General features: G+C 50.8%; 2 protein-coding genes across 4 annotated transcripts in view; one reads left to right on the forward strand and one right to left on the reverse strand.

Moving 5' to 3' along the window:
* Positions 1-16,127: 16,127 nt before the first annotated feature.
* ANXA11 (annexin A11) lies at positions 16,128-56,961 on the forward strand. Of its 3 annotated transcripts, none has more exons than XM_034662777.1 (15): positions 16,128-16,324; positions 40,510-40,572; positions 42,412-42,524; positions 43,431-43,823; positions 45,119-45,206; positions 45,454-45,548; positions 46,347-46,460; positions 48,373-48,463; positions 48,867-48,946; positions 49,070-49,126; positions 51,334-51,427; positions 53,113-53,208; positions 54,114-54,172; positions 54,369-54,491; positions 56,140-56,961. In XM_034662777.1, exons 2-15 carry the CDS (start codon positions 40,518-40,520, stop codon positions 56,197-56,199), a joined length of 1,518 nt encoding a protein of 505 aa, XP_034518668.1. In that variant the 5' UTR covers positions 16,128-16,324; positions 40,510-40,517; the 3' UTR covers positions 56,200-56,961. The 3 variants fall into 3 exon arrangements, with proteins under 3 accessions (XP_034518668.1, XP_019658531.1, XP_002922457.1); XM_019802972.2 differs by lacking the exon at positions 16,128-16,324 and adding an exon at positions 16,660-16,790; XM_002922411.4 differs by lacking the exon at positions 16,128-16,324 and adding an exon at positions 30,790-30,960.
* A 9,213-nt stretch (positions 56,962-66,174) lies between these two features.
* Positions 66,175-69,830, reverse strand: part of PLAC9 (placenta associated 9) — a 13,593-nt gene continuing 9,937 nt past the window's right edge. The window contains exons 2-4 of the mRNA XM_034662778.1: positions 68,690-68,787; positions 67,398-67,521; positions 66,175-66,954 (exon numbers count right to left, since the gene is read on the reverse strand). Of these exons, the coding sequence (XP_034518669.1) occupies positions 66,908-66,954; positions 67,398-67,521; positions 68,690-68,787 (269 nt within the window). The 3' untranslated portion in view covers positions 66,175-66,907. The remainder of the gene's footprint in view (positions 66,955-67,397; positions 67,522-68,689; positions 68,788-69,830) is intronic.

Below are 69,830 nucleotides of genomic sequence, written 5' to 3' on the forward strand. Positions count from 1 at the left end.
AAACAGAACATGCATTTGTATTTTTTTAAAGTATCCTTAGATTCTAGATATAATATATCCCGAAGCACACCATAATTATTTTTTCTAATTTGTACATTTAAAAAATGTCCTTGGAGTAAACAGTTTTTTCTTTATTGATTTATTATATCTTATAGGTACTTAGAAGTTTTCATCCCCAGAAGCTCATAGAATGACACTTTTAAAGTGTTGAAAGTAAAAAAAATCTGCCAACATAAAATTATACCCATTGAAATATACCTCAAAACTCGAAGTATGGGATAGTGGGAAAATTATAATGACATCATTTTTATTCTTTTTTTAAAGATTTGTTTATTTATTTATTTTAGAGAGAAACAGAGACCGTGTGCACACCTGGCAGTGGGGGTTGGCAGAGAAGGAGAGAGAATCTCAAGTTGACTCCTGGCTGAGCGAGGAGCCTGAAGCAGGGCTCAATCCCAAGACCCTGAGATCATGACCTGAGCCAAAATCAAGAGCCGGCCGCTTACCAGACTGAGCCACCCAGGCACCCCATGACATCATTTTTAAATCTCCCCTCAGCATCACATGTAAACAGAGCAACTAGACAGCAAAACCAAAAACTCGTGAACAACACAACAGAAATGCATGATAAAATTATAGCAAAAACAAACAAACAAAATTCTGACAAGACTGATCAAGGGAAGAGATAAAAATGACCAATGTTGGGAATAAAAAGAAGACATCATTTAAACCCTACAGATATTAAAAACATAATAAAAGGGGGCCTCTGGGTGGCACAGTCGGTTAAGTGTTGGGCTCTTGGTTTCTGCTCAGGTCGTGATCTCTGGGTCGTGAGATGGAGCCCGCTTGGGCTCCGCGCTCAGCACCACGGGATTTGCTAAAGTTTCTCTCTCCCTCTGCCCCTCCCCACGCTCGTTTGCTTGCTCTCTCTCTCTCTCAAAAATAAATATAATAAATCAAAAAAATAAAAATAAAAAATTAAAAGATCATAAGGAATATTACTAACAACTTTATATCAATAAACTTGACAACATAGGTGAAATGAACTTCCTTGAAAGCTACACATTATCAAATCCAAGTTGTCCTATATCTATTGAAGAAATCAAACCAAAGAGAATCTACAACTGAGTTATTTGAATGAATAAGAATATTTAGCAGGGTCATGGGATGCAAAATCAAAATATAAAAACAGCTTGCATTTCTATTCATCAGCTGCAGACAGGAAAGATACATTTTTAGAAAATACCATTCAGAGTTGAAATAAAAGATACAAGGTGCCTAAAAACAAATTTTTCAAAAAGATCTATAAGTGAAAAAAGTGTGAATCTTTAGGAAAGCTATTAAAGAAGACAAGAAGACACAGACCATAGTCATAGATAGTAATATTCAGTATCTTAAAGATGCCAATCCCTCCCCCAGCTGACTTACAATATTATGATTCGTAAAAATATCCCAACAGGTTGTCCTATGAAATCTGAACTATCTTAAATCTTATTTGGAAGAACCAAAAGCCAAGACACTCTTAAAAAACAAGATGGAAACATTACTTTACCAGGCATCTAGAATTAATAGAAAGCTATAGCAATTAACACAGTGTGGGTTTGTTACAAAGACGAATTAACAATGACACGAAATAAAGAGGCCAGACACAGACCTTCCTTTGTTCAGAAACCACATTCATGACCAGATTGCACTTGCAGATCTATGAGGAAGTGATGGACTAGTCAATAAATCACATCAGGACACATTCTTATCCATATGGGGGGAAAATGGAGTCAGATCTCTCCTCCACACCGAGGAGGGGGGAATCAATGTTAAGAAGTTGTAATAAATGTGAAAAAGCAAAAATGGAATCATGTTAGAACAGGGTGCCTTCATGACCTCAGTGTATACAGAGAATGATTTTTTTTTAAACTCGGAAAGTGAAATAAGTACAGGAAAATGTTGATAAGTATAACTACTGTATTTGTTTTCTATTGTTGCGAAACAAATTCAACAGAGCTTAAAACAGCCCCCATTTGTGGGCTCACAGATGAGCACCCCAGAAGCCCACACATGGCATGGCAGGTGGGCTCAGGGTCCTACGGGCTAAAATCAAGGTGTTGGCCGGGCTGCGATCTCATCTAGAACTCTGGGTCCTCTTCCAAGCTCGTGGGGTTGTGACAGTTTTAGCTCCTTGAAGTTGTAGGCCTGAGGTGCCTGGGTCCTCGTTGGCTGCCAGTCAGGATCTGTTCTCAGTTCCTAGAGACCACCTGCATCGCCACCGAGCCCCTCCATCCTCAAAGCCAGCAATGGTGTGTCAAATCTTTCATGCTTTGAATCTCTGACTTTTTCTGTTTCTGATCCCTAGAGTCAGGTTTGAAGGGACCATGTGACTTGGTCAGGCCTGACTGGTTCATCTCCTGCTTGATTAACTCATACTCAATGATTAGTTATCACAGTCATATCTGCAAAATTCCTTTTGCCATAGAATAGGACACAGTCACCAAGGATACCTCGATATTCACAGGTTTTGCCCATACTCTGGTACGGGTCATTACATCATGGTGGTCATCTTAGAATTCTGCCTACTATGACTACATTATCATTAATAACTTCCAGTCTTCAAAGGTATTTATAAGAAGGTGGAAAAGCAAGCTACAGAATGGATAAAAATGTACCACTATACATAGATGATAAAAGAGTTGTATCTCAAATATATTTCAAAACTCCTACAGATTAGGGGCGCCTGGGTGGCTCAGTCATTAAGCGTCTGCCTTCAGCTCAGGGCATGATCCCGGCGTTCTGGGATCGAGCCCCATCAGGCTCCTCCACTGGGAAGCCTGCTTCTTCCTCTCCCACTCCCCCTGCTTGTGTTCCCTCTCTCACTGGCTGTCTCTCTCTCTCTGTCAAATAAATAAATAAATAAAATCTTTAAAAAAAAAACACTACAGATTAATGGGAAAAAAAAAGAGACAAAACGAGAGAAAACCAAAGAAATAAACAGGCATCTCACAGAAGGAACACAAAACAGCAAATGTATGAAAACATGCTCATTATTAATTGGGGAAAAGTAAATGAAAACCCAGTAAAACACCATTTCACTTTCACCAAATTAGCAAAGCTGTAAAAAAATCTGACAGCATCAAGCCCTTGCAGTGAATTTGGAGTCATGGGAACTTGCACACACGTCTAATGTGAGTTTCCATCGGTGCAACCTCTGGGGATGATGAATTGTAATTATCTCTAAAGTTGAAAATGCACCTGGTCTATAACCCAACAATTCACCCCCTGGGTATATACTCGACAGAAATATACACGCATGGATGTCCAAGGCAGCCAACACCTGGAAATAATAGGAAACAATTCAAATGCCATCCCCAGTAGAATATATAAATAAATTATGATATATTCATATAATAGACGACTTGAGAGGCAACAATATGGTTCCCTTTCTTAAAATTGGTGGAGACTACACAGGCCTTGGTTCCATTCTTCCTTCAGAAGTCTTTCCAACTCCTCTGTCCCTTTCCCTGAGCAGAAAGAAGTCAGAGGAGGACAGGTGCTTAGAGATCCGGAGCCTGACCCACAGCGTCATAAACAAGGAGACAAGGGAAGAGGACACGTGTCAGGTTTTCCAAGGGCTTCTCTTGACCCCTCCTCCTTTCTGTCTCAGTACCTTTCAAGGTCCTCCCTCCAGTTGCTTGGAAACCATCCTAGTCCACGCACCCAGTAAGAAACCCCAAGTTCAGAGAGGTTGAAGGATGTGCACACGGGCACGGGGAGGTGGCTCTAGCTCTCTGCAATCTGTGCCCTCTTTAGGGACAGCATCCAAGGCTAATTCATATCTCTATTCAATAGCATCCTCAAAGATAGTCCCTTATAAACAGTAAGCGCTCAGCAAATGCCACCTTCTCCCTCCTGGGTCCTTTGCTCAGTTTACACAGGAGCTTTGCAAAACTCTTATTTTGATGCTGCTACACAGGAAATGACCAGCAGATGACAGCATTTACCTTTCCTGGCTCCTAGCTCTTCCCAGTTGCAAGCATAAAGGGAGAAAGTTGGCTTTTCCCTTCTGTTCTCCATACTGGGCTGTCAGTACTCCTGAGCGCCTACTGCTCCCGTTTGGAGCACTCATCTGTCTGCTCCTTTGCTGAGAAACACGCTCCACCCCTGCAGAAGCTCTGGTTGTAGACACTGAAGGAGGAGAGCACAGGGATATGCAGCAAGAGCATGAACCTTCTTACTCCCTACAGTCTTATGAAATACTGATTCCCCCCGCAGCGCTGGGATTCAGTGGGCAGAGAAGGCGGCTTATTTAAGGTTCCCATTTTCATTCGGGGAAACAGGCTCAGAGAGGTAGGGCAATGTGCTCAACGTCACATAGCAAGGTCAGATTTTCTGACTCCTAGTCCAGTGCACCCTGTGAGTTTTACCAAGTTCGTTCTCAGAGGCAAAACCTACCCTGAAGGCATTTTTCAGCCTATATATGCAGACAGGAGATCTGAAAGTTAAAACCCAATCCAAAATGCTTTTTGGTGAATAATAAAGGAACAGCATAGAAAAGGTGTGGGGGCTGAGGAGCAGACCTTACCATTTTCAGGGTGGGGGTGTGTGAAGGACTGTAAGGTCAGGGAAATGCTCCTGGAAAAAGAGGAGCTCTTACCCTTGAAAGCAGTCAAGATGTACAAAAGAAAAGGAGCAGCGGTGGAAATTGTAGATCAGGACGGCAAATATGTGGCCTGGGTCTGTTACTTCCTTTGTTCTTTCGCTGCCTCCAGCACCCCTGCCCATGGAAGACATCATTAATCCATTGTTGGACTCTTTTCCCCTGAGCTCAAGGCCTGCCCATAATTCATTTAAGCACAGGGCTCCGGGCATCCCCAACGAACCCATTGCAGATGGTGCGGCAGATGAAGGCTACTTGCCCCTCCCAACCCTGCTCTGGACCTCCCTGCTTGCTTGCTAACCTTTACCACTCACTTACTGGGGGCCAGGAGCTGTGCTGAGTCTTTTATACACACCTTCCATTTAGTCCACTTGACAACAAAATCTCAGTTTTACAAATAAGCAAAACTGAGGCACAGAGGTGCTGAAAACCTCTACACAGCAGAGCCGAGATGCACACCCCAGCATGCGTGTCTCCAAAGTCCATGCTCTGAACCTGCTAGAGAGTTGTAGAAGCCAGTATGGGAGAAGCGCTGTGGTTTAGGCCTTTGATGGGAAGATAGTAACAGGACTAATGGGGCTGGAGTGGACACTGAGTCCCAGAGAACGGAGGGCGTCAAAGATGCTTTGTTTGCTCATGCATTCCGTTGTCGTAGACTACTATGTGCCAGATACCTCTAGATGCTGGGAGTATAGCTGTTAACAAGAGAGACAAGACATCCCGCCCTCCATCGGGGGAGTCTAACAAATTAAGTCAGTCAACTGTACCATATGTCAGGTGCTATGGGGAAAAGTAAAGAGTGGAGAGAGCCATAAGGAGCTATGTGGGCTTTCATGGAGCTTGAGCAAAAATTTTTGCAGTGACTGAGGCAAATGGAGATAAAGCCCTAATGAGTCAGATCGTAACGCTCTCACGGCACACAGTGGTGGTGAGGCGTACGTATGGGGAGGAGAGAGCAGGGCCTGAGAGCAGTATGAGGAGCTCCAGAGGCCTTCCTCACTCTGCTGAAGGTGATGTGGCTGGGGGAAAGGCAGTCTTATCCAGAACACACGGGCTCCTGAGCCCCCCTCTGACTCAGGTAGATATGGGGTGGAGGCAGAGTTCCATGTGTGCATCATACCATATTTGAGCACCTAATGGAATCGATTCCATTCTTCAGGGGTCTCCGACCACTACCAATGCAGCCCTGCGGATGGGGTTGGATCAGGGTGGGAGATGAAATTTCAGCCTCTGGGCCCTTCCTCCCAGCACGGCCGTGAGTAGGAACTTACCATGCCATGAACAGTAGAAGGTACGGAAACTGGTGTTTGTCGACAAGTAGCTAGGTGTTCGGTTGGTGGAGGAAAACGACTATCCATGAGTCTGTTCAATAGGAACCCAGGAAGCCTGCTGTTCAGAGCACAGGTCTCTCCATGTGCCCAAGCTGACAGACAAATTACCTAGGCTTTGGGGGAAATAAATATGCAAAGAGAAAATGGGCTTGGGGAGCCTGGGTGGCTCAGTTGGTTAAGCATCCAACTCTTGATTTCCACCTGGTCATGATCTCAGGGTCCTGGGATTGAGCCCTGTGTTGGGCTCTGTGCTCAGCATGGAGTCTCCTTGTTCCTCTCCCTCTGCTCGTCCCTTGGCTCGCAGTCTCTCTCTCTCGCTCAAATAAATAATTTAATTTAATTTAATTTAAAAAAAGAAAATGGGCTTGCCCTGCTAGGAGGGTTCGGGTCTCCCTTGGGTGCATGAGCGATATGGAGGGGAGTGGAAAAGGTGGAAGAAATGTCACCCTCCGTAACTAGGACAGGGTTTTAGACAGTCTCATGGTCAGTTCTTTCACACCATCTTGCCCCACCTCCCCCACAGAGTTGAGTGACTTATGGAGGCTTTCTTCTGGCCCCCAGGGAACCATGAATCATGTTCTTCAGTTGGGGTCTGTGAACACTCTAGTAGTTCTCCCCTCCCCCGGCAGGGTGGATTAGTATACATATGTACACATGCATGGATATATGTATCCATACATGTGTGTGTCCAGCTTTCTTCAAATGCCCCTAAGGTGTCTATGCTAGTTATCAATTTAGTACTTTCAGCTCCAAATTCACCCACAAACAGCTGCTGTGTGCTAATGGACAGAATCCCCATAAGCGTTTGCCTTAACAGTGAGCACACTGGTACGCCCTCTCAGCAGAGCATGCTGGGAGAACTCCGCAGGAGGAAGGGGTTTCTGCTGCTGGTTTTGACAGGTGTAGGACATCCTGTGGTCCTGTGGTCCTCTGCCCCAGCTGTGTGTCCAGGAGGACCTCCAGAGACCTTACAGTCCTCTCCAGCCTGGTGATCGCCTTCCCACGCCCCTCCCAACACAGGCACTGTGTGCTCCTTGCCACCTGCCTACACTGCCATCTGACCCCTTCTACCTGCCCACAGACCCCACCACCAGGTTGTGACTCACCTGTGCTCTAGCAGATTGCTTCATCCTTGTCTACCAACTGAAGACCAACTGTGGCCAAGGCACTGCAAATTTCTCCACCATCCACAGGGCTGCCATGATACGTTCTCCAACAAGGTCTGATCCACAGACTTGAGAGGCGGCCCCCTTCTGAGGTTGTACCCCTTCCTTGAGTTCCCTTTCTCAGCTGTAGGGAGAGTTGCCCTAGAGGGGCTCTCTTTACATCCTATAGTTGCTCTTTTATCATAGTGTAATATTCTTTATAATAAACTCCCCTTGCTTAAACCCCTATGTGGTTTCTGTCTCGTGATCGGACCTAGACTGATACAGTACTTGGGGCTCCCCAAAGATCCACCATACCTAGTCCCAGGTAAAGCAAAAACAGAAACTCTCAGCTCATTGCTGAAAACAATGAATCTACGTGTCTATGTTACTACGCTATGTTAGAGGTGGAGATCAGTTCCCCTGCTACCAAAAGGTTGGCGGCTCTGGAGAATCTCTCTAAGGCACTTCCTCTTGCATGTTTATTTTTTTTTTTATTTTTTTTTAAAGATTTTATTTTTATTTATTCAACAGAGATAGAGACAGCCAGTGAGAGAGGGAACACAAGCAGGGGGAGTGGGAGAGGAAGAAGCAGGCTCATAGTGGAGGAGCCTGATGTGGGGGCTCGATCCCGTAACACCGGGATCACGCCCTGAGCCGAAGGCAGACGCGTAACCGCTGTGCCACCCAGGCGCCCCCCTCTTGCATGTTTAGCTTGAGTTCTATTCTCCCCTGGGCTGGCAGTAAAATAACAGGAAAGTAGACGTACCATTTATAAAGCACACACTTCATAGGAAGTGGTGTGTCAAGAGTTTTATGTATATTGTTAGTCCCATTTGCAGACGAGAAAAGCTAAGGACTAAAGAAGTTAGAAAGTTGCCCAACATTTCACAGCTGGCCCAGGAAGAGCTGGAATTTGAACCCCAGTATAGCCTATTCCAGAGCCCAAACTCTTTAACCACCACGATGAATTTCTTCATAGCAAACATCTATTGCTGTGTCAAGCTCTGTGCTCGATGATTCCCAGTAGTTATATAATGTGTCTCCATAACGACTGTGTTTGGCAAGCAGTGTTTTGGTTCCTGTCATACAGATCAAGAGACTAAGTTTCTTACCCAGGTCCACTCAGCTAGTGAGCATAGAGGCAGGATTTGAAATTGGCCCTCTGACTCCAGAGCTATACTTTTAACATCTACAGTGTACTGTTTCCCTGGCTCCCATAATGGAAGTGAATGTTGGAGGCAGAATGTATGTCGATCTGGAGACTGTGATGGGTAAAGCAATGGGAAACACATGGTACTTGACTATGGTGCCCATTCATTTCCAGCCATGCCATGTGTGATAAAAGATAGAAAGCTAGTGAGGGAGAAGGATAGAAGACTCCACAGGCCTCTCTCCCTGTGTCATCACCCTACTATACCTGTCCTAACCCCAACTCTATGTGAGAGGGATAATCAGCAGGCATTTCTATAAGGCTGGTTTAGAGAGACCTATGTTGGTCTCCGACCCTCCTCTACGGAGGGGGTCCCCTGACACTCAACGTGGTAGCACAGCCCCTAGAGCACCTTGCCAACACCCCATGCTCTGATTCCACTTCACCAATGGCACCAACCTGAGTGATTAGTCCCCTTTGCATAGTCTCATTCTTCTTTGTCAGCTTAGCTCTAAGACCCTAGCAGCAGATAAGGAGGGGGGAATAGGACCTATTAGAACATCCGGAATATTTGCAGGTTGCTTTGAAAAAAAAAAACAAAAAAAGGGCAACTATTCCAGGCAGTGAGACCAAATAACACATTCGTTTCTACAAGTTGTCCTCTTGGAGAGGTCGCTGTGGACATAACAAGCATTGTGTTCAACGACATCACTGCAACAGACAAGGCGTCAATGTTCAAAGCCGTATTTTGCATAATGTCCCTCAGTATAGGTTGAAGGCCACCAACCAAAACGCAATCCACTAAAAGTCAATCTTTAAGAAGCCATGGGAGGCAGCCAAGCACACAGCTCTGCTGCCCTGGCTGAGTTGGTAATACATAGATTTCAGAACGTGTCTAGAGATTGAATAAAATATGTACTTCCGAGGTACTTGTCCACAAACGGCATTTCTTTTAGCCAAACTTTTTTTTTTAAAGATTTTATTTATTTATTTGACAGAGAGAGACACAGCCAGTGAGAGAGGAAACACAAGCAGGGTGAGTGGGAGAGGAAGAAGCAGGCTCCTAGTGGAGGAGCCTGATGTGGGGCTCCATCCCATTACGCCGGGATCACGCCCTGAGCCGAAGGCAGACGCTTGACCGCTGTGCCACCCAGGCGCCCCGAAACTTTTTTTTTTTTAAGATTTTATTTATTTATTTGACAAAGAGAGACACAGCCAGTGAGAGAGGAAACACAAGCAGGGTGAGTGGGAGAGGAAGAAGCAGGCTCCCAGCGGAGCAGGGAGCCCGATGCGGGGCTCAATCCCAGGCCCCTGGGATCAGGCCCTGGGCCAAAGGCAGACGCTTAATGACTGAGCCTCCCAGGCATCCCGTAGCCAAACTTTAAAAAAAAAAAAAAAGTACACTGTGGCTCTGAAGCTGAGCTTCGACTTGGAATGTTGGTACTTTCCGTTGCCATTTAAGAAATGAGCCACATGCCTTCGATTCAATCCTCTTTGGAAAACTCAGGCGCCACCAAGCACACGTTCCTAAAGCAAAGGCCAACACACATCCCTCCAAAGTGCGTCAAGGGAGTCCCTGCGGGCAGAGCCAAGCATTGCTTTAGGAGAAGCTCTGAGAGTTCTCTAAGAATGCCACAAGCGGGTAACTGGGGCCGCACAGTTCCATGTCCTACCCCGTGCGGCGGCAAAAAAAATCAGCCTGGAGAAACAGGAGAGCAGGTGCGTAACCACAGACCCCATTTGGCCACGCATCCGAATACCTGCAGCACATCTCAATTAGAGCACAGGCCCTGCTAGTTAAACTGGTTGTGAAAGGCACTCCAGAGCAACTAAACAAGGGAGCTTTCTGTTCATAACTGTTCTTCTATAAATCCCCGAAGGCTGGAGAACATCTCTTAAAATGATTGTTTTGGATCCAGAATTGGTAGTCCTCGTTTCTGGAGGTGATAAGATAGTAGTATCGATTGTCTATTAAGACCATGCTGACGGCCGCCAGGGTGGTGCCGTCAGTTAAGCTTCCGACTCTTGGTTTCAGCTCAGGTCCCCATCTCGGTGTCCTGGTATTGAGCCCCATGTCGGGCTCCGCCCACCTAAGCACAGAGTCTGCTTGAGATTCTCTCTCTCCCTCTCTTCTCTGCCCCTCCCACTCGTGCTCTCTCTAAAATAAATAAATAAATCTTAAAAAAAAAAAAGAGCATTCTGAGTCCATGATATCAAAATCAGGTGATATGCATCCCAGAGAACGCTTAGCTTTCTGTTTTCCAGTACAGGGCAGGGACGGCATGGTGATACCACATTCAATGACCCGCGTGGCACAGACACTCAGCCTTCAGAACCGACACTGGCTGGTGAGCTGCACTGAGTTCAGCAGGAAAACATACCTGGAGCCCATCCAAAAGTGGTCTCAAGTGATTAAAGATGGAGCTAAAAATTAAAGGAGCCATTTTGACATACTTTGTTTTATACACCTGGCAGTTACCAATAGCGCAGTCCACATCCTTCCCTACATATCATGTCAAAGGCTGGAAAAGGATCAGCAAAAGTCACAAACCATTTAATACAATTTTTGGCAGATTTTACCACCCGAGCCTATAAATTATAGCAGATGACCATGCTCCCAGCTTGTGAGCTGGGCAAGTAGGTCAGGCTTGCAATGTATGATGCAAAAGCCAAGCTTATGGAACTTGCTTACACGTGCTGGAGTGGGGTGACCGATTCATCCTGGTTGGCCAGAGACTCTCCAGTTTCAGTCATGAATGCCCTGTGTCCTGGGAAACCAGGATGGTAGGTCACTCTATCTGGAGGCCCTCCTCCCAGGGCGGTGATCTAACTTGGACATTCGCATTTTGGGATGAGGCACAAGACGGTGACTGGAAGCTCTGCGTGGCGGTGAGCTTGTGGACTGATGGTGTTCACTGCATGGTACTGACGGATGGCGTTCAAGCATCAGTCAGCTTTGCACTGAGAGAACCAGTAACCATCAGTCATTGGAGGACATTTGTCTGGTTGCTCATTTTCTCCACAGGTCAATCCTCCAGGTCCCTGCCTGTGAATTTTAAATCAAGTTGCTCACCTCCTGGGGACTAGGGTCCCATCATTCAATATGCAGGTTTTTGCTTAATCTTTGTGTAGCCCCATACCCTACCTCCTCCTCCCAAATTCATTGTGCCTCACGTATCCCATTCTACAGTCCCCACGGTTCAACTTATATGACAAACAAGTGTTCTTTCTCCACAGGTGGAAGGAACTTCAGCTGAAGGGGTGATTAGGGTTCCACCCGTGTCCCTGTTCCCACTTGCATCCTCATACTCTACCCGCCATCTGTAAGGCTAAGCCTTGCTGACTCGGGGGGTGGGTGGGAAGAACCAGCTGGCTTCTCCTTGACTTCTCTCTCTGGGGCACCCAAGTTAAAGCATCCTCTATTCTATCAAGTCAGTTACCACTCTTCCATCTGCCTTCTGTCTTCAAAACACATGGTGGGGGCGCCTGGTGCCTGGGTGGCTCAGTTGGTTGGGCATCCAACTCTTGATACCAGCTGAGGTCTTGATCTCAGAGTCGTGAGTCTGGGCTCCATGCTGTTTGTGGAATCTACTTAAATTAAAAAAAAAATGTTCACATTTTGCCCACCATTTCTTCTCTCTTGTTCCTTTTGCCTTTGCAAGTTTTCACCTACGCTGTTCCTCTATAGCCACGGTACTGGGATTTGGGGAGGGAAAGAAAATAAGCTTGTGCTTCCAATCAACAGTTTATTTTTTCAACACAGTCGGAAAAGGTGCTGGAGGGCCCCCTGTTCTAAGCACTGCCCCTTTTGTTGCTCGATCAGGGGAAGGTCAGGGGTGGGGGTACTGTGAGTTCTCAAGGCAACCGCTATGTACCAAGCAGGATGAAAGAATTTTGATTTTTTACAATTTACAGTACTTTACCAATGTATCTTAGGCGAATATCAGCCCTGAGTGTGTGTGTGTGTGTGTGTGTGTGTATTTCCAAAAAAGGGGCAAAAATAAGTCCAAATATTTCTGTAATCATTATTCATATAAACTAAACTCACCAATTAAAAGCAGATACTCGGATGGATTTTTTAAAATTTATTAAAAAAAATTGTGTCATTTCCAAGAGATGAACTAAAGAACAGTAATGCCTGAAAACAAGAGAGGAAAAACCTATAGCAGAAAAATACTATCTTAGATAGCAATACTAAGAGCAGGCACAATAATTTTTTAAGGAGAAAAGTGATAAAAGAAGTAAGTCACCAAAAGATAAACCAATTATGAACTTGTGTGACCCTAATAATTTGCTCTCAAAATTATAAGGCAAAATGAGATCAAATTACAGGGGGAAATTGGCAAAGTACAATAAAGGTAGAAAACGTTCAATCAACCCTCTCGGAAATCAACGGCTTGAACAGAAAAAAACCTGAGGTATAAACAATCTAAATAACTAGATTAGCACACTGGTTGGAGAAACACATAGAAAGAAGCTTGTGCATTCACAAAAACTGGGACATTCAAAAAGAAAGTCTATCGGGCCACAAAGAAGTCTCAACAAATTCCAAAAAGAGCACATTTTCTCATCTCTAAGCATTAAAATTAGAAATCTATGACAAGATGTTTTTTAAAAAGCCATGGAAACACACTTCTAAATAATCCCTGAATTAAGGATAAAATCCTAATGGAAAAAAACCCCAAAATATTTGTAACTGAGAGATAACAAAAGCATGGCATGTTAAAACTTGTGATATGTAGTTAAAGCAGGATGTAGAGGGAGATTTATAGCCTTGGATACATTTATCAGAGAACAACAACAGAGAGATTTGGAAAATAATTGATCCAAATGTTCACCCCTAGAAACCAGAAAAAGAACACCAGGGCAAATCCAAAGAAACAAGGAACAGAACTACAAAGATAAAAGCAGAAATGAAAGCAGTAAATAATTTTTTAAAAAGAATGAATGTGATTTCAAAAAGTTAGGGACGCCTGGGTGGCTCAGTCGGTTAAGCGTCTGCCTTCGGTTCAGGTCATGATCCCAGGGTCTTGGGATCGAGTCCTGCATAAGGCTCCTTGCTGAGCTGGGGAGCCCACTTCTCCCTCTGCCTGCCATTCCCCCTGCTTGTGCTCTCTCTTTCTCTCTCTGACAAATAAATAAAATCTTAAAAAAACAAAAATAAATTAAAAGCTGATTGCAAAGTCCGGCCAGTCTGATCAGAAGCAGCCTTTCTGGATCCCATCCTTTACACTTCCTTCTCATCATCGACCCCAAGGATCCTTTTTACAAACCTGTATTTTGTGGGGTATTTGTGATTTATTTGTTTCACCACTAGAGAAGAGCTGTGTTGAGAGCAAAAGTGTGTTCTTTCGTCCCTCCCTCTGTGGCACCCAGCACAGGGCCAGTCACATTGGCTGTACTCAAAACACTGTCTGGTCTGTGCTATGACTCAATATAAGAGAGATTATAAGGGTCCTGTGCTACTCAGAGCTGTGCAGCTGGCCGGTTTACAAGGCGCTCACCTTCACTTACCCGCGCTGATGTTTGCATCAGCCCCTAGCAGCGATGAAGCAGTGATTACTTTACAGGTTTCCACAGACCATGTCCAAGATTTTCTAAGCCAGAACACCGAGGATCAAAGAACGGATCACTTCCAAGGGACAGGAACCAAGTGTCTGCACACCAAACCTAGAGTCTTTTCCCAGACGCTAGTGTCCCCACCGAGTCGGAGCTCAATATAACGTTTGTTAAAAATAAATGGTTAAAAGTCACAGAAAGGTGAACACAAGAGTAGCTATTCACCGTCTTGGCCTTGCAGGGCCCAGGCCCCACCCAGGAAAAGGGTGTGCTACATGCAGAAGGAACTCCGCCCTTACTGATTTATTTCATTTTTTTTTCAAGATTTTTTGTTTTATTTATTTGACAGAGACAGCCAGCGAGAGAGGGAACACAAGCAGGGGGAGTGGGAGAGGAAGAAGCAGGCTCCCAGCAGAGGAGCCCGATGTGGGGCTCGATCCCAGAACTCCGGGATCACGCCCTGAGCTGAAGGCAGACGCTCAACGACTGCGCCACCCAGGAGCCCCTGATTTATTTTTTTAAAGGTGGTATTTAAGGAAGCAGTAGCTCATCTACAAAAAAGTGAGCCATTCAAAGCAGCTTGCCTTGGAGGCCGCCGGGAGCCGGGGCAAGCGCGGCGCAGGCGCAGGGTGTCCATGCAGAGGCTTGGGTGGGCGCCAGGTGGGGCCTTCCCCGACGAAGCCCCCAGCCCAAGGCGCGCCAGGAGACAGACGCTCCCTCGGAACGCCGCGGGCTCGGTGGGGGGTTCTCCCCGACGCCCCATCCTGTGTAGCCGCGGGCACGCCCACCGTGCTAATACCCAAGCCTGGAGGAGTCTCCTGTTGCCACCGACCCTCGGGAGTATTCTGCTGAGGGCGGGGGAGGGGCGTTTCCTCCGAGTCGCACTGGAGCCTTTGGCCGGAGTTTCACGCTCACCCGCCCACTCATCGCTAAAAAAATGCAGTTCAGCGCTTGCGGGGAGAGGGGTGTTGCACAGGCCGCGGAAAATGGGTTCCCGGAGTTCGTAGTCGGGCTGCGGCAGGCTGCCCGAGGACGCGGCTTCCGCACCGCAGCCGCAACCCTGCTCCGGCCGAGCCGAGGCCAGAGTCTTCCCTTTGGCCTACAGCGCCCGGTCCCTCCCGCTCTGTCCGCTCTGAAAATGGAAATAGGACCAGCAGCGCTGTTTTGTAATAGCCCCAAATCGACAGCAACCTAAATGTCCTTCCCTAAGGACCTAGGTGACAACGCACGTTTGCGCACCCCTTGGGTCCTTAGGAAGAACCAAGTAGACCAAGGGGCGCTTGCACGAGATGGACCGGACAAGATTCAGTGAGTAAAAAAGCATGTCGCAGAAAAATACTGCAACGCCGTTTTAAACAGTACACCTAGGAGAAGATATACACACATAGAGTGTTGCAGAAAGATCGGGAAGGGCACACCGAAAAGTGGGCTGCAAGAGTAAAGAGTGAATTTCAGTCTCTAAAAATGGCTTTTAAACTACCATATATTCATTTATTACCCGTGCGACCTTTTTTTCAAAAATAAACTTTAAGAATAGTTTTATATTTACAGAAAAAATGAGAAGTTAACACTTGGTTTCTTCTATTATTAGTATTTCCTGTTAACATGGTGCCTTAGCTGCAATGGACGAGCCAGTACTGATGTTTTATTATTAACTGACGTCCATACTTTACTTAGATTTCCTTAGTTTCTCCCTAATGTCCTTTTACCAGGATCCCATCCAGGATGCCACACTACATTATTTTCATATCTCCTTAGGCTTTTCTTGCCTGTATTCTTGGGAGGAAGACCGCGCGGGCACATCCTATCACTGCTGATTTATCTCTTGAAGTTGACCTTGATTACCGCGCTAAAGTAGTTTGTCGGGTTTCTCCACTATAAAGCTCCTCTCCCCACCCCCACCTCCATTTCCATACTGTTGCGTGACCTTTTTAATGTGGAAGGTGCTCTTTACCTGAAGGAGAGTCGCTAACAATGGTACACAGGGCTGGAGGGGGCTTGGGGAATGCCCTCCCCGAGAACGCGGCTCAGGGCGCGACCGACGGAGGAGGCGGGCGGAGCGAGGGCTCCTTGCCGACCTCCTGGCGCCGGCGGAATCCCCTCCTTTGCTCAAGAGAGCCAGAAGGCCAGCGATTTTGTCTCTCGCCCCAAGAGGCAGCCCTCGGCCCGTTAGCCCTCCCGGCAATCACCTGGGGGCGGGGCCGCCCTCCGGCCCCACCCCTCGTCCCGCCCCGCCCCCAGCGCGAGCGGCTCCTCCCCGGGGCGCGCTGGGCCCCGGCGAGTTTTCCGCCCCGCGGGCTCCTCCTCCGGCCCCGCCCTGACGGTTGCGGCGCCCGAGTGCCCGGAGTGCCCGGAGTGCCCCGAGTGCCCCGAGTGACGGAGTGGGACCGAGCTCCAAGCCGACCGAGGCGCCGCAGCCGGGACGCCCGCGGAGACAGCCGCCGCTGCCCGCGGCCCCGCTCGCCCCCCACCTGTGGCCAGTGGCCCGGTAAGTGAGGGCTGCCCGGCCCGCCAGAGGCACGAGGCGGGGCGGCGGCAAGGGACGGGGTGGCGGCCGAGCGCCGCGGCCAGGCCGGTGAGCTCCGGACCGCCCCGCGCCGGCTCCCGCCCCGGCCCTGCGGCTTCCTGGTTGCACGGCAAGGCGGTTGGGGGGATGGTGGTGTCGGGCTGTCCGGTTGGTCCTCGACGGGCGGCGTCGCCTGGCTGCCGGATTCGATCGGGCCGCGGGGGGCTGCCCTCCCTGTGGGATGGGCGGTGCACGGGCCGGCCCCTCTGTGGTCAGGGCCACGTGACTGTGCTGCGCGGCCGGGGTTTGGGGCTCAGCCGCTCCTGGGTGGGCGTGGGACGACTGGGTGAACTTGCGACCAGGTGAACCTGCGACCAGGAAGCGACTGGCTGGCACGGGGATGGCCAGTGGCCCGGGGCCCCTCTGACCCAAGGGAGTTCTCGAGAGTGTAAGTGCCCTTCCGGCTTGTGCTAAGGAGAGCTCATCGAGGAGGCTGGCTTCAGGAGGATGAAAATCCTGGGAGCTGCTGCTGTTGGAGATTATTTGTAAGGCCCTTGGAGAGAATGCGGAACCATCCCGGGCGATGTGTTCACCTGCGTGTTTAGCATGTTTACCCTCTCTGCCTTTCGCCTTGAGCGACAGTTTCAGGGAGGGATTGAACTTTTTCATCTCTCCCTAGGCTCTACCTAGCCGGTCGAAGGCTTAAAAAGGCAGAAACCCAGTTTATTGGTTTAAAGGACAGTTGCGAAGTTCCCCTTCCGAGAAGAGAAGTTAAGCTAGCCAGTTCCAGCCCAAGCAGGTTACAGTTGGCCCCTGGGGACAGTTCTCTCTGCTCCCCCCATCAGTGACCTTGGTTTGCTTTGGGTTTCCAAAGTAGCCAGCCACTCTGCTCTCTCTCCCGACCCCCGCTTTACTCCTGACTGCCCTCACCTGGCCTGGAGTGGTGCTGTGAGGGGTGAGCCTCTCCCCTGCTCCTACAACAGGAACAAAAGCTTGAGCGGAGGGCAGGGCTGAGTCCAGGAGCTGGACAGGCAGGGTGTGTCCTCTTGCTCACTCCTAAATGGCTGTCATTATGTGCCTTCATTCCTGCCTTGCTTCAGTCCATTGTTGGGGATTCCAGGAGGATTAACCGCGCTCCCTCCCTCAAGGCACTCTCCTGTGCTTCTAGGTGGTCCCTGACAGGGCAGACCAGGTGAGGTGCCAGGGAGATCTCTTGCCCTGGCATTGGGTGCTCAGTACCTCAGGGTCCTGCCTCCCTCCCTAGCTTTGGCTCTTAGTACTCTCTGTGCCTTGGTTTCCTCATCTTTAATGTGGGGGTAATAATACCTACTTCACAGGGGTATTGTGAGGGTTAAATGAGTTCATACTTTACAACCATACAGCCCAGGCACTGCCCTGAACTGGTGACTGTTAGACCATACCTGTGTTTTTTAGGTGGATGTCACCCACATGGGGTAAAGCTTATGGCAGAGCCTGGGACAGAAGTGCCATCAGTAATAATACAGTAATAATGTCTTTCTTTCATGCAGCTGGAGTCCAGTCACATTGAACTGCTCTCCTGCCAGTTCCTCAGTTTTAGTTCATGTTGTTCTGCCCTCCTGGAATGCCCTCCTTCCCCCATCTCTGCCCATGATTCCCCACCCTCCTGGGAGCCATCCAGGGGTCTGCTCCTAGCAGGAAGGGACAAGACATACTCTCAGCCCACGCAGCAGCCCTCCTCCTCCGCTCCTTTGGCATCTTCTCCATACTCGCCTTGCTTTATATTTGTATGTCCACGTGTCTTATCTCTGCCCTGTCCTTTGTCTTTGGAGGGCGGGGGAAGTTTTTTACTCATCTCCTGGTCTCACAGCACCCAGGATGGCCTTGCCTAATATATGTGCTCAGCAGAATTTCGTTCCATGAAAGAGGCGGGCCAGGGAAGTAGGGTTTGATCTTAGACCTTGAAGGCTGGGTTTGGGTAGGCAACAAAAGAGAGCCTGAGATGGAAATAGTCCAACTGAGTCGTGGTAGTAGGGGCTGGCTGAGAGGCCCTTTTGATTCCCTTATGGAGCCGGGGCAAGGGTGACAGATGGGGTCTGTCCTGGATTGCTGTACCTAGAAGGCCAAGATTGATAAGTGATGCCTTGCTCATGTGATTCTGGGGAGGATGGGTAGTTTGGAGTGACAGGAGTAAGAATCCAGCCAGAATAGGTTAGTGTGGGTTCTTGGGAATTCACTGCAGAACAGAGAGACAAAAAAGCCGGTGTAGGCAGGAGGTGACTGTAGAAAGGAAATCTGCACCGAGCGCTGGGGATCTGTGCAGAGGACCCAGCAACTTTCTGGAGCTCACCCTCCTTGCTCTTGGATTCACCTCCTCCTTTCCTCTCACCTTAAGCCGGAGGCAGCTCCTGGTGCTTGATCCCATGGGGGGCCCTCGGGGGCACTCGGGGAACAGTGTGTGCTGGTGTGCTTCACAGTCACAGCCAAGCAGGCAGACTCAGGTCTTTCTGGACTTTTCCCTATGGCACCTTCTGATGCCATTGTCCCGTGTTCCCCCGTCCCCCCCCCATGTATCAGGAATTTGAGTGATCCTGGATAGGAAAGCTATTAGGGGAAATGAAGAAACTGAAGTTTCTTTGTTGGGAATTTGCATTTTCAAAAGGAGTTGTTGAAATTCAGTGGAGCTTTCTAATAATGGCTGAAGCCACACCACACACCACAGTAGGCCCACCGACCCTGGCCCCAACACCCCCATGAAATCAAGGTCTGATGTCACCCGGTGGGTTGTATTTGGGAGGACCCTGACAGTTCGTAGGGCCTGAACAGTGACTCAAATACGCTGATGGGAGAAAGCAATGGGTGAGGACAACAACAGAGGAGTCAGGAGACAGAGTTCTCGTCCGTTTTGGGTCCCTGGGACAAGTGGTGGAGCTCCACAGGGTCCCAGTGTTCTGGATGGTAAAATGCCTTACCTCATAGGGTTGTTTGCAGAATCTGGTGAGAAGATGTCTGCAGAGGGGGTTTAAGATCAGTCAGGGTATGGTCATAACAATGTTGATCTCTCCGGTGCATTGCGGCAAGGACCCTTGAGAGGGGATGGAGTGTGGGGGTGGTTGGCGCCTGGCTCTGCCATCCCTTAGTGTCTGGTCTTCCAGGGGCTTGTGCTCCTGAAAGTCCCACTGCCTCAGAAGAAAAGAAGGGAAGAACTGCTCCTGAAATTACGAGGGAAGTCTGGTGTCCCCAGCCTTTGACACCTGGAGCTTGGGGGGAGACTGGCTGGGAGGATCGTGAACTGAGAGGAATCTGAATGAAGGTGGACAGGAGAAACACAGAGAAGGTTAGCTGTGCAGGGGGAGCATGTGGCAGATTAAGCCTGGGAGTGGCATCTCGGGGGTGAAAAGGGTGTTTATGTTGGGGGGGGCTGGTGATAGCCGATGTGAGCTTGCCACATCCATCTAAAAGGTCATGGCTATTTTTAGGAAGTGGGTGACAAGGCACGTTTCTGTTGAACCAACATGAGTGAGTCCCCACTGTTTGCCCAGCCGTGTGCTATGTGCATAATAGGACTGTCTACCCCCCCCCCCACCCCAGGTTGTCTTCCTGGATTCCCCGGAGACATGGGATACTGGATGAGAACCAGGTCTGGAGGGTGGGCAAGATCATGATCGTGAATTCCATTTTGGGCGTTTGTGGTGCCTTTGGGGTACCAAGTAGGCAGGTGTGTCTGGGGCTTAGGAGGGGTCTGGGCTAGAGAGACATTTTTGTCTAGAATGTATCTGCTGTGAAGGACGTGATGAGATTGAAGAACTGACCTTGAACAGCTGAGTAAAGGAACGGGAGCCCATGAAGGAGATAGAAAAAGAGCAGTACACAAGGGGGAAGGAAAAGCCAGACAGTGTCAGATCACAGAAGCCAGGGCGAGTGCACTTCAGTAAGAGGGAGTGGCCCGCGGTGGCTGTTGTCGCTGTGGGAAGTGACAAGGAGGATACTCAGCACGTTAGCTGTGGCTGTTTTGCTGGGATGTTGGTGCAGAAGCCAGATGTGCGTAAATCGGCGGTGGAGTTGCAGGAGGGCAGATCTGGCGATGCTGAGTGTAGACAAGCTTTGAAGGGAAGGAGAGGGACTGGGTGGTGCTGGGGAAGGCCTGCACTGAGGGGGTGTTTGTTTCTGTTTCTCAGATCATCCTTCTCCCATTCTACCCTGAGAAGTTAGCGGTGTGGGTGGCCTGCAGCCCAGGTGCCCCCCTCCGTCCCTCTGTGTCGTATGGACACAGGCACCTGTAAAGGTTTGCTGCTTCTTTTCCTTTTTTTAAAAGATTTTATTTATTTGAGAGAGCAAGAGAGCACAAGCGGGGTCGGGGGCAGAGGGAGAGAGGGAGAAACAGACTCCCCACTGAGCCAGGACCTCGATGTGGGGCTCAATCCCAGGACCCTGAGATCCTGACCTGAGCTGAAGGCAGACACTTAACTGACTGAGCCACCCAGATGCCCCTGTAAAGGTTTGCTTCTTTCGCAGGATGGATTCATGCTGCCCACCTTCCTCCGCAGCTTGTGGTTTGGATTAGTTTATCACAGGCAGTTAACTCTGGGTGACCGTTGCTCTGGGTCGTTAGCCACTGTGGAATGTTCTATAGTGCAGAGGGACCATAGTTTATACAGCCTTTCCCTTATGGATGGGTATTGATCACTTTTATAATTTGAGATACTGTTGGAATAAAAAACCTATGGGACCCTGATTGGGATGTCATGGAATGTATTTATTTATAAGGAACAGTTGACATTTTATGACATTAACTTTTCCAAATCAGGGACAGAGTACAGGCCTTGTAATACATCTTTCGTAGAGATTATGAATGGGATCCCAACTGGATTTGCTAACCAGATAATTTTTTTTTTGTATCCTTTCCACTTTTTTTCTGTTTTTGGTCATTAATTTCAACCTTTATCATTATTCATGCCTTCTTACTTTTGGCTTATTTTGTTGCTCTACTTTTAATATCTAAATTTGTTCATTTATTTTTTTTAGTCTTTTATTTTAATTTAAAAAGCATGTAAAGCTCAACATTTTTTGTGTGTGTACCGCTCTAGCTGGTGGGCCTTTGAAAGGCTCACCTTTCCGTTCCTTTACGGTCACCATGTAGATCAGGGATTTTTTTTTTTTTTTCAAGTTTATTTATTGATTTAAGTAGTCTCTGCATCCAACATGGGGCTCAAACTCATGACCCTGAGATCAAGAGTCGCACACTCTTCCAGCTGAGCCAGCTAGCTGCCCTGCCATGTAGATCAGTCTTGATCCAGGGATGTTTTAGAAGACAGCATCCTGAATTTCTAACTGGTTTTGTGGGAAATATGATCACATTTTAATGACACTGCTGATTTTATTGCGTTATGATTAGTGAATGTGATCGACAAAATTTCTTCTCGCTGGGCCACATGAAGATTTTCTTTGTGGCGACTGCATGATCCGTGCCAGAAGGTTTCACAGACAAGAAGGGCAGTGTGTCCTGTGTGGGGCACAGACAGTAGATGGATCTGTGAACTTGAGTTTGCCTGCCTTTCCTTGTGGATCGGGTGTCAGATTCCGAGAGATGTTCCAAAAATTCTTGCTATAATCTCTATCTAAGTCAGGCTGTACTTACATTTGTTCTAGAAGTAGTAATCCGACATCCACGTTTGGTGTATATGGGTTTATCATGCTTATCTTTGCGGATTGTACTTCGTGTGGTTGGTTGCTTATTTTAATGCTTTTGGCCTTTGGCCTTAACTGCCACGTTGTCTGTGTTTTAGGGGACTGTATGGCCGAGGGTCAGGGAGGATCCTTTCTTCTTTACAGATGTAAAATGAATAAGTAAGTGTGTTTTGTAAGACAGTAAGTGCAAGGCTCGGAAACACAGAGGCAGGAGTCAGCCAGGGCTTTACGCCAGAGCGTGTTTCCGTTCAGGCTTATGGAGAGTAGGTGGTGCTCGGGTCTCCCCCACCTGCTTCTCAGCTCCCCAGTTGTCATGAAAGAATCCGGTCTCAACGGTTGCCACAATAGCCAGCTTCTCAGGAGGGACGGGTAAAATACGAAAAGCTCCAGGGACAGGCCTGGGTACAGCTCCTCTCCCTTTGCGGTTCTCGCCCCTTCCTTTGTGTCCAAAGACAGGGACAGCTCTGACTGGCAATGTACACTGTTCCTTCCTCGTTTGCGACAGCACAGGGCCTTTCTCCATTCCTCAAGCAATGTGACAGAACAGTCAGTACACAAAAATGTTCCAAGGCCAAATGTCAGATACGAAGACCTGCCCCCCCNGGCCCCCCCCCCCCCCCCCGGCCTGGGTGGCTCAGTTGGTTGAGCGTCCAACTCTTGGTTTCGGCTCAGGTGATGGTCTCAGGGTCGTGGGATCGAGCCCCGCGTCGGGCTCCAGGGTCAGCGGGGAGGCTACTGGAGATTCTCTCCCTCAGTCTCCCCCTTCTAAAAAAAATAAAAATATAAAGTCTTGGGCTCCCAAGTCTTACACTCTTTTCTGTGCTTGTGTTTTAAGTCACGTCAGTGATTTGAGAGAAAAGACTAGTGAGTAGTTTTCAAAGTCCTGTGTTTGCAGGTAAAGGCAAGTGGCTGAAGATAGACTGGAAAAAAACCCTCAGCCCGCTGAGGCAGGATTATTGAAAAGTCCCCAACATATTTTTAATATAAATATTTCCACTTCTCATTTTCCTTTGTGTTTACTTAGTATGTCTTTGCCAGCCCTTAATTTTTAATCTTTCTTTCTCACTTAAAAATGTTGGGGCGCCCGGGTGGCACCGTTGGTTGAGCATCCGACTCTGGGGTTCGGCTCAGGTCACAATCTCAGGGTCATGGGATCAAGCCCCCCGTCAAGCTCCACACTGAGTGTGAGCATGAAGCTTGCTTGAGATTCTCTCCCTCTCCTGCTTGTGTGGCTCTCTCTCTCTCTCAAATAAATACATCTTTAAAAAAGAAAAAAAGACAAAATGTTTCTTTTGTGCTCAGCACATGACTGGGGTGTGGGGTGGGAGGATGGCAAAAAGCAGCGATAACAACAACAAGCCGAATTTGGTGGTTTCTGTCTTTGGTAGAGAATTCAGACTGTTCACATACCAGATATTCTTGATTTTATTCCTTGCATCTTGTTTTCTGTTTGTTATTCACTGTACTTGGGTGTTATTTCTGTCCTGATTTCTGCTGACTTGGGTAGATTTCTCATCATCCCTCTTCCCCAGCCTGCCAGCATTACGATTCAGGTTTGGTCGTGGATTAAGTGAGGAGCCAGCCCCCTTTCTCTTCAGAAATTGGAGGCCAAGGTCAGTGTCTGCTTGGTGAGGTCGTCCTGCCTCCAGGCTCCTTGTGTAATGTTGCCCCCAGCATTCTCTAGGGGCTGCGGTTTTCAACTGTGAGCCTACGTAGGAATAACCAGCGAGGTTTGTTAAAACATAGATCTGTGGGCCCCACCCTTTACGGCTCTGATTTAGGACATCTGGGGTGAGGCCTGGGAATCTTCATTTTCGACAGCCACCCCTGCTGCGGCGTCCGTGTGGGGACCATCCCGGATAGCACTGCTCCAGGGACTTCCCTTACAGGACAACTGACTGGCAGGGCTGGGCCCTGCCTGGTTGCCAGGGAGGCCTGGCAACTCATCCTTTTCTGAGGCTCCCATGTGCCAGGCAGCAGTTTGTGTTCTGCGGTGGAAGTAAGAGAGGGCAGATGGTTGAAGGGGACAACCAGAAGCTCCTGGGACACCACCCACTGCTGTCCTGAGTTTGAAACTCCTGCTCTGCTCCGTTGGAAACTGCAGTCTTGCCGTTGGCCGAGCCGGTATTCCTTAAGTTAGGAAGCTAGGAAGAGGGAATGGTATGTCGCCACGGTGGCAAGCCAGCAGGCAGCGCAGGGCATGGCCCCTCCGACCCTGCGGGCTGGTGCCCGAACGGCCAGCAGCCGCTGCCGCCGCTCTGCTGATGCTCTGAGGACTCTCACTCCTTCTAGGCTGCCCCCAGGAGTCGGGTCGCTTCCTCATTTTGTCTTTCCTAGGGTATCCTTTACATTTCCCCAGCCCGAGCTCCATCCAGCCCGGGTTGGGGGGGGTGGCACCCAGAAGGGAGCTGAGTGGAGGGGAGCCAGCATGGGCCATGAATGCATCAGCCCAGACGTTGAGAGACATGCTTCTGGTCTATGGCCTGCCTCCAGCCAGTCCTGAGACGTGAGGCAGATCCCTTCTGCCCCCTGGGCCTCGGCTCCTGACCGTAGTAAAATAGGCCAGTTGAAGCAAATGATTTCATGAAGGCCACTTCCAGGTCCAGTATTCTGGGATTACTGTGTAATCCGATGCCAGGGCACTGGGAAGTGACTTTTTATTTCTAGGAGTTGTCTTTCAGGACCGACTCGCTCAAGTGCAGCCCTGTGGTAAGGCTTAAACGCCACCCCATCGCCACCTCGGCCGGCCAGCCTTGTCCGCAGCATCTCCAGGCTGCTCAGCCCCAGGTGCCAGCCCTCCGAGGACAGTGGGAGGCAGGCCTCGCTAATGATTGACAGAGGCTCCAGCGAGTCTTAATGTCTTAATTCCTGGCCTGTGGGTGGGGAGTTCGATGTTTAACAGCTACCTTGTACAGGCTTTTTGTTCAGTGCCTGGGAAAATAGGGTTGGGATTGGTGGAGTGCTGCCGGGGGCTCTCTGGCTCGTTTGTGCCCACACCCGAGAGGTGAGGCAGATCCCCATGAGGGCAGGGCACTGGGGCTCTGCCATCCCTGCTGACAGTAAGGCCACTTACCCACTTCCCAGCAGAGTTGGGGATGTTCATACACCCTCAAAATACTTGCAGTCCTGCCTCGGTGTGGGAGGGAGAGAAGAGATGTCCTTGATGTGTCGTCCTCTCTGCCCCCAGAATTCCTGGAGCCGATGCATCCGAAGCTCTGACCAAAGAGGCTGTCAGAACAGGTGCCACCCCGGGTGTGCAGGAGATGAATCAGGGTCCACTGCTGCCCTGTTGCTGTGCCCAGCTCCGTGCTACCAGTGGCAGGAGGAGGAGAGGCCTGTCCTACAGCCTGGGCTGCGCCTCCTGCACTGAGAGGCCTAAGAAACAGCAATTCTGGCTCTGACGCCAGTTGGGTGTGTGACCCTCCTGGCTTGTCAAGAACCCTCTCTGCGCCCTGGTTCCCTTGAGGTGATACTGTCTGTCTTGCGGGGACATTGTGAGGATGAATGAGGTGATAGATAATGAGGTAAAACACGTCTCGGTCACAGGTACTGGGAAAAGGGGAATATTGTTAGTACACTAGAGGATATAGAAAACATTTTAGGCCAAGTGCTGGTAAGTACCAGGAACAGTAATCATTAGGGGTGGAGAGATCAGAGTGGGCTTCCTGAAGGAGGTAGGGGCTCTATCGTGGCTCAAGGAAGGCCAAAGTTGACATAGGCTTAAGGGAGGCATAAGGAGCCAAGGAGGACAGACCAGGTAGAGGGAACTGACTGAGCAGAAGTCCTGAAGATAGAAAGTGCCAAGATAGCGCCCTGGCTGAGCCGCGGGCAATCATTTCCTGGGATTCTTTTCCATCACACATATACCTCCGGGAACCTGCCATTTGCTTGCCGTGGCACAGTGTAACTCTTGGCCCTGGGCCCTTTGGCAGAGCTTCGGATCCCACCTGCACAGGGGTCAGCCCATACCTGAGATGTGAAAGAGAATCTTCTCCTCTACTGTGATCTGTAGGCTCTGGTGGGGATTTCTTTCCACTTCCAGCTGCACAAGGTTGGCCGGGGACTTTGTCACCCTTAGAAGAGAAGCTGCTGGTGTTATTTGAAGGAGAGGTTTCCTGGGGCTTCTAGGTGAGGCTGGGGGGGGGGGGCTCAGCCATTTGGTGCTGGAATAGGTACTCTCTCGTGTCTTCTAGTTTTGAAGGGATGGAGCTTCTCCAAAGCCATTTGAACAGGCACCCCTGCTGCCTTCTGTCCTGGTCCTCCCTGCCAGTCCTCTCCCCCCAGTTCACCGTGAGAGAGGAGCTGGGACAGGCTGTGGGCTTTCTGTGGGCTTTCGTATGGCTCGTTGCCTCTTAAGTGGCAGGGCCCTGGGTGACATCATTTGTCCCTTTGACTACACGTGCAGGTGCCTACAGGGACAGCCCAGGTTGGGAAGGTGGGCCGCTGAAGTAGGCACACCTAGCTGAAGGGGCAGTCGCTACCTCCCTAGCTGTGTGCTGCCACGAGGAAATGTAGGACCCGTGTTGCCAGATCTCCTATTTTTCCATTAAAAAACAAATTTAAGTCAGGCCCAGTGCTTTTATAGCCCCTTTCCTCCCCCCCCCACCCCCGAAGTAAATGTGAACCGCAGAACCCTCATGGAGCCCCAGGTTCTGGGCAGCACAAGTGCACAACCACGGACCCCTTGCAGGCTCAGCCATTTAATAAATGAGGGAGAAAATGCCCAGAAGAGCCTTAGGTTGGCCAAGACCTGACCCAGAGAAGCCAGTTCTCTAGACTCTTCTCCCACCTTGCTCTCCCAAAGAATGCATTTCCCAGCCATAATCTCCATTCTTCCTGGGAATGGCTCTTAAACCCCTGGTGGGTAACTTCCTGCAACTGCTCTATTGTGTTTATGTCCCCAGGCAGAGGGAAAGCCTGGTACAGGCCAGGACTTCCTGTTTTCCTTTTCTTTCCCCAGGTAGTCTTGCCCAGCCCTGGGTGCCTCTCTGAGCCCAGAAGTGAAATTACTGTGAAGATACTGGAATGTAAGCTTCAGCTACAGGAGACCCCCTCCCTGCCCGTGCCTCACTGGCCTCAGCCCTTCCAAGGGAGGGGTCCTAGCCCTGAATTCACAGAGTCCTAGCAATGTTGTGTATTCATTTTCTTAAAGAAGACCCGGAAAATATTATATAAGCTCCAAGCCCCACAAACCCGGGACCAACCCCTGTAGAGGCGGTGGCTGACTGGCGTCCTGTCTTTTGGGCAGTGAGCTCTTATTTGGGGAGTCCTGGACCAGCCCTCTTAGGATCTTGCTGTGTCACCTGGGCATGTGACTTCCTCCTCTCGGGTTGTCAGTTTCCCCATTTGTGAAATGGGAGCCGAGGTGGCGTGGGTAGGAATGAACTGAGTCATTGCTGGGCTGCGTGGTCCTGCTGGTCGGGGTGTGATTGCCCTGCGCGCAGGAGTCCACTGCCAGCCTTTTCCCTCCCCAGGGCATTTGCATTACTGGCTGGGTGTGTCTGGCCTGGCCGCACACAACCCCTCCACAGCCCGGAGTCTCACCATGGTGATTCATGTTGACTGATAATACCAGGGAGCAAAGCTTTATTGAGCTTTTATTCCCAGGCCTGCAGGCAAGGCAAGCACCTGGTCCTTCCTTTCTGGGTTGGAATAGTTGGTTTTGTGGTCTTGGTGGTTTATTGCTTCCCTTGTCAAAGAAAGCCTCCTAGGTTACATAGACTTGTGCCTGGATCTTTAACACAAGGAGAACAGAGGCCTTTTCAAAGAGAACACCATAGAAGGATCTGGAAGGAAGGGGATTACTGTCTGTGTTAGTTTTCTATTGTTGCCATAACAAATTACCACAAACTTAGTGGCTTAAAATCACACAACTTATTTTGGTGGTAAAATATACATAACAGAAAATTTACCATTTTCAGTATTTTTAAAAAGCGTGTAGTTCCAAGGCACTGAGGACATCGACACTATGGTGCAGCCATCACCACCACCCATCCGTAGAACTTTTCCACCTTCCCCAGCTGAAGCTCTGTCCATGAAACAGAAGCTCCCCAGGCCCCCCTCCTCCCCGCCCCTGGCAACCACAGTCCTCTCTGTCTGCATTGGGCTGCGCCAAGCGCCTCCCGGGAGTGGAGTCACATGGTGTCTGCTATCTGTCGTGGGCTGATTTCTCCGCATAATGTCCTGTGTTCGGCCCTGTCGATGTACCTGTTGGAATCTCCTTCCTTTTTAAGGCCGAATAGTATTCTCCTCCGTGCTCTTCACCGCCTTCCGTCTGTCCATTCCTTTGGATGGACATTTGGGTGGTTTCCACCTTTGGCGCTTGTGAATCATGCTGCTGCGAGCCATGCTGTCCCCGTGGGCTCGGGGCCCTGTTTTCCGGTAAGCGCACCTGCCGTGCTGTTTACCACACAGCTTTTCTGTCTGACACTTTGTCTCACGTGTCTCCTGGTGTTTGTGGGTGGGGTGGTGTCTTTTCTGGAGGCTCCAGAGGAGAATGCACCCTCACCTTTGGCAGCTTCTAGAGGCCATCTGTGTTCCTTGGCTCATGGCCACTTCCTCGACGGTTGGAATACCTCTCATGCTTCAGATCTCTCCTCCTCGTTCTTTCTTTTCATCCTGAACCAGCTGGGAAGGGGTCTCTGCTCGGGAAAGGACTCCTGTATTTAGGTTGGGCCCGCTGGATGGTCTAGGAGAACCTCCCCATCTCAACATTGGTAATCTTCACCACCCCTGTAAACTCCCTTTGGCCATGTCAGGTCACGTGTTCACAGGCTCTGGGAGATCAGGGTGTAGACTGGGATGTTGTTTTTAAGGTTTATTTATTTATTTGACAGAGAGCGAGTGTGCGTGAGAGCAGGGGGCAGAGGGGCAGAGGGAGAGAGGAGCTCAAGCGAACTCCATGCGAGCGCAGAGACCAACACGGCGCTCGACCCCATGGTTCTGAGATCATGACCTGCGCCTAAACGAAGAGTCAGATGCTCAGCTGACTCCACCACCCAGGCGCCCCTGGGATGTTTTTGAAGGTCCTCATCAAGGAACCCGATGGTGTCTTGTCTCAGGCTTACAAAACCCCTCCCCTCCACCCCGTCCCCTTACCAGCATTTTCCTGAGACACCCCGTAATCGTACAGTTGGTTAGGCACGCCCCTGCTGTGTGGGCTGGACACCTGGTACCAGGCACTGAACAATTTGGGTGAATGTCCCGGATCTTTGATGACCCTTTCCCCCTTTCCAAACATCAGAGCCTGTCCTCTTGGGCCACTTGGGAGAGACCAGTGCTGTGTGAGCTGGTCACAGAGTTTAGAGAGCTATCCCATACTTTACAAAGATCTTCTCTTTTTTTACTTCACTCAGTCCTCACATAACTCCAAGGTAGGTGGGCAGGTCATAGCTTTGCAGAAAGCACAGAAGTTCAGAGAGAGAAGGTTAGCGCCAGAAGGTCACACAGCAAGTGGTGGAGCGAGGACCCAGACCACAGGTTCCAAGCTAATGCGTCTGAGGGAGCAAGTTAAAAGTAACTGAGCACCTGCTGTATGCTACTACGGTTCATGGTGGGTAGCTTTATATGTGTGTATCAGTGTATCTAGTCGTCATAGCCACTTATAAAGATAGATTGATGGGGGCGCCTGGGTGGCACAGCGGTTTGGCGTCTGCCTTCGGCTCAGGGCGTGATCCCGGTGTTATGGGATCGAGCCCCACATCAGGCTCTTCTGCTGTGAGCCTGCTTCTTCCTCTCCCACTCCCCCTGCTTGTGTTCCCTCTCTCCCTGGCTGTCTCTATCTCTGTCAAATAAATAAAAATCTTTTTAAAAAAACCAAAAAACAAAAAACAAAACAAAACAAAAAAGATAGATCGATGTGTCTTCCGCAGTTTTACAGGTACGAAAAAAGGCTCAAAGAGGTCAGGCAACATGCCCAAGGCCACGTAGTCAGCAAGGGGTAGAGCTGGGCTTGGAATCCTCGTCCTTGGACTTGAAACCCTGTGTGTCACCCGGTTCCTCCACAGCAGTGTTAGAAGATGCTATCAGAGCTGTGTGGGCTGGTAAAATGCATACAGCAGAGTCGAGAAGTTCCCTGTGACTGTCCTGTGATATTTGTGGCTCTTGATGGGGGAGCGTGGGTTGTTGTGAAGATGGGGGACGGGTTTAGAGTGTGGGAGAGAGTCATTGGCAGCAGAAGGACCCTCAGAGTCTCTGGGGTTGGACATTGGTGTTGCTTAGGCTGCGTGACCTCGGATGAGCCACTTGGCTGCCCCTTTCCCTGTCCAGAGGAGGGAAGGGTTCAGGGAAGGAGCTCCCCCAGTTCCCTTCAGCCCAGCCACTGAAGAGTCGTGTTGTACGGCAGTGACTGCTGCGGGGCGTGGATGTGCTGCACCCCCCGGGGGACCCAGGTGATCCTGGAGAAGGGGCACTTACACTGCTCTTGGCGGGAAAGGGAGGGACTTGAGAGCTAAGGGGACGGCCAGGAGGGCTCAGGCACCGCTGGCATGTGCCAGCCCCTCGTACTTGGCTTCTCGGGCCGTCTGGGAGAAGCCCCTCGCGCAGGTGGTGTCACTGGGAGCAGCCCCCACCCCCCGCCCGGGCGGAAGTGGTGAAACACAGACACAGACCTGTCTCTCCTTGGCCTGCACTGCACTTGGAAATACAACCCACAATTTCCCTTTTTGGGGTGGGGGGTGTTTCCTTAGGGCCTGACCACAACTTGGACTTGTCACTGCCCCTGTGTCTGTCACAAGAACCCTGACATCTGCAAGGACTGAGTGAGGCCTAAGGCCTCATCACCTTCTGGGCTTGGGTGTGAGCTGATGTTGGCCCCGTGTATGGGTTCGCCTTCGTTTTCCATGGCTCAGAAATCCCAAATTGGGATTGACCTTTGACTAAGGGTCGGCTGTTCCGGAAGCCTGTTTGGTGTGGTGTCAGAGCGAACCGTCCCATGAACAGGAAGGAGCCAGGTTTGTGGCTGTGGAGAGCTGTGCTCTGGAGGGGTGGGAGGGAGACCCACGAGCACAGACTGGTGTGTGAAAGCGGTCGCTCCTGCCTCACTCCTCCCCTTCTCAACGCCAAGGAGCCAGTCTAGAAAGGCAGCTGAGAGGAGAGAACATGATTTCCGTCCGGGTGGGGGGCCCAGGTAGGAGTACCGACAGCAGGTGCCTGGGTGCCTGCAGGCTGGAGCTTTGTGCAGGGGCTCGGGGGCTGCTTCCCCAGGTCCCTCCTTGCAGGCAGTGGCTTCTCCAAGAGGCCTTTCCGGAGGTGCTTCTCTCCCCGCTCCCGACCTCCCCCTGCCCCATCCGCTTCTTGCCTCTGCTTCCCTGGCCCCTACCATTCCTGGGGCTTGGACCAGGCCCCGGGCGCCCAGGCACGCAGAATGGAAAGAAAGAAAACTGTGCCAGTTTCCTGTTGGTGGATTCCCCCCTGGGGAGCTGGGAACATCCAGCATAGCCACTCCCAGGACCTGCTACTTCAGGGCCGGGCTCGGTGTGGGAGAAGGAACTAGTGGGCTGGATTCCACTCGTCACATCCTCTGCCCCCATCTCTGGTGTTACCCCCTGACTCCACATCCTCTCCCCGCACTGCCCCCACGTTGTCATCCCGAGTGTTATCAAATGGCCCTCTAGTCCTGTTTGCTATTTTATACTGGAGAAACGGAATCCTGAAAGGTTAAGTGATATTAGGAGAACACATTTGATAGTAAACTATTACTATCCCCGTTTTACACATGTGGAAAACTGAGGCCCAGAAAGGTTAGGTAACCTGCCCAAGGTCACACACCTAGTAGAGAGCAGGACCGGGATTTGAACCCATGTGGTCTGGCTTCAGAGTTCATGTTCTTCCCACCATCCTATCCTGCCTTTGATGATGTACCTGGGGTCACAGTGAGGCCTAATGTCCTGATTCCTAATCCCAGGCTATTCCATCAGCCAGTGTTTTTCAGTTTCTGAGATACTAGTTTCTGGGGCCAGTAAGCTCCAGGAAGTTAGGTATAGCATGGAAGTCAAAGTCCTGGGCTTTGGAGCCTGGCTGCCTGGGTGTGAATCTTGGCTCAGTCACTTACTACCTGTAACCTTGGGTGAGTTCCGTAATCTCTCCATACCTCAGTTTCCTTATCTCTAATAGGGGATCATAATATTAGTGTTTGTTTTGTAGAGTTGTTATAAAGTTGAATTCCATGTAAAGCACTTAACAAAGTGCCAAACACATATTAAAGTATTAAATAAATGTTAACTGTGGTTTACGATTGCCTAATAAGCTGGAGAAATTTGGGGATTAAGTTAAGCAGACTCCTTTGTTACAGGACTTCTCAGAGCCTTTACCATGCTGTAATGAATTGACACTTTGGGGGAGGGGACGTAGCAGGCAGCATTTTCCAAAGTTTTTGGACGACTAATCTCCGTCTCCTTTTAAATTGCATCCCTCTACATTCTCAGCTTGCAAGATGTTAAGCTGGTGTTGGAGAACACAGTTCGGGAAGCGTTGAGCTGTACATCAAGCTGCCTGTTTCTGCTTGCCAAGCCTGAGTTGGGGATGGGGGTCCAGGTTGTTGTTGAGCCAGCTCGAGTGACTGTATGTGGCAGAGCTGTGGCTGTGCCTGGCTTCCCTCCTCCCCTGTAGGTGTGGGGAGAGGGAGGAGGTGTGAGCCTACACACCTGAGGATCTCTGGCACCTCCTGGCCATGAGGAATGGCCTTGGCAAACCCTGGTTCAAAGCCTATTTACTGCACTTACTTCTGCCCTGGGAGGAGGGGTCTTACAGTAGGTCACCTGTGGTGGGACTGGCTGGGACCACCAGACAAGCCAGCCTAGCTCAGGTGGTTTCGCAGCATGGCTCTGTTAGGAGAAAGCAGGTGGCGAGGAGAGTTCTTCCATGGACGCTCTTCCCTAGTGTGTACGTGGCTTGAGAAAACAGCGTCCCTGGTGTATTTTAGCTGCAAAATGAAGGGGATTGGAAATTAGACAACCTTCAAGGTCCTTTCCAATGGGAACATTTTGGGAGTCTGTCAACCTTGGACTGGGGTAAAAACCTCAAGAGGTGTCCCCTTTCAGATTCCTAAAATGCAAAAGGAAGGATGAGCCCTGAGAGGGGAAGGCCTCCTCCCATCCCCCCTTCACACCCATGGGGTAGCAAGGTCTGGGGAGATCCGGACCCGCCTCCGGGTCATTGGTTGGGATCCTTTTCCATAGGAGATTCTTAGAAGGGGAATACTTTTTTTTTTTTTTTTTTTTGAGAAAGGGAGTGAGGGAGAGAAAACGTGCGTGAGTGGTGGGGGGGCAGAGGGAGAGAGAATCTTAAGCAGGCTCTGTGCATAGCGTGGAGCCAGACACAGGGTTCAATCTTAAGCAGGCTCTGTGCATAGCATGGAGCGGGACACTGGGTTCCATCTTATGACCCTGAGATCATGACCTGAGCTGAAATCAAGGGTTGGACATGTAACCGGCTCAGCCACCCAGTGTCCCAAGGAAGTGGATTACTTTATGTAGAAGTTTCTGTCTTGCTTTGGGCCTCATTCGCACCCTGTCTGGGTCATTGCCTGCTTTTGTCCAGCCCAGTGACCCCGGGAGGAATGCCCACCGCTCCCAGGGCGGTGTATGGGGGCCAGAAGCTGCTCAGACTGGCTGAGGGCGGGCTAACTCTTCATCTCCCCGAACAGTGCCAGGAGCAATGGCAGGTAGGAATGTGTACCATTAATCACACCTGAGTCTGCCCAAACCTGGCCTGGTGCTGGAGCAAGGAGAGTTTGCAGAGAAGCAAATACATCTCTTGCTTTAAAGCAGTTGTATACACATATGAACAAACGTAAAGCATATGTACACACGTGCCCATGCGTTTATGTGTGTGTTTGGGGGGCAACTTGATTACACATTAGAAACTGCTCAGTGGCGACCTTTGGGTAGAGAGTTAGACCTTGGGTTTTCACTTTGTGCCTTTCTGGTTGTGTTTCAATTTCCTTACAGTGTGTTCTAATCTTTTTGTTTTACTCTTTTATTCTTTTTTTTTTTTATTTTCAGCTTTAAATGTAATTTGGTTTTTTTAGAGCAGTTTTAGGGTCACAGCAAAATGGAGTGGGAAGTACATTACTGTCAACACGGTCAGTATCCATTATCAACACCCCTGCCGGAGGGTTTCGCTGTTGCAGCTGGGGAATCTACATGGACAGATCCAGAGTCTATAGTTTACCTTAAGGTTCACCTCTGCTGTTGTATGTTCCATGGGTTTTGACTAATGTAGGCACCATTTTAATATCATGCAGAATAGTTTCACTGGCCTAAAAAAAGTCCTCCGTGCTTTGCCTCGTCATCCTTCCCTCCACGGTAATTCATGGAAACCACCGACCTTTTTACCACTGATGAGTTTTACCTTTTCCAGACTGTGGAGAGTTGGAATAATATGAGAGTTGGAATCAGTATGTAGCCTTTTCTCATTTGCACTTAAGCTCCCTGCGTGTCTTTCCATGGACTGATAGCACACTTCTTTCTAACACTGAATAATATTTCATCATCTGGGCATTTATCCATTCACCTACTTAGGACTTCTGGGTTGCTTTCAGATTTTGACCATTATGAACAAAGGTGCTTTACACGTCTGTGTGCAGGTTTTTGCGTGGACAAGTTTTCAGTTCACTGGGGTTTAACACCACGGACTGCTGGATCATAGGGCCAGAACTGTTTAGTTTTGTAAGAAATCGCCGGACTGTCTTCTGGAGAGTCTGTTCTGTGCCATTCTGCACTCCCATCAGCAACGAGTGAGAGTTCCGGTTGCTCCACATCCTTGCCAGCGTTTGGTGTTGTCTCTGGTTGGGACTTCAGGCGTTCTCATAAGCGTGCGGTGGTATCCCGTTGTTTGATTTACAACGCCCTAATGATGTCTGATGGCGAACATCTCTCCGTGTGCTCAGAAGCCATCTGTGTGTCTTCTTCGGGGACATGTCCAGGTTTTTGCCCATTTTTTAAATCAGATTGTTTTCTTACTGTTGAGTTTTTAAGAGTTCTTTTCTATATTTTGGATAACAGTTCTTGATCAGATGTGTCTTTTGTAAACTTTTTCTCCCAGTTGGTGGCTTGTCTTTTTATTTTTAAAAATGTATCAGCAGAGAATCATCTGAGCTGTATGACTTAAATTCTATATTTAAATTCTTGTGTCAAAACAGATTGAGGATTTAATATTAAAAGATGAATACACAAATGAATCCTCCAGCCACCAGGCTGGGCACAGCCAGTGGAGGGGTCATACCACAACAGCCTTCACTCCAGTCCTGGGCCTGCTTGGTTTGTTGCCGGGCACAGAGGGGCAGAGGTCTCAGGGATGATGCTTCCAGGCCTCAGCCTCAGCCTGCTGCACACTCTGTCCGTGGCTGGGTCCCTTGCCGGCCTTCTGGGGAGGACACTTCTGTATCCTTGTGCCATAACACTGCCACCACCCACCCCTCCTTTCCCTTTCACGTGCTGGAAGTCAGGCTAGACTCCAGGAGGTGTGCAGAACCCAGCCTTCCTGGAGGCCCCCGTCTCCATCTCCCCTTGTTGAGCTGGGGAAATGACAAGGCTCTCCGTTATGGCAGGGAGATGAGTGAGTGGGAGGAGTAAGGTTCTTCTTGTTCTGGATGATTCTGTCTCTTCTGCCAACACAGCATTTCTAAATTCCTGTGTTCAAGGACTCTGGCTACTGTCCTGTGGAGACCTTGAAATTTAACAGTATACTTGCAAATGTATACACAGCTTGGAGAAACAGGCCCTCTTACAGTCCTTGAGAAGTCCCCCGCGTAGCGGCCATATACTTTCAACATTCCCCTGGCCCTCTGAGGCTTGGTTCTCATGGGATCCCGGGATGCCCAGGTCTTGGTGCTTGTCCTCAGAGCTGACGACTGGGAATAAAGGCTGGATAGTAGAAGCTAGAATGTGTCCCAGTACCTGCCAGGAAGGAGTGTTTCCTGGAGTGTGGAGCACAGAACGAGTTACATCAGAATCTGTGGGGGTGGGGACGGGGTACTTGTTTCGATTTCAGAGTCCTTGGCCCAGCCCAGGCTGAAGGGCCCAGAATGACTGGGGCCAAGGCATAGGCATTTTCAGCGAGCTGTCCAGATGATTCTGATGCATGATGGAGCAGTGCCACCCAAAGTGTGGTCCGTAGTCAGGCAGCATCAGCACCACCGGGACGTGTGTGGGAAATGCAGATTTGGGGGCCTGTCCCAAACCTGCTGATTCCGAGACTGTGGGGAAGGGGACCGAGCAATCTGAGCTTTAACAAGTCCCGCAGGTGACTGTTTGCAGACTGAAGTTTGAGAAGCCAGAGAGGGCCACAGCTGGATGAAATCGAGTGCCTAGCGGCAGGCGGATGGACCCAGTGGGAAAGTAAGGGCGGTGTTTGTGCCCCACAAGCCCAAAAGTGGCAGGCCTGGGGGCTGGAAGTGCCCCAGAGTTGGTTTCTAAGAATTGGCGCAATCCCTAAAGAGGCCGGCTGCCTGCCATGCGGAATACGCTGTCTCTGGTGAGTCCACGTGGCCATGTCCTGACCAGAGCCACCGCAGAATGGGGGATATGCCCCGGCCTGCCAGAACTGTGGAAGGATAGGAGGACGAGAGGCTTGGTCTGTGTGGCAGGTGTGATGATACCTGTGGACACCAAAGAGAGAACAGATCTGCTGGATTGTAACTCACTGTGTTCTCCTCTGTGGTGGAGAGCGAGTGCTGGACAGGTAGGGGGGAGGGGAAAGCAAGGTTCGGAGCACCTAGAAGCCCTGCTCTGAGCGGGGATGGAGCCGGGAACGACTTCACTTGGTATAGAGGGCCCTGCTGGTGGCCAGAGTTACCCGAAGACGATGATGAGCAGATTTCTTAATGTTGAGAAGAGGGAAAGCAGGTAGTCATTGTGAGTCGAAGAGCTGAATCCCCACAGCCTCCCAGTTGGGTAGGCACTGGGGGCAGGGATGGTGCACCCGAGGGCGCCCCAGGTCATCCAGCTGCCGTGGCTTTTCTCCTGGGGATTATTAGGCAGGTAAACCGGGGGGGGGGGGGCTCTAGGCACGGGCCGTATGTTCAAATCCTCATTTGACGCAGGTCCTCTTTAAACTGGCGTGAAGTTGATGGGGAAACGTGTGTGGCGTCGTCGTGGTAGAGTTAGGGGCCGGGGTGCTGGCTGCGTGGCTGCACGTGCACCTGCTGCTGTCGGGCTGGGGCGTGGTCGGCCATGACAGTTCAGGATGTTGTCCTTGGCCCTTTTCCTACCAGTTGCTTGGAAGAAACCAAATGTCATGCTTACCCAAACAGAGATGAGGACTAAGATGTTTGATGCTGGAATGTCCGGACACCTCAGCGGGCTGAGCAGCAGGCAGAACTCGAGGGAGGAGTTGGACAGGACCCACATCAGGGCTCCTTGTCCAGAACACTCTGTGTCCCAACCTGGGGAGGAGGGAGCTGGTGGTCCGACCTTGCCCTGTGCTCTTCGGGGACCACAGCTGGGGCCTTGGATTCTGGACAGAGCTCCGAGACAGAGAAGGGAGCGGTACTGCACACAGGAGATGGTGGGGAGGTGAGGCTGCTCTCAGGGGAGGCCCAGACTGGAAGTGGTCTTTTCGGGGGAGGGGAAGACCCAGGGTTGAAGGCCTGCTGCTCCGACATGGGATTAGACCCGGCTTGCTGCCAAAGGAGAGCTTTTGACTCTTGCTGGGAAGTCCGCTAAGCCCTCCCGGGAATGCCATGCCATCACCCTGGGAGCAGCCCGAGGCCGCCCTGTGCTCCTGCTGTGGGCGGGGACGCACGAGCGGACCCTCCGGGTCTGGGTCCCGTGGTGCGTTTATATAGCACTGCTAACCCCAGGCTCTGAGCCGGGCTGCCTGGGGCTGAATAGAGCCTGTGTGAGGTGTTCAAATGTTGGAAGCACAGCCATGGCCCTCCAGTGAGCTCAGAAATCGCCGCCTTGAATTGGGCCTTTTTTAAAGTTGTTTTTTTTAACAGGCAGTACATGCATGTGGCCAAAAAATGCAAATATAAACAGTGAGCTTCATGTCTGTCCCCAGTTTTCCCTTCCAAAGGCAATCAGTGTCACCAAGTTTCTTGTTTATCATTCCGGGGATGGTGTGTGTCTGTGTATATATATTATATGTACCAGCGATTCTGTTTGCATCTTCTATTTTTTAAAAAATGTTAGCTTAGTAAGCACACCGTGCGCACCTTGATCAAGAATGGTGGTCATTCCGTACACCCGTACATAGCCATGGCTGATTGTAAAAATAGCTCCGGAGTATTCATTGTACGGACCCGCTCACCAGCCTGCTGTGGATGGGTCGTTAGGGCTTGTTAGCACAGACCGGCCCCACTACAGTCCCCGTCCCTGTCACTTCACACAGGCCTAAGCGTGCCTGGGAAATACACTTCCAGAAGTGAGTTTCTGGTTCAGAGCGGATGATTTTACATGTTGACATCTCTGTGTTTGTAATTGGCGATTCTAGCATCTTAGCATGGGTAAAGCCTTCCCTCGTATCTCTTTTATGTAATTGCCTGCTTACATCACTGGAGTTTCTCTACTGGTCATTGAGTTTTGTTTTTTGGGTTTTGTTTTTGTTTTTTTTTTAATTGCAAAATATTTTTCTTATATTTATTTTTCTTGTCTTACTGTTGTTTTCCTTATTTGTTTCTTATTGTGCAGAACTTCAGTTTCATGTCTTTGGGGTTCGGGACCACTTCTTATATTTAAATCTCTGGTCTGGCTGAGATTAGTTTTGATGATGGAACAGGGTCGTATCCAGCTTTTGGTTTGTTTTTTTTCTCTCTTCTGGTTGTGGATGGGGCCTTTTGGTCTCATTCCTCTGGGAGGAGAGGGGGAGGGTGGCGAGGGGTCTTTGGTTCCCAAAGCTTCTGCTTAAATATGGTCTCCAGAGGAGAAGGGTGTCAGGGACACGACCACCGCTCCTGCTGGCCTCGTGCAGGGCGCTTAGTCTTCCTCCCAGTGGGAGGTTCCTGGCCCATCCAGTCAGTCAGATTTTCAGGCCCTCCTCATCAGCAGGGCCTGAGGATTCCGGCAGGAGGGTCATGCCGAGGGCAGGGTCTGGGAGGGCTTTGGGCCAACGGCTCAGCCAGCCACAGGGAGAGGAGTCAGACTGAGGGCCTCACTGTGGTCTTTGGCCCACGCTGCAGGTGGCCAGTCTTAGCTCTCTCCAGGGTCACTAGGCTGTCATCTGGCCTTTCACTGCTCTGCCTACAGTCACCTCTGGACGCACTGACCAAAATATACCCCCATGCCCATCACGCCTGTGGGCCCCATGGGGACCAGTGGCACTGAAGCAAGCCCTTCAGCCTCCTTGCAAACATCACGTGCAGATCTCCAACGTAGCTGTGAAGGGCAGCTAGAATCCTGTAGGTGAATGACGGCGTCTAGAGCGGTGCTTCTCCAGGTGGTGTCCCCGCAGCAGCAGCGTCACTTGGGAGTTAGTTAGAAATGCAGGTTCTGGTTCTGCGGACTCACTGCAGTGGAGCCCAGCTCCGTGTGCTCAGCAAGCCCTTCGGGCGGTTCGGATGCACACGCTGCACTTTGACAGCTCGACTGGCGCCCGACATGCAAGGCGGGAGCCGGTCTCCTGGGTCAGCAGGTGTGATGGTTGAGGGGGCCTGCAGGTCCCCTGACACCCTTACCGGTCACTGGAGGCCTCTGCGACTGCAGTAGCCGCTGGCGAGTGAGAGGAAGTAGGTTGCAGGACAGTGTGTGTGGCTCGGGTCGCAGCAGATCTGTGTCCCTCCTGGGCAGTGTAACTGGCGTGGGGCCAGGCAGAGGGATCTGTCTGCAGAGGGACTTTGTGAGAGCAGCTGTCCCACCCCACACCAACAGGCAAGAGCCCTGGGTCCAAGCCTTTCTCCTTCCCTGCTCATGATCTGCAAGTCACTTTCCCTTTCTGAGCTCCAGTTGTCTCACTTGCCCTCGTTCCAGATCCTGGATCACATGAAGCCCTCCTGAGATCTCTTGTCTCTAGGACTGAGGATTTCATGCCACACTCCCATGCCTGATGAGCCAGCGATTGGAGAATGAAAGCTGTAGCTTGGGGCAAATCCACGTTGGAGGCCACTGTGGATAGCTTGGGGTCTCTATAGGCTGGGCACAGGGGACGGGGGCTCTGGCTGGATGGTGATGAAGACACTGGAAAATAAAGACAAATAGACCCGGGCCCCTGAGAACGAGGCAGTGCGCGCTCGCCTCTGAGGTTAGAGAACAGCTTCAAACACGCAGTGTCCCATGTCAGCAGAGGTGGGAGTGAAGCGTGTGGGAAAGGGGTCTACGGAAACGCAGCCCCTGGTGTGTGGTGAGCCCTGCATGGCTGCATGTGGGCACAGGCACGGGTCTGCCCCTGGCCACCATTTCTAGCGGGGGACTTAGCAGGTGGAAGGTAAATTGGGTTGACCCAAGACAGGCCTGCTGCAGCCTCTCCTTCTGCAGGGACTGGCCTGTGGCTGTTGCTGTGCTCGGCGAGGCTGGTGGGAGCTCCCAGCAGAGCCTGAGCACGCTTGCTTTCCTCTTGCCTTTCAGATTGAACCATGAGCTACCCAGGTTACCCCCCGCCCACAGGCGGCTATCCCCCAGCTGCACCAGGTAAGAAGGTCTGGGGCGGGCGGGGGAGGGAATGCCCCCTCTGCTCAGTGACTAGGAGCGGACAGGGAGAGAGTAACAGTGCTTTCCAGTCACCTCCTCTCTACCCCAAGAGTGCAGCCAGGAAGCGGAAAGGCCTGGATTTGAAGCACTTCTGGAAAGCCAGGATGAGGCCAGGACGCAGTTTCTTTCTTTGTTAGCTGACAGCAGCAGGCAAATGCCTTCTTTTTCTGGGACTCTGTTTTCTCCTTTGCAAATGGTTTCATGTATCTCTCCTTCACTGGGTTGTCCCTGAGACTAGTGAGATCGCCAGGTAAAGCCCTGGCACCAAACAGAAGCACTGTTCAGTGACGATTGTCCCACCCTGCGCTCAGCAGCTGGGCGCCCCTGCCAGGGGAGGAAGTGGGGGCAGTGGCTAAGGGTCAGATGTTCCTGCTGCAGCTGCCAGAGCTGTGGGCTGATAGCACTGGGGCTGCACCCTCGGCCAGGCCAGCAGAACCCGCACCCCCCCCGCCCCCGCAACAACACATCTCTTCACCCTTAGACATCCACTCTTCTGGTCCAGGCCCTCCCAGATTCCTGAAATGAGACTGGGTCCCCAGGGTAGGGGAGGAGACGAGAGGATCATTCCAGGCTGGTCATCCGGAGGTTGCCTGAGCGGTGCCGCCCCTTACCCCACAAGACCCATGAGTGTATTCATCTCCCCAGAGCAGAGGTCCTTGAGTCTGAGCCCCCATGACCCTGCAGGCCATCCGTGCCCACCCTGCCATTCCACAGGTGGAGAACAGGTGGAGAACAGGTCTCAGCCACCGTCCCGTGGCGTAGCGGGTTGAGCGGGGCCATTTCCCTCTGAACGAGGCCCAGCGCAGGTGTGCCAGCGCTGGCCTCATGGTTGGCCCTCTCTGCAGTAGGGATCCTGCCGTTGTGTCCTACCACTGCCACCTCCTCAACACTGAGCAGCAGAGAGGGAGCGGGCTGGGGATTTCTGGCAGGCTCCAGCCTCAGTGTCCTGGAGCCCTGGATCGGAAAAGCAAACCTCGAGGCCCTCGGGGTCTGTTCACTGCCCTGGTCAGGAAGGCATCTCAGGCCAGCGGTGCACACAGTGATGCTAGCTACAGCATGGGAGCCCCCACACAGGCGTCAGGTCTTCGTCCACATCCGGGCCGTTAGAGGCAAACTCGTTATCATCCCCATGTCAGCTGAGGAAGCTGAGCTAGAGGAGCCGAGTGCCTCGCCCCAGGGTGCACACCTGGTCCCTCTGGGTTCAGAGCTGGGGCTTTTTACTGCTGTTCCCCAACCGCGCCCCCCAGTAGGGATGGGTGTCTGTGTTGCACGACCCAGCCCTGTCTCCTTCCACCCTGTCATCCTGCTTTCCCTCCCTTCACAGACTTGTGATTGATTGCAGACAACCCAGTCAGCAGGACACCCACCCTTCCCTGCCATGCTTTCCCTCAGTGTGGGTTCTTGGTGCTCTCTGAGCTCACTGCTGTCGTGGGCTGAGCACAGTGTCCCCGAGTGACATGTTATTCCCGTTCCATGATGGTGAGCCCAGGAGGGCAGTTTGGTCCTTGGTCCTCCTACCTCCTTAATCCCATAGAGGTCTTCGGAATGTTTGCTGATCCCCACCTTCCTTCCTGGAAGGAGGGGGATGTTCCCTCTTTTCTCTTACTCTGGCAGCGGGATTGGGCTCAGCATTCTTGCCTGAGTGTTTTCTGTGGGGTCTGTAGTGCTGTCCGCAAGGCCCTGCTTGGGCCTCCCCTCCTGACCACCGGAGAGCTTCATGCCCTGCCTTTCCCTGTTGGGAGTGCTGGCAGGTGCTAGAGGGCTTAGTGTTGCTTTCAGGTGGCGGTGCCTGGGGAGGTGCTGGCTACCCCCCGCCCAACATGCCCCCCATCGGGCTGGATAACATGGCCAACTACGCAGGGCAGTTCAACCAGGACTACCTCTCGGGAATGGTGAGTCTAGCCCTCCTGCTGGGGCTGCCCCTGGGGGTCACACCTGCATGGCCAGAGGGACAAGGGCTGCTGGCTTGAGTGGCTTCAGAGGTGTCTGTGTGCGTGCCTGCCTGTGGGCACTGAGTACTGGCTTGCATCTTAGAACGAAGGGTTTTCGTCGGGGCTTTGTCTGCTCACGGTCCTCTGCATCTCGATTTCCCATCTGTGAAATGAGGGGAAGGGGCATTCATCGGGTTGCCTGGCCTTTCAGGTTCCTTTCAGCTCTGATTGGAAGGGGCGGTGCCTTCATAGAATAGTATTGAGCACCTTTTGTATGAGCGCAGCAAAGGGTCAGGAGGGAGGTGAGCGTATGTGCACGTGTGTGTGTGTGTGTGTGTGTGTGTGTGTGTGTGTACGTGCAGATGACTGTTCCGCTCGGGCCTGGGAGCGGGTGCCTGGGAGCGTAGGCAGACATGCTCCTTTTATTTGTGAATTGGCTTGTAAAAGAATATCTTTTATAATCTAAAAACACATGCTTGCTCGGTGTCAGCCATGCAGCCAGTATGCAGTCCCATTTGTGCCAGGCTTGTTCTAGGTACCGGGAATACGTGGACACCACAAACAGAAATCTCAGCCCCGAAGCTCCTGGGAAGACAGACAGTCGCCATAAGTAAACCATGTGGTGTTAGAGCAAATATGGGTGCCTTGGGCATAAGAGCAGATAGAGAGCTCAGAGGTACAGGGAGAGGGGATGGGGGACAGTAGTTTCAAGTTGGGTGGTCAGGCTGGGCCTCCCTGAGAAGCCAGGGGTGCTCGGACTCTGAGCTTTGAGTGCTCAGGGCTCAGGTCAGGGAAGGACTGACGGACAGGGTGTGGCCGTGCTCCTCGGGGAGCTCTTCATCTTAGGCCTGTTTTGTGGACTTTCAGGCGTCCAACATGTCCGGGACATTCGGAGGAGCCAACGTGCCAAACCTGTACCCGGGGGCTCCCGGGGGTGGTTACCCTCCCATCCCCCCTGGGGGTTTTGGGCAGCCCCCTTCCGCTCAGCAGCCTGTTCCTCCATATGGAATGTATCCACCCCCTGGAGGAAACCCACCCTCCGGGATGCCTTCATATCCGCCATACCCAGGGGCCCCTGTGCCAGGCCAGCCCATGCCGCCCCCTGGCCAGCAGCCCCCGGGGACCTACCCCGGCCAGCCGCCCATGACCTACCCTGGGCAGCCGCCCATGCCGCCTACTGGGCAACAGCAGCAGCCAGTGCCAAGCTACCCAGGATACCTGGGGTCCGGGACCGTCACCCCTGCTGTGCCTCCAGCCCAGGTGAGTGCCCACCCTGAGCTGCCCTTTGTCCAGGCTTGGGTGCCAAAAGCCTGAGCCTCGTGGCCCAGTGTCCTCTGCCAGCAAGGCCAGGGAGGATGCAGCAGATGGAGAAGGGCTCTGTCCTCCATCTGTAACTTCTTGTTTTAAAAAGAGTGTTGCTTTCTCTCACACACCCCACTCCTGGTTTGTATTCTTAAAGACCTTAGGGAGCTACCCTGTTTCTCGCAGTCTGGTTAGATGTTCCACGCACGAGTTGGATCCGAACGTCCCAGGGTACTCCTCATTCCTCCTGTGTCATTTACTGCCAGGGCCCTGTGCTTTGTAGGAACTGCCTGGGCCCCCGGCCTCAAGCCTTGTGCCCAATGGGGCTTAGTCTTCAGTCCCCCGAGGTGCCTCTCAGACTGGTCTTAGAGGGTTCTTAAAACCTCCTTTGGCTAGGGGAGATTGTTGGCAGTTCCTCTGGGGAACTGCTCTTGGCTCATTTTGGAGAGCATTTCGTGTTTGCCGTGCCTAGAATTCATTGCCATGGTTACGGAGCCAAACCAGCCAAGCACAGGGCTAGTGGTATGTGCTCGACTACTATTATTAGACGGAGGGTCCCTCTCCTCCCTGCCCCCACACTCCTCTCCCCTGTCCTGCTCTCCATCTTACCTCTACCTTCCCTGTCATCCCTTCTCTGAGCTTCTCTCCCTGACTCTGTAGTGCACTAGCCCGAGAAGGAACCCACCAGAAGACCACTTAGGCAGGAAAACGTGTGTGCTGGGGAGTGCAGCAGTCAGTGTCAGGAAGGAGTCTGCCAGGCAACTAGAGAGCCTAGAGAACAGTGCCAGGAAGAGCAGAGTCCAGGAGGTGGTGAGGTGGTGTGGACCAAGGTAAAGACCGGACACCAGCATTTCTGGAGGGAACACCTTTTTCCATTTGCACAGAGGTGCTCTGTGGACTACCCAGACCCTGTTAGGAGGGCCCTAATACGTGCTCCCATGTGCTGTGGCAGTGAGGTGCCCAGCCCCACCCTGCCATCAGGAACCCAGGCCCGATGCTGGAGGACCTGGGCATAGGGCAGATTTTCAGCGGCAGGACTCGGCTAGAGACGGGCTCTAGCCACAGGAGCCAGGCAAAGCGGCAGCGCCAGACGTGAGGACATCTAATGGTCGCAGTAGGCTCGCTCAGTTACTGATTGCAGGCTCCTTCAGGTACCCTGACTTGTAGTCAGAAGGTCACTTTCAGAGTCTGGGGTGGGGAAGTCTTGCATCTGGGAGATACAACATCTAATGTGAGTCCGTTTGTCCAAGCAGTTTGGAAACCGAGGCACCATCACAGACGCTCCTGGCTTTGACCCCTTGCGAGACGCCGAGGTCCTGCGGAAAGCTATGAAAGGCTTTGGTGAGGGACCCCCGGTGGCTCGGATCCTAACTGCCCCCCTGACCGGCCAGGCAGTTACCTGGCGGCTCCGTGCAGGGTTGCTGGGAGGAGGGAACCTGGTCCCGGCGGTGGTGGTGGAAGAGGAGGTAGATGTAGGGGTGCAGCTGGGATGCCCAGGAGTACGGGAGGGCCCAGGCCAGGGAAGCTTCCAGCTGCAGAGCTTCCCCGAGACCCCAGCCCTGCCCACATCCACTGCTTTCTTCCCCAGGGACCGACGAGCAGGCCATCATTGACTGCCTGGGGAGTCGCTCCAACAAGCAGCGACAGCAGATCCTCCTGTCCTTCAAAACCGCTTATGGGAAGGTGAGTGGGGGAGGGGATGGGGGGAAGGGAAGCCTGGTTCCCGCTGAACCGAGGCCTGTCCTCTAGCACAGCCCCACTTACCCCTGCTTTTCTTTGGTGCCAGGAGAGCCTAGATCTTCTGGGTGGGCAGTAAGACCTTTTAGGTGTTTCCTGCTACCCACCCAGCAGTGGCCTCTCAGCTGATGGCATCTTCTAGAACAGAAGGGTGCTCCGAAGGGAAAATCCAAAAGTCCACAGGGTACCGAGGTTTGATGAGAGGTGCCCGGAGATCTGGGTTCTAGCCCTGGATCTGCCATGCCTCACGGAGACCATGGATAGTATTTCCCTTCGGTTCCCACCAGGCCGGTTTTTCCTCTTGGGCACCCAGGCTGCTAATCCCTGCCGTCTTCATGACCACCCTAGGAGGTGGGGCTGGGAGAGGAGCTTTGAAGGAAAAGGCTTGCAGTTCTGCACACATGCGTGGGGATGTGTTTTGAACTCCTGGGCTTTTGAACCTTAGGTCAACACTGGGTGAATTGAATAGACTGGTGTTCTAGGCCAGTGCTTCTCCAGCCTGAACGTGCCATGGGTCCCCTGGGAAGCTGACTGAATTGCAGCCTCCAGCTCTGTGGGTCTAGGCTGGCTAAGATTCAGCTTTTCTGCCAGGCCCTGACCAACCCCTGCGGGTCTAGGCTGGCTAAGATTCACCTTTTCTGCCAGGCCCTGCTGCTGGTCCTCAGGCCTGCAATATTGTCCCTGTTAGTCACCTCCTGTGGATTCTCAAAATAGGTTTGTTTGTCTCTTTGAATATTTGATCAGGATTTGATCAAAGATCTGAAATCTGAACTGTCAGGAAACTTTGAGAAGACAATCTTGGCTCTCATGAAGACCCCGGTCCTCTTCGATGTCTATGAGATAAAGGAAGCCATCAAGGTGTGTACGTGTTTGTGTCTGTGTTCATTTGCTCACGTGCACACACGGGCCAGGGAACATTCTGGACTGCACAGTGGGGCTTAACCCGTTCATCAGCTGCTGTTATCAGTGTGGTTCCTGGACGCTCTCGGGTTGGTGCTGTAGAAAGGGTGACTTCGGTGACTTCCCCAAGAGGCAAAACAGGTGTCCTTTGTCATCAGGGAGCATCTGAGGCTGTCCACGGTGGCAGCTGAGTGGTAGAGCTGATGGTGACGCGGTGCTAGGAACGGATATGAGGCCGCGGGTGGAATCATCCTCCTTCATTAGGACTCTGTGTTAGCAAACAACAGAAACACTCTTGAGGGGTTTAAGGGAAACAGGTGCAGAATCCATTATGAGGGTAAAGGTGAATGGCCTGGCTTGAGAAGGGGCAGAGACCCAGGCAGGATTCCTCTTGTCTCTGCTGCTTCCTGAGTGCCCACCTCATTCTTCTGTCTGCTGGGGGCCCGATCCATTCACCTCTCAGAGACTGGGCCAAAGAAAAGACCAGCTGTCCCTCAGTCCAAATTCCAAATAGAAGCAGACTGACTGGCCTACTTGGGGTTTACTGTCTGCCCCCGGTCCAGTCACTTGTGACCAAAGGGAGTGTTGTCTGCATTCCATACAGTCCCGTGGCTCCTAAAACCCACAGCAGGTACCCTGTGGATGGGGTGGAGGCAGCTCCCGGAGAAGGGGGAGCTCCTTGGGAATGGAGCGAGTGCTCCAGAAGGAATCTGTCATTTTTCAGCGGCTGGATAGACACAGTGACTCTTCTGCCTCTAAGAGGAGAGGCAGAGAATTCAGTAAGGAGCCTGGAGGGGGGAGAGGACCCTGCTGAGATCCTCAGACCTGCTGTCTTCTAGGGAGGGGTCAGCAGGCAGCTGGGGACAGCACCCAGGGAGCGGCCCCCAGACCTCTGCCCCATGCAGTCGCTGCCCCCAGCTGGCTTCATGAGCTGATGGTGGTTCTGGAGTCTAGGAAACGGCACAGGGCTGGGGTCACCTGTCATTGACGAGCTCTGTGTCCTTGAGCAAGTGCAACGAGCTCTTTCTTGTGGCGTGTGGTGACACTGAGCGTGGTCGCGAGCAGAAGCGCTTTGCGAGCTCTGAGGACTCGAACAGTGGTGCTCATTATGAAAATAGCTCCCCCTGTGCTGTGCTTCCCACGTGCCTGGTGCTGTTCTAAGTGCTTCACATGCATAAAATCCTCAGGACTTTGCAGGAGGCAGGTGTTAGCGGCACTCCCATTTGACGCACAAGGAACCTGAGGCACAGAGAGGTGAAGTAAGGTGCCTGAGGTCACATAGCTAATAAGCAGCAGGCCCACCTTCAAGCCCGCCTAGCAGCCAGGCAGCTGCCTGTGTCCTCTGCCTTCTCCCTGACCCCCACGTGCTCCTCTCTCGGCCTCGTCAGCGCTGCCTCTTCTAGATGTCTTCAGATAATCCACAGTCCAGTCCAGGGCTCTCCTTTGTCCACACTTCTACTCGTGCTTTATACCCGTTTGTCACTTGTGTGTTGTCTCGTTCATGAGCTGAACTTGGAATAAAACAATCTGGGCTACATCTCAACCCACCATTTACTGTGGGGCCTTGGACAAGTCACCACACCTCTCTAACGCTCAGTTTCCTGGTGGGGGAATGAGCGTGGTCCTTCGTGTGACCTCTGTTCATGTCCGCGTCACTCTCATGATCTGGGACTCTTCTGGGCCTGGGGCAGTGGAGGGGAGCTTGGTTGCCTCAGGCCCGGACAGCAGCAGCAGCTCCAGGGCGTGGGCCTGTGCCGGCAGCTGCTACTCCTGGGATTTGTGCCATGGGGCAGAGGGCACCTGCTCTCTTCCCTGGGTGCCGGTGAGGGAGCTGTGACAAGCTTGTGGTTTGTGTTCTCTGCCACCTTAGGGGGCTGGCACTGATGAAGCCTGCCTAATCGAGATCTTCGCCTCCCGCAGCAATGAGCACATCCGGGAATTAAGCAGAGCCTACAAAACAGGTTAGGCTGGCGCCCGTGCTTCAGCCCTGCACAGACTCCTATGCTTCCTGGGCCTTGGCCACACCCTCTCCAGGGCCTCTTAGACCTTCTTGGCCTTCTTATCACCTCATCTCTTGCCCCCCCCCAACACGTGGGGCCTTGATGCAAGACCCAGCCCTGCCTGCTGTTTGCACACGGGGCAGGTGACTAAGATAAGGGAGGGGTGGGGGGAAGAACCTCTTGGGTGTGGTGTGGGCCGAGCCTGACAGAGGCCAGGTCGGCCTGGAGGTCACAGCCCCTGTGTCCCTGGAGGGTCGTGTGGACCAGCTGTCTCATCACACCCAGGACTCCTGGGCCCTTCTCTTGCTGGTGTCTGCAGCTGACTGTGGCTGCAGGGTGAGACTTCCCTGTGTCTCCCTTTCAGAATTCAAAAAGACCCTGGAGGAGGCCATCCGAAGCGACACATCGGGACACTTCCAGCGGCTCCTTATCTCTCTGTCTCAGGTACCTTTCCCACCCACGACGGAGCTTGGAGCTCAGAGCAGAGAGAGGTGGAAAAGGCATGGGGACGGGGGAGGTACGCAGCTGCAGGGAGCGGCCTTGACCGTACCTCCTGCTTCCTTTCAGGGAAATCGGGATGAAAGCACCAATGTGGACATGACGCTGGTCCAGAGAGATGCCCAGGTGGGTGTGATGGTCAGGTGCCCCAGCTGGGCTCCCGGAGTCAGGGCACGCCCCCCACTTTCTTGCTTCACGAGGGAGGGGCTCTGGGGTAGAAAGAGCAACTGATATGGAGCGGGTTCCAGATGCTGTGAGTCTTGGGTGGGCTCTGCTGCTTATCACCCCTGAGACCTTGAGTGTCCCCCCGCCTCTGTAGGCTTCTGATCCCCCCCTCAGCGTGGACCTGGGAGATAATCAAGTGTGACGAGAGCTGGTAGGTTGTGATGGGTGTGGGATTTCATGTGACCTGGTCCTCTTCCTGTGTTCGGTTGCATATGTCATTGTGTTTGCATACGGGCAGATATTACACTTGCCTGTTTCACTTTTGAAGGTCAGAGCCTAGAAACCAGCTGTCACATTAGTTGTGCGGCCTTAGAATTGTGCCCAGGTCCCCAGATGGGCATGATTGTAGACAAAAGGCAGTGGTCTTTCCCATTCCCTCTCTCTGTTGGGTCATCGCCTCTCTGGAGGAGCTTGGGTTTCCCACTGATGAACTCGGACCACAGCAGTTCTGGCTGGAGAGAGCCATAGCTTCCTGGTGGGATGGAGCTGGCTAGGCCTCTCTCCCTCTTTGTCGCCCCTGCCACCCCCAGCCTGGCATTTACCGGGAGCTGCCAGCGGTCCCTTTATCTCTGCCGTCTGTCAGGCTGAAGAGGACCTCTGTGGAGGGCCCTTTTTTAGGGCTGGAAGACAGCTGCTCTTTTGGTCTGGTCCATTTCCTTTCCACATGGGGACACTGAGGCACAGGGAGGTTGAGCCTTGTCTCGGCCGTACCCCAGATTCCCTCCTTTAGAGTCTGCCTTAACATCTCCCCTGGCTTGAGACATGCGCTCCCATTTCTGGACTCAGGGCTGGGCATCCCCAGGCTCCCAGCCCTGGCCCTTGCCCCAGTGGGAATTTTCCTGTTCCTGCTTTCCTGTCTGCTAGACGGGCCTGCATTCCCTGGCCGAGGCAGAAACTGCCTTACTTTCAAGGTTTTGTGCCCACTTCTCTGTCTTCTTAGTTGTGGACCTGTTCCTGCCTTACCTTGACCTGTAGGATCTCTGAGCCCCTGGTGGCTGCCCTCGTTCCCTGGCCATCAGTTCCTTGAGATCCAGGAACCACTACCTGAGGCCTAGAGAGGCTTCCATGCCATCTGGTGCAGGGGGTTGCAGATTGGCAAATATTTGGGGTGCAAACTTGCAAAAATTTAACAAGCAAGTGCAGATTCTGCCTGTTTGCAAATATTCTTATGGTATACACAGGGAAAGTGCCAGCCGCATGCAGTCCTGCATCCATAATTGTAATCTAGTCATTGTTCTAGTATTGTCTTAATATTTATTGTTCCCCCTTATAGATAGGGAAACTGCTTATAAAGATAGGGAAATTTTATACAGAAATCTGAATTTCTGGGGGTGCCTGAGTAGCTTAGTCAGTTAAGCATCTGCCTTCAGCTTAGGCCACGATCCCAGAGTCCAGGGATCGAGCCCCGCATCAGGCTCCCTGCTCAGTGGGGAACCTGCTTCTCCCTCTCCCCCTCCCCCTCCTTGTGCTCTCTCTGTCAGATAAATAATTAAATCTTAATAAACAAATCCGGATTTCTGGTAACCGTGGGCCCACGCCCCTCTGTTAAAGGGCCCAGCAGTGTGCTGACAGCGGTCACCCCTCCGCATGCCCAGCCTCCGTCCCCACCACTCTCTGGCCTTACAGCTGGCTTGTTTCCCTCATTTAAGTTCCCCGGCTAACCGCTTTGGGCTTTCAAATTTGTGACCCCGAATCTAATATGACCTTCGCATTTCAGAGGTGAGGAAGTGCAGCCCCAGGAGGCCCTGGAGCCCCCCCAGCAAGTTGGCAGCAGAGCTAGGACTAGCCCAGCCCTCGTTCTGCCGTCCCCCTCCTTGTGCTGCTGCTCCCTCACTGGGATTAAAGCTGTCCCTTGCCTGTCCTGGCCTCAGAAGGCCCTGGTGCTCCTGGTCCTGAGTGCCCTCGCCCCCCCACCAGCCTGTCTCAGAATCCTGTGCTGCCCGGCGAGACGATGCGTGGATGGTGTCTAGTCCTGCACGCTGCATGGAGCACAGCCAGGGCCCTGCTCCTGTTTCCTTCCTGGGTGGACCCGCACGGCTGTCCTCCGTCACCTGGGCCCGTCTCTGGGGTGAGGCCCACATTGCATGCCCGTCTTCCCCTCTGTCCAGGAGCTGTATGCAGCCGGGGAGAACCGCCTGGGAACAGATGAGTCCAAGTTCAACGCCATTCTGTGCTCCCGGAGCCGGGCCCACCTGGTGGCAGGTAAGGCGGTCTCAGGCCTCCCTAGGGCCAGGTAGATGAGGGCAGACAAGATATAAAGGGGAGACAGCTAGCAGGAACACTTGGCAGTCCACTGTGCCTGGGGCTTACTCTTCCTAAAAAGAGCCCCCTGGTGGTGGTAGAAAAGATTTTATCAGCGGGTTTCCGGAATTTCTGCGTTCATCTGGTTCTGGAGGAAAGCAAAGGAAGAGGTGAGAGAAGTGGCAGCCTCCTGCTGGCTGCTGTCTATACCGTGGAAGGTGGAAATTAGAGTTGAGAATTTAGAGTTGAGAGAGCCTTCAAGAGCTCCTGATCTGATGCTCTGCGTGGCGTACAAAAATCAGCATAGCAGTTGATCGCTGTGCTGTACGAACATACATTGTTTACTCATTCATTCAGAGTCTATAAACCAGGCTCCTGCCCCGTGCCAGGTCCCAGAGTGGGTGTGGGGAAGCCGCAGGGCACAGCATTTTGGAACCGCTGCTGTCCTGAGGCTCACGTTCTTGTTCTGGGAGACAGGTCAAACAAAAATTAAGTGAAATCCATGCCAGATGGTAAATACTTTAGTGACAGACAATAAAGTTGGAAACAGGGATAGGGAGTGGTGTGGGGGTCAGGGATGGTGCTTGGGGTGGTCCTTGCTGAGGTCATGACATTCGAGTTAAAAACAGGACAGGGCTGCAAGTGCAAAGGCCCTGGGGGGGGGCATCAGGACTGAGAATGATAGCCACACTTAGCAACACGGTGGGGGGCCCGAGTGAACACCCAGGCCCCTGTTCTGTGCACACACTAAGGCCAGAGCTAGAGTTAGCACACGGGTCTCCACTGGGCCACCTGCCTCTCTAGGAGCCTGGAGTGCCACTGCCATGGCTGCTCAGCTTGTCCTCAGGGAGGCTGTGGGGGCCAGACGGGCATTAGCTCATAGTCCAACTGATAGACAAGACAGACACATGGAATGATGGAGAAGGAATGTGGGCATGGACTGAAAGTGAAGGGATTTGAGAAGAGAGTGAAAACTCTGTTGGTGTGTGTGGAGGGGTGCTGGTGGGGTAGTAAGGTATGACCTGGGTGAGCCATGAGCTGATGGGAGTGGGGTGCACGTGCGTCTTGGGGTGAAGAGCCTGCCTGACTTGAAGCTGGGTGGGCCCGGTCAGTGGGGCCGCCTGGGGTACGATAAGCCGAGGGCAGAGGTGGGCTCTGACAAGGCCGGGAGTGTCCCATGATCATTTGTTCAGGCGGCCACAACAAAATACCATAGACCGAGTGACTTACGTGACAGATACTCATTTTCTCACCATCCTGGGGGCTGGAAGTCCCAGACCAAGGTGTCAGCAGGTGGGTTTCTTTTGAGGCGTCTCCTTAGCTTGCAGATGGCCGGCTTCTTGCCGTGTTCTAAAACATTCTCTCCGTGTGCATCCCTAGCATTTCCCTGTGTGTCCAGATCACTTCTTATAAGGCCACTGGTCAGATTGGATCAGGGGCCATTCTAAGGGCCTCGTTTTAATTTAATCACCTCTTTAAAGGCTGTACATCCNAAATAAATAAATAAAATCTTAAAAAAAAATAAATAAAGGCTGTACATCCAAATATAGTTACATTCTGAGGTGTACTGGGGGTGAGGACGTCACCGTAGGACTTTGTGGGGACAAAATTCAGTCCGTAACTTGTCCCTTCTCTCTTTCCACCAGTTTTCAACGAGTACCAGCGGATGACAGGCCGAGACATCGAGAAGAGCATCTGCCGGGAGATGTCCGGGGACCTGGAGCAGGGCATGCTGGCCGTGGGTAGGCGTCCCAGGCTGGCCTTGCCGCCTGCCCACCCGGGGCTGGCGTGCATTGCCCGTTTGCAGGGTGCTCACCCTTCTCTGGCTGCGGAACTCATGATCCAGGATTGCTAAATCCTGTGCCGAAATGGTGGGAAAGCAGCATGCGTCCCGGCTCGCGGCGTAGCTGTACCTCCAACTGCCCGGGGTGGGGGGGTGCTGTGTATATTTCAGGCGCCGCTCTGGGGAAGGAGCTACGGCGTGGGCACCAGTGGGACAACGGCCAGCTGCCCTCCCGGAGGAAGATGACTCACATCCTGCCAAGTTTCCTCTAAAAATACATCCCTGCAGGCAGTTGTCAGATGTTTGTGATGGAAACACGTGGAAAGCTTTTTACTTGCAACAGCAGAGCAGGCCCTGGCTCGGGAAAGCTGGCTTCGCTCCCGGAACCGTGGAGTGCCTCTTGCGGGGCCCGCGCCCTCTGAAGCAGGGCCCGACCCGCTCCGCGGCCGCCCGCCTGCCCAGGCCTCGCAGCTTCTCCGTACCCTGTGGGGAGGTCACAGTCTGGCCATCTTTTGCTGTGCTTTTCTTGGAGCTTTCTGGCCAGGGCAGATGGCGAGTCCTCCCCATTTCCCTGTGTGTCCCCCAGGACACAGGGATCGTGGCCTGAGACGTTCGTGCCACTCGGTCGTCCTTCCTCCGTGGAGGTCACAGCCCCTAGGTTGCTCCGCATGCCAGAGCAGCACTGTTGCCCGGAAGGAGGTCGAGGTTGGGGTGTGCGTGTTTCTCTTCCAAAGAGCCGGAGCCAGGAGGAGAGCAAGGTGGATGTGTCCCATGCGGCCTAGCACAAGGGCACTCGTTCTCTCCACAGCCCCTTGGGCCGAGAGTTTTCTGCAAACGGAGTTACGCTCTGTTTCTCTCTTCTAGTGAAATGTCTCAAGAATACTCCAGCCTTCTTTGCTGAAAGGCTCAACAAGGCCATGAGGGTACGTGCCTCCCACGTGCAGGGGTCTGGGCAGGGAATGGGCGGGGGTTGTCTCAGCCCCTCCTGTGACCGGGACCTTGCTCAGGGCAGAAGGCACGAGGAGAGCCACCCCTCAGCCAAGAGGACAGAGGGCCCACGGGGGGAGGGTGGGACAGTAAGGAGGCCCGTTGCTCATGCCCTTGGTGGACTCTCTTCAGGGAGCGGGAACGAAGGACCGGACCCTCATTCGCATCATGGTGTCTCGCAGTGAGATCGACCTCCTGGACATCAGAATGGAGTACAAGCGGCTGTACGGCAAGTCGCTGTACCACGACATCTCGGTACGGCCCTCTGGGGGACGGGCGGCCTGGCTCCTGCAGACCTCCCTGGCCACTCCCCTTGTCCCCTGTACCTCCCTGCTCGGAACTGTGGCCACCTTGGCCTCCGCCGTGTGAGGGCGTCTTGCCTGTGGGCTTCGTACTTGCTCTCTTCGACTTCTCTTGGTTTGTCCAGTTGCCCCCCAGACTCTTAGAAGCTCCTGAGGGCAGGCTGGATCTTGCCCCTGCTGGTGCCCCCGCCCTATCTCCCCAGCACCCACCATCCCTGCTGCTCAGTAGATGGAAGGGAGGGGGAGTCCCAGCACCAGCACTGGAGAAGAGGCAGGGCCTCCCCACCTTGGCACTCGGGCACCCTGTGAGTCTGTGACCCATCGGTGAGGACTCCCATCCTGAGGTGACGAGTCCTTCTGTCACCCAGCTGCACGGCAGAGGCAGCCCTGGAAGCACTTGAGCGCCAGGGCCCTGGGGTCATGCGGCCTGGAGTCCAGTCTGGCTCTTGTCACTTGCTGACTGTGTGACCATGAGCAGCTTCCTTACCCTCCCTGAGCCCCAGTGCCATTATCCCCAAGAGAGGGATAACAGTAGTCCCCCCGCCCCCAGGACTTCAGGGAGTCTGAACGAGGCGGTCCTTGTCAGGCACACAGTGTGACACGTGTGTCTCAGAAGTGTTAGCTACACTTTTGTCGCCGTGCACTGGGGCCAGTCTGACAGAATGAATGCCTTCTGACCATTAAGTTCTGAACTTGCATGAGAGCCTTGAAACCAGAGTCACCACAACCAGCTTCTGATTTCAGACCCCCTCAGACTTGATGTTGGGCCTGTCACCGAGAACAGCTCATCTCCACTTTCTGGCTGTAAAACTGCTGCTGTTGATAGCAGAGGATTCATAGTTATTCACATAGTGGCTCCTGTGTGCCCGTGGGCTACTGGAAGAGGCCATAGGCCTCACCCCCGAGGAAGGACGTGGTGGAAGGACATGGTCAGACATTAGCTAAGCGTGGGGCGCCTGGCTGGCTCAGTCGGTGGAATGTGTGACTCTTGATCTTGGGGTCGTGAGTTCAAGCCCCACGTTGGGCATAGAGCTTACTTAAAAAATAAGTAAATAAAGAATAAATAAAATTAACATTTAAAATAAGTAATTTTTTTTTAAAGAAGTTAGCTAAGTGTGTTCTGCACTTCTAATGGGAGTGCGACAGAGTCGGGGGGGAGAGGCCTGTGTGAGCGGGGACACCCAGGTGGTAGCAGTGCCCTGCGCTCCACGCTTCGGCTGCAGGAGATCGCACTCCAGAGTGCGTGTGGGACCGAGTCACGTGAGCCTCGTCCAGCACAACGAAGATGCACCGAGAAAAGGCCGTCATGAGTTAACCCTGAGTTAGGGGTTTGGGGGAGCTGTTCATTTTTCAAATTCTGACTTTGATCATTGGGGTGAATGGCCGTCTTTTTTGCAGCAGGGGGTTGGGGAGGCCGAAACACATGCTCCGAGCTAGGTTTGGGCCACCTTGAGCCTCTCCCACACTGGGACCAGGGGTGGGGACTCTCCCCGCGGGGGCCAACCTTCCTGCAGCAGCTCTTGGGGCAGAAGAAAATCAGGAGATAGGCCAAAACTGGCCGCAGCTCCCTTAACTGATGTTTTCCTTGTTTCTGCGACCAGGGAGACACTTCGGGGGATTACCGGAAGATTCTGCTGAAGATCTGTGGTGGCAACGACTGAGCTGTGACTGGTGGCTCACCCTTCTGTCCTCCTGCCAGCAACAGCGATGCCAGGAAAAGGTCAAAAGAATGTCCATCTGTTTCTAACAAGTCCACAAAAGAGTCCCCCGGGTGTCCTGGTGCAGCCCGTCCGTCAGTAGAGCCTTGGCCCGTCCCCCACCTCCGCCCTCCTCTCCTGCTCCGTATAACGTGCTCGTGCTGTAGGACCTGGGTCCCTCTCTCAGGGCGCCTTTTCCTCCCCAGCCCTCACGGCCGCTTGCTGCCAAAGTAGACGTTTTATTTCTTGACTCACAATCAGTCTCTTTTGCTTGTGGCTGAGACTCTTGGCTTCCTATTAGTCATGTAATTTTATATTTTTATTTGGAGACATCTTTTTTTTTTTTTTTCAATAGTCCTTGCCAGACAGATGCATACAAGTCTTTGCTGCGTACACATTTCGGGTGAGAGGTTGGCAGGGGAGCGCCATGTCCTCAGTAAGGAGTAAAAGGGAAGACCTTTAACAATAATCTTTGCATCTGGTGAGAATGTGTCATCAGCTCTGTTATTGCCAAACTCACTCCTTAGAGTTTTCTTAGAAAAGAAAGAAGAAGAGAAAGGCCAGAAAGTCATCTGTTCCTTCTTCATGCAAAACCATGAGAACAAAGCCAGCTCCCTGCCTGTGACAGGGTTTCTTGTAATTTGGAATGTGCCTTAAACCTGAATGTTAATAGCCAAAAACTTTCTAAATTAAAGTCAGCCAGCTCTGGAACATTTTGGAAATGTTTCCCTGGTGCCAGCTTGTTTTCTTCTGCCTCATGATTCTGCCTGTAGCTCAGGGTTCTGGCCTTTAATAGCCAGTGAAAATTTATATGACTTTAAGTAGAAACTTATGCCCAGAAGACTGTGAGCATAGGGAATTTACGGAGGCCCGGGTTGTAAGGAATGAGAAGGGAGGTTCCTGAAATCTGTGCTCGGGGCCCAGATGATGAAGAGGTGTGTGGATTTTCAGATGCGGGTGTGGTGCAGTCCACCGAGGACAAGGTAGGAAGAGTGTGGTCCTTCATCCGGGTCCTGGAGAAGAGGCACGGGCAGGAGGGCATGGGCATGACTCCTGGGGTAGGCCTCATGGCTGGACGCCAGAGGAGGAGGGTGGGAACAACCCAGAGAGGCACAAGACTGGCGCCTCCCCTCAGGCCCCCTCAGGGACCCTTCGGTCTGAGAGGGTGCTCCTGGCTGTGGTCCTGGTGGGCTGTTGGCCCCTTGCTGGTGGTGGTAGGAGAGGGTGAGTCCAGAAGGAGCAGAGTTTCCAGACATCATTGTTCTGTCCAGAAGCCTGGAGCTTGCCTTGCTGGCCAGGGTTCTCCACTCACTCCCTTTCTGACCTCCTCTCTTGGGAGTTTAGAAAGGAGAGCATTCAGGACTGAGGTAGGAGATCAAGCCAGCTGGGCCCTGGCAGAGGCCCCAGGGAATGGCTTGTCACCAGAGTAGATGTCTGCCTGGAACACCACCCTCACTGTCCCCTGGACATAGTGAGAGAAAAGGATGGCCCAGGGGCGTGGGGCAGCCATGAGCTATACCCTAGCCTGCCCCACTAGATCCACCTGCCTGAGCCAGAGAGGTTGATGTGGGCACTGGAATCAATGGTAGGCCCTGCTCTTCGTGTCAGATCCCCTTGTCTCCATGCCTGCAGCTTCAAAACAAGACCCAGCATGCTTGGCTGAGGTGCTCCTCCCCTAGGGCAGGCCCCTTGCTCTTGGGTGCCAGGTGGGCCCTGCCTGGTGGGATGGACTGATGGGCATGACACGACTTGCTGCAAACGCAGGTGGACCCCGGCGGCGTCCTAAGCTGTGCCGGGGCCTACGTTCAGCCCCCTCTAAGGAGACTGTAGATGTTCTGTGGCATTCCTTTGCCTCGTTGTCTCACCAGACGTTGCAGCCTGGTGTCCAGCAGGCAGTTTCTGACTGCACATGCATTTATTTTGCTCCCCAAAGAGTCTTTTCAGACATTTGAGTTTATTGCCAACATTGCGGTATTGAGAGATTTTATATTTTTTAAAAATCTGGAATTCTGGCTTCTCTTGAAAAATCAAATTCTGGCAACCCTGCAGACCCAGGGCCGCTGGAGCCAGGTTGCAGCTGCCCCCTTTAAGCCTATGCTGTCTTTTGCCACAGGCCCCGCCATTCCCTGTTGCATGTTACCTGTTTGGCCCCTGTAGGCCTTTGAGCCTGTGACCACTGGTCCACACACTTGGGGACCATCTGTGTTCATTCTGGTCCAGGTCCTGGTTTCTCTCTACCTTCCTGTCCCCCAAGCTGCCCTCTTGGTCATGCCCATGGGATCCAACCCATAATAAGTATGGGCTGGAGGACAGCATGAACTCTTCACTGAGTTCTCTCCAGAGGTAAAGGCATTTACTGCCTTCCAAGGTCAATGGGAGGTTATTAACTCTGTTGATTATGCTCAGGACAAAAAAAAGATGGGGAAGGAGACCTTCAACCTTACGGGTCATCCTTCTGGGAGAGAACTACACTCGGTCTTTTTNGTTTTTTTTTTTTTTTTTTTTTTTTTTTTTTTTTTTTGCCTCCTGGGGGTGTTAGCAAGACCAGTTCTTGCTGCACATCTAATATCACTTTCAGAAGAGCTACTAGAGGATGAGATACCAGGTGAATTCAGCCCTGAGTGAATTCTCAGCAGCTGTGGGGCATTGGAAGGAACACTGTGTTAGGGGCAGAACCAGGACTGGGGTGAGACACATGAGTCCCTGGTCTTGGGTACAAAATTAAAGAAACCATCCTTGCTGTATGTTGGGCTGCATAAGGGTGCTGACTTTGTGGATGGGGAAATGGTCCTGCAGTGGTGGTGCTCAAACCCTAGTGTGCAGCGGGGCCGTCTGAGGAGCTTCTTAACATGCAGGTCCCTGGGCCCCAACCGCACAGAGCTGAGCAGGCCTGGGGGCCAGGAAACTGCTTCTGTATCCTGCTTGCCTTGTCATTCTGATGCTGATCTCAATGCTCCTTGGCTGTGACGGAACTGAGATAGAGGTGTTCGTTCACACACGGCAGCCGGTGGAGTGGAGGCAGGCTGAGTTTGGAATTCAGTCAGGTGATGGAAGATGGGACAAGTGTGCTCCCAACTTTGGAAAGAGGGATTGGAAAGATGAACCTCTGCAAATGCCCATGGTCAGAATGACAGCTGGGTGACCGTGCCGTGTCCCCCCTCTTGCTTTGGCAAGGAGTTACTGCTCTAGCTTAGGACTTAGCCCCTTATTTCTGCTGCCAGTTCCTTCTGCCCTGGCTGGTGGAAGTGAAGTCAGACCTGGAAACAGAAACCAAGCTAAATCATCACAGATATCTTCAACAGGTAGATAACAACTTAAGTTTTCACCCCATCAAACCTGAAAGCTCTCTCTGGCTGTGTTCCTTTAAGAGACAGTGACATCATTACTCAGTCCTCTACCTGGCCCCTTACAGGGACCCTCTCAAGTAAAAGATGCAGTCGATGAAACCCTCAGCTCTACAAAGGTCTCCTACCCTCAGCCCTCATTTCTTGGAAAGCCCTCCTTGGCCCAACACTGATGCCCACTCTGAACCTGGTTCCTTCCAACAGTAAGAGTTGACATTGCCCTGGAGCAGAAAGAGCACCCGTCTGGGAGTCAAGCATCCTGTCCTGATATCAGGTTGGCCACTGATTTGCTCTGTGACCCTGAAACAGTCCCCTCTTTAGGCCTTTGTTGTCCCTTTGTAAAATGAAAGAGTAAATCAGAGCTTCTCAAACTTCAATGTAGTCAGCCAAAAGTGGTGGAGTAGGGACCTCCAAAAGTGTGCCTCCTGCACAAAAGCAACACATAAGATGGCGAGCGCTGTCAGAATCAACTATCCAGACTGAAAACGGATGGAAAGTCTGCAGCAACCGGACAAATGCTTGAGAAAAAAAAGGTCTCAGTGAGAGGGTTTTGTTGAATTTTCATGTACCCCAGACCCGTCCCCCACAGCCCCCTGGCTCAGCAGCAGCCTTATAAACAACATCCCACAGTCCCTGTATGGGTTCTTAGCACTGGAGGGAATAAAATGGATCTTGTTCTCAAGAACTTCGGATATTTTGATCTGTCTGGTTGCTCCTTGAAAAACTGGCTCAAGTGACTTGCTTTCATTTCACCTAATTTGGAACTCTCCCAGGGTGGAGGTGGCAGCCCTGGGGGACATTGGAAGGCAAACGTATTAGGAAGGGATAACAGTTGGGGCAAACAGGAGACAAATTGGAAAGTTTGGGGAAGAGAGGCTGGCGATAAGATGCTTTGGGGAATAATGGTTTTGGAGAGGTCCTACAAATTCTGGAAATCTAGAAGGCCACACACATGCCCAGGGCTGGGTGCATGCTTAGAAAAGGTCTGAGAAGGCTCTAAGTGCTCACCTCTGGCGGACTTTCTGGCCCTGCACAAGCGGGAAGTGAAGGCTAAGGTAGAGTCATAGACTGCTTGGCTCCAGCACACACAGGACACAGCTGCAAAGACCGGGAGATTTTGGGGTGGAGGGTGGGGAGTTGGCTCCAGGAGTTTAAGGAAATTTGTTGAATCACTAGTGACCACAAAGCTAACTGAATTCAGAGACTTCAATGGCCACACCTGACAAAGAATACAAACTTTAAAAAACTAATTCCAAAAATAATTAAAAAAAAAAAAAAACTTAGTTCAGAAAACTCACTAAACTACAACTGATACAGCAAGCAGCAACAATAAATGCTGGGGAAGGGGAAACTCTGGTTTCCAGAGTTGTCACATTATAATGTTCCAAATACCCAGTTTTCAACAAAAATTACAAGGCATGCAAAACAAGAAAGTATGACTCATACACAGGAACACAAGAAATCTGTGAATAGAAACAGGAAAACCCAAATATTGGACTTACCAAACAAAGACTTTAAATCAACTGTCTTTAAAATGCAAATTTCTATTTGGTTCCTTTTTGTAATCTCATAATAGAAGTAAAATCTATATTAGAACAGAATAGATAAAATTTCTGTTCTTATAAAAAGGAACCAAATAGAAATTCCAGAGTTGAAAAGTACAATAAAAATGAAAAATTCACTAAAGGGGTTTAAGAGGAAATTGGAGAAAGCAGAAAGCATCAACAAACTTCAAGATAGACCAATTGAGATTTCCCAATCTGAAAAGCAAAAGGAAAAGAGAATGAAGATAAATTAACAGACCCTAAGAGACCTTTGAGATACCATCAAGTGTACCAAGATGCATGTAATGGGAGTCAGAGAAGAGAGAAAGCAGAAACAATCTGAAGGAACAATGGCTGAAAACTTACCAATTGGATGGAAGAAATTAATCTACACATCCGTGAAGCTCAGTGAACTATAAGCAAGATAAACAAAGTGATCCACATGGAGACACATAATCAAACTGTCAAAAGACAAAGAATCCTGAAAGGAATAGACAACCAACTTGTCACATATAAGGGATCTTCAATAAGATTAACCTCTGACTTCTTGTCAGAAACCATGCAGGGGGGCGCCTGGGTGGCACAGCGGTTAAGCGTCTGCCTTCAGCTCAGGGCGTGATCCCGGTGTTATGGGATCGAGCCCCACGTCAGGCTCCTCTGCTATGAGCCTGCTTCTTCCTCTCCCACTCCCCCTGCTTGTGTTCCCTCTCTCACTGGCTGTCTCTATCTATGTCAAACAAATAAATAAAATCTTTAAAAAAAAAAAAAAAACCATGCCAGGACAGCAGTGGGTTGACATACTCAGTGTCCTGAAAGAAAAGATGTCAGCAAAGAATCCTATATCTGGCAAAATATTCTTTAAAGATGAAGGAGACATGAAGACATTTCTGGAAAAACAAAAATGGAAATGGTTTGCCACTACTAGACCTACCCTATAAGAAACACTAAAGAAAGTCCTTCACACTGAAATGAAACATACCAACCAGTAACTCAAATCTGCATGAAGAAAGAAAAGATGTTGGTAAAAGTAACTACATAGGTAAACATAAACATTAGTATTAATATATATATATATATATTTTGGTTTGTAGCTCTTTTTTTTTCTGTATGATTTAAAAATGACACCAAACAATAATTATAACTCTGTTGATGAGCACAAAATATATAAAGATGTAATTTGTGACAATAACAAAAAGGATGGTAGTAGAGCTGTGCAGGAGCAAAGTTGTCATATACTTTTGAAACTTGGTATTAATTTGTAATAGATTGTTATAAATTAAGATGTTAGGGATGCCTGAGTGGCTCAGTCAGTTAAGCACCCCGCTCCTGATTTCAGCTCAGGTCATGATCTCAAGGTTATGGGATTGAGCCCCATGTTAATACAATCCCAGGAAATAACTAAAACATAGTAAAAGAACTGAGAAGGGAATCAAAATGGTATAGTTGAAACCATCTGTCTCACACAAAATATGGCAATAATGAGGAATTAAGTTGCCAAAAAATATATAACATAGGAAACAAATAGCAAAATGGTACAAGCCTTTTACTTACTAGTAATTGCTTTAAATATAAATGGCATAAACTCTCACTCTCAAAAAGGCAGATACTGGCAGACAAACAACATTATATCCTGACAAAAGGGTAAATCCGTCAAGATACAACAATTATAAACATATATGCACCTAGCAGTAGAGTCCCAGAAAATTTGAAACAAAACTTGACAGAATTGAAGGGATAAATAGTTAATATTAGTTGGAGATGTCAACGCCTCACTTTCCTATTGGATAGAACAATTGGATGAAAGATAACAAGGAAGGAGAACACTCGAACAACACTGTAAACCAACTAGACCTAACAGACATAAATAGAACAGTCAAGCCAACAACAACAGAATACATGTTCTGAAGTGCACATGGAAAATTCCCCACATAGACCACAAAACAATCTAAATATTGAAACTATACAGATTACCTTCTACAACTACAGTGGGATGTAATTAGAAATAAAAGGAAGAAATGTGGAAATTTTACGAATATGGGGAAACTAAACAATATACTTTTAAAAAAAAGCACTCAGAGGGAAGTGTATAGCTATAAATGACTACATTAAAAAAAAAAAAAGATTTCAAATCAATAGCCTAACCTTCCACTTTAAGGAATTAGAAAAAGAAGAAAAGGTAAACCCATACCAACCAGAAGGGAGGAAATAATAAAGATTAGAACCAATAAAATAGAATAGAGAAACAACAGGATCAATGAAAGAAGTGGTTCTTTGGAAAGATCAACAAAATTGACAAACTTTTAGATTGACGACTGACTGACAGAGGAAACTCAATTTCTGAAATTGGAAATGAAAGTGGGAACATTACTGACAACCTTATAGAAAAAATTTTATTTAAATTTATCTATTATGCAATTATAAGAAAATATTTTCAACAGTTGTATGTCAACATATTAGATAACCTAGATAAAATGGGAAAATTCCTAGAAACACACAAATTCCCAAATCTGATTCAAGAAGAAATAGAAAATCTGGATAGACCTGGAACAAGAAATTAAATCAGTAATAAAAGCCTCTCAATAAAGAAGAAGCCAAGGCCAGGAGGCTTCATGGTGAATTCAGTCAAGCATTTAAAGTAACACCAATCCTGCTAAACTCTTCCCAAAACATAGAGGAGGGAACAATTCCTAACTCATTATATGAGACCAGTGTTACCCTGATACCAAAGCCAGACAAAGAACTCACAAGATATGTGCAAAAAATCCTCAATGAAATAGCAGCAAACTGAATCTAGCAGTGTATTTAAAGGATTGGCCACCATGACCAGGTGAGATTTATCAAAGGAATACAAGGATCATTCAACATACAAAAATCAATCCGTGTAATAACCCTGTTAATAGACTGAAGGGGGATAAAAACCAATTGATGCAGAAAAAGCATTTGAGAAAACCCAATGCCTTTGGATGACTAAAAAACAAAAATAAAAGAAACTAAGAAGGAATATTTATCACCCTGTATAAAGGGCATCTACGAAAAGCCACAGCTGACATACATAATGGTGAAAAGAGTAAAACTTTTCACCTAAGATCAGAAATCAGATAAAAATGTTTGCTCTTGCCATACTAGTCAACATTGTTTTGAAAGCTCTAGCCGGAACAATAAGGCAAGAAAAGGAAGAAGCATCCAAATTGAAAATTAGTAAAATTTGCTATTCACAGATGACATGATCTTATGTAGAAAATTATAAATCATATCCACACAAAAACTAGCAGAGCTAATAAATGAATTCAGCAGAGTTGCAGGATATAGGATACATGATCAAAATACAAAAATCAGTTGTGTTTCTATATAGTAGCAGTGAACAATCTGAAAATGTAATTAGGATCCTATTTATAGGGCACCTGGATGGCTCAGTCAGTTAAGTGTCTGCCTTCAGCTCACGGCATGATCTCAGGGTCCTGGGATCGAGCCCCGCATCAGGATCCCTGCTCAGTGGGGAGTCTGCTTCTCCCTCTCCCCCTGCCCTCCTCTCCCCTGCTTGTGCTGTCGTTCTCTGTCAAATAAATAATCAATCAAATCTTTTTTACAAAAAGATCCTGTTTATAATATCAAAAAGAACAAAATATTTAAGGATAAATTTCAGTTGGTGTAAGACTTGTACACTGAAAAACAAACAAAACATCCTGTGCTCATGGATTGGCAGACTCAGTATTGTTGACATGGTCTATACTCTCCAAATTGATCTACAGATTCAGCCTAATCCCTATAAAAATTCCAGGTACCTTTTTGCAGACTTGGACAAGCTGATCCTAAAAGGCATACGGAATTGTAAGGGACTGGTCCCCAAATAGACAAAAAAGTCTTGGAAAAGAACAAAGTCAGGGATCTCACACTTCTTAATTTCAAAACTTAAGCTACAGTACAAAGCTACAGTAATTCAAACAGCGTGATACTGGCATAAAGATAGACATATGGATGGGATAGAATTGAGAAACCTAAACATCTCTGCTGAATTGATTTTGGACAAGGGTGCCAGAACCATTTGAGGGGGAAGGAATATTCTCTTCAACAAATAATGCAGGGACAACTGAATATCCACAAGCATAAGAATGAAGTTGGATCCCCACCTCACACCATATACAAAAAGTAATTCAAAATAGATTAAAAAAAACTAATGGAATACTATAAATATCTTAGAAGAAAACAGGAATAAATATTCATGACCTTGGATTTGGCAATGGATTCTTAGATATGACACCAAAAACATAAGCAATAAGAAAAAAACATAAATTAGACTTCAAAATTCAAAATTAAAACTTTTCTAATTCAAGGATACTCAAGAAAGTAAAAAGACAACCTACAGAATGGGAAAAAACATTTGTAAGTCCTATATCTGATAAAAGCCTAGTATCCACAATACATATAGAACACTTACCACTCAACAACAAAAAGACTGCAAGTTTTTAAATGGACAGAGGACTGGAATAGACATTTCTCCACAAAAGACAAATGGCCAAGAAACACAAGAAAAAGGCTCATCAACGTTAGGCAAATTGAACTTAAAACCACAATGAGTTACCACTTCACACCTCATATGATGGCTATAAACAAAAAGACAGATGGTGAATATGTGGAAAAATTGAAACCCTTCTATACACATTGTTCGTGGGAGTGTAAAATGGTACAGCCACTGTGCAAAAACAGTCTGGTGGTTCTTTAGAAACTTAGACATAGAGTCACTATTTGACTCAGCAATTCCATCCCTAGTTAGGGACCCAAGAGTGAAAACATGTCTACACAGAATCTTGTACATAAATATTCATAGCATTATTCATAATAGCCAGAAAGTGCAAACAATCCAAATGTCCATCGATTGATGCATGAGTAAAGGTGGCGTATCCATACAACGGAATAGTACTCGGCTCTAAGAGGGAATGAAGTACTGATACAAGCTACAGTATGGATGAACCCTGAAAACATTGTGCTCAGTGGGAAAAAAATTTGACACAAAGGCTACATACTGAATGATACCATTTATATGAAATGTCCAGAACAGGAAGTCCATAGAGATAGAAATATTAGTGGTTTCCGAGGGCTGGTGGGAGGGGCAGTGGTTAGTTACTGCTTATAGGTACAGGGTGTCTTTGGGGAGAGATGAAAACGTTCTGGAATTAGCATACAACCATGTGAAGCCACTGAATTGGTACCGTTGAAAATGATCAAAATTTTGAAATTTATGTTGTGTGAATTTTACCTCAAGAGAAAACTTTAAAAAATCGCACACAGATTTGCACACATCTCCCCTGGGGATCTCACTGAAATGTCGATTCTGATGCGGGAGCTCTGGGTTGGGCCCCAAATTCTGCGTTTCTGACAGGCTCCCAGGTGAGGCCACTGCTGCTCGTAGATGGCCACAGTTTGAGTAGGGAGGCTACTCTGAGGGCCCTTGTGCTGTGTCACCTTCTCTGGAACTCAGGTGCCTCATTTCTGAGCCAACTCCTGCCCTGTCTGCCCCTGTAAATAAGGAGGGCAGCAGCACAGACCCCCCGGGGTCTCCCCGGTCTGAGCCTCCAGGAGGACTGAGCCCCCAGGAGGACGTGGGCTGGGCGTTAGAGCCTGGGAGTCGATGGAGAAGGGGCTGTGGCTATAGGGGTCACTGTCAGCCTACACGGGGCAGGGGGTGGGGGACACAAGGGAGTAGCTTTTATCTTGCACCAAGCTGAGGAAGGCTGGCTGGAAGGCAGGCTCTGTTCTCAGAGGAGAGCTGTCCCACACTCGTGTGTGTCACTTCCAGCTGCTGGGCAGGGCAGGCTCGGGTGCTCCAAAGCCATCTGAAAGAGAGGGGCAGCTTGGGAGTGCTGCAGGCCCCTGCCCTCCCCTCCCCTCCCCTCTCAGTCCCCTGGAGCTCCCAGGCCAGGGAACACAGGGCACAGGGAGGAAGCAGGGGGCTCTGTGGTGGCGCAGGACGGGATCCTTGCAAGGGACCTGAAAGGAGCCCAGGAGCTTTGGGGGCGGGGGTGGGTAAATGGCTGGGGCAGTGCCAGGTGGGAGCCACGTGAACTGTGCCAGCCCTTCCAGAAGCCCTGACCAGATGCCAGGCTGCAGCGCCCCCAGGCGGGGGTAAGGGCAGAGAACACTCGGGGTGGTGGGGGGTGCCTCCCCACCCAGCCCCAGGAGGAGCCGAGGCCTGTCCCCGCTCGTCCAGGCCACACTTGGGCGGTCGCGGGCAGCCGTCCCCAGCCTGAGCTGTCCTCTCCGCTACGGGAGCGCTCACCGTCTCCGAAGAGGTCGGGGATGGGGCCCAAGGGCCCCGGGGGTAGGTTCCAGGCCAGCTCTTCCAGCTGCCCCAGCAAGCCTTTCACTTCTGCCTCCAGGTGCTCCACCGTCTTCTCCACCGTCTAGAACAAGAGAGATGGGAGCGGCGTGTTGGGGGCAGGGGGGCAGGAGGCAGGAGGACTAGGGCGCAAGCGTGGTGCCACGTCTGGCTGCACCAGCCGTGTCCTAAGGGACACCTGGCAGCCCAGTGGGGTGCAGCAGGGAGAGAACGAGCGCTAGGGGACCCGAGTCCTCCTTGTTCAGGCTCTGCCCCCGGCGGCCTCTAAGTTCCCCAGCTGACAGAATCCTAGGGCTTCGCTCTCTAAGGCCGCTCCTGGCTCTGGCACGGAGCGATGCACCCAGGGACAGGTTTGGCGTGGAGCAACCCCGGGATTCCTTTTTCCCTTTCCGGACTGCACTGGGAGCTCACATTCTTTTTGTCGCCCCGCCCCCTGGTGGCCACTCTGCCAAATGACAGGTTTGGGATTTTGAAATGTTCTTTAGTCAGGGTTCCTAACTCCTCCGTGAATGAACCCCATTAGCAGTCTGAAGCGTAAAGACACCATCTCAGAAAACCCCTTTAACTGAAAAAAATAAAGCATATAGGATTTCCAAAGACACCAATTGCGTTAAAACCTTATTCAAGTACTAAATATTAAATCTTTCATGTAAAAATCTATGTATTTATTAATTCTTTAAATACCATGATCTAACATCAGGTCTAACAACTACTGTAATTTCGACATACAGATTAAGATGAGTGATATGTTGATATAGTCACAACAGCTATAATGGGATGAAATGATCTGATTTCTATTGCGAACAAAGTCACAGTACTGGTAATACTACTATGGTTTGTTGTCTGTACTTATAATGAATGGGAATGCTAAATTTCAGTTAAAGGTTTGTGAAAATGAAGTGTAAATCCTTTCCCACACAAGTTTACAGACCCCAGTGTTACAAACCGTGGCTGTGTAACAAAACACAGTGACTGTTCACCGTCTCGTTGTGTAATGACGTGGAGATCTCTAGCTGGGGGGAAGAAAGGCCCCTGGGGAGGCAGGGTCTGTTAAGGGCGGGTGAGCCTAACAGCCCGGGTAGGGCAGGGAGATGCTTCACACGGTGGCCAGGGAGCAGGATTGGCCTGGATTTCCCCCCATTTCCCAAAGCAAGATTCTCCTGAGCCCTAGAAAGCTAACAGCTTGGCAGGTGGTCCTGAAGTTGCATGGGCTCCCAAGTCACCCTGATTACCTCCTCTATGACGTCTAAACGGTCGTGGACAGCCATGTATCTGTCACACCCCGCGTTCCAGGCCGGGTCTCCACGGGAGGACACAGAGGGCTCAGCAGCTGTGGGAAAACGAGCCTTGTCACCATTTCCTATAACCCCAGAGACCCCTGGAAAGCACTGAGCTCCACGTGGTGGGTCCTGAAAACGGTCACAAAGAGAAGCAAAGGAAGGCCGAGTGTAGGTTGGGGCGTGAGGATGGGGCTGCCCCAATCACTCACTTGCATCTATAGGCGTGGTCACCTCCATACCCAGGTGGGCTTCTTCAAGAAGGTGCTGCGTGAACTCTGGAAGGTAAGGAAGGGAGGAAAGGCTCCCGCCAGACAGAATGGCGCGTGCAGAGAGAGAAAGGCATAAAATAACACTGTGCCGTGTCCAAACCCTCAGGGGGTTGGAGTGGCTGGAAAGTACAGGGTGGACGGGAGGAGAGCGAGCCTGGACACAAAGCCAGACGCCCCAGTAAACAAACCATGATGCTTATTTTGGGGTTTATTTCAACAGAAGAGTCACATGGTCATATATGAATTGTTTGAATACAGAGAACGGGTGGGAGGGATTTGTCTTGGAAGGCAGGGAGTGAGTGCAGGAGTCCGCGTAAGGAGTGAAGAATCGAGGCAGTGCAGTAGGAGTAGAGAGGATGACGGAGATATGTTAGTCATCGCACTGACACTGGTGACTAGTGAGTAATATCGGACACTTGATGAGTTCTTACTGTGTACCCCAAAGCACGCTAAACAAATGTGTGAACTCAGTTGGCCTTTACAACAACCTGTGTATGATCCCCAGCTGATGCCCAGAGGGGTGGAATGCGACGTCCAGCATCATGCAGCAAGTGAGTGGAAGACCCGAGGTTCATCTGTTCAGCTCTCGGTTCATCATTTTTCTCCCCAGCGTTGGGTCCTCCTTGGTTCTTTTGGCACCAAGAGAAGACGTCACACCAGAAGGCTCAGGGCCCTGGTTCTGAGCTCAGGTTTCAGTGTTGGTGGCCCCGAGACACCTATGGGCCGTCAGAGTTGGCTGGAACCTTGGAGGACCCTGACACTCAGGAAGAAGGCTACTGTCCCCGAAACGAAGCGAAGCAAGGAGCTTCACTGAGGAAGAAGCG

This window comes from Ailuropoda melanoleuca, chromosome 6 (assembly GCF_002007445.2).
Source record: "Ailuropoda melanoleuca isolate Jingjing chromosome 6, ASM200744v2, whole genome shotgun sequence".
Classification (NCBI taxonomy): Eukaryota; Metazoa; Chordata; class Mammalia; order Carnivora; family Ursidae; genus Ailuropoda; species Ailuropoda melanoleuca.

Excerpts from the sequence above, each read along its gene's own strand:
- ANXA11 (XM_034662777.1), top strand. The coding sequence starts at position 40,518 with ATGAGCTACCCAGGTTACCCCCCGCCCACAGGCGGCTATCCCCCAGCT. Across the intron at positions 46,461-48,372 it reads AGATAAAGGAAGCCATCAAG|GGGGCTGGCACTGATGAAGC; the intron begins GTGTGTACGTGT and ends CTGCCACCTTAG. Across the intron at positions 54,173-54,368 it reads GGCTCAACAAGGCCATGAGG|GGAGCGGGAACGAAGGACCG; the intron begins GTACGTGCCTCC and ends GACTCTCTTCAG.